General features: G+C 41.6%; 2 protein-coding genes across 5 annotated transcripts; one reads left to right on the top strand and one right to left on the bottom strand.

Moving 5' to 3' along the window:
* Positions 1–21: 21 nt before the first annotated feature.
* LOC134295190 (leucine--tRNA ligase, cytoplasmic-like) lies at positions 22–5,958 on the top strand. Its single transcript, XM_062967065.1, has 4 exons — positions 22–2,407; positions 2,485–2,550; positions 2,638–2,720; positions 3,211–5,958. The coding sequence occupies exons 1-4, from the start codon at positions 2,331–2,333 to the stop codon at positions 3,351–3,353; spliced, it is 369 nt and encodes a 122-aa protein (XP_062823135.1). The 5' UTR covers positions 22–2,330; the 3' UTR covers positions 3,354–5,958.
* A 31,184-nt stretch (positions 5,959–37,142) lies between these two features.
* Positions 37,143–60,121, bottom strand: LOC134295189 (transforming acidic coiled-coil-containing protein 3-like). 4 transcript variants are annotated; one of them, XM_062967062.1, is made up of 17 exons: positions 59,420–60,121; positions 58,860–59,022; positions 56,149–56,285; positions 51,934–52,707; positions 51,460–51,541; positions 50,912–51,071; positions 47,491–47,543; positions 46,546–46,676; positions 46,345–46,441; positions 45,530–45,700; positions 43,727–43,803; positions 43,138–43,181; positions 41,115–41,138; positions 40,978–41,069; positions 40,132–40,238; positions 39,925–40,045; positions 37,143–37,819 (listed from the first exon to the last, which is right to left on the bottom strand). In XM_062967062.1, exons 1-17 carry the CDS (start codon positions 59,530–59,532, stop codon positions 37,748–37,750), a joined length of 2,418 nt encoding a protein of 805 aa, XP_062823132.1. In that variant the 5' UTR covers positions 59,533–60,121; the 3' UTR covers positions 37,143–37,747. The 4 variants fall into 4 exon arrangements, with proteins under 4 accessions (XP_062823132.1, XP_062823131.1, XP_062823133.1 ...); XM_062967061.1 differs by having other exon boundaries at positions 40,978–41,138; positions 59,420–60,114; XM_062967063.1 differs by having other exon boundaries at positions 40,978–41,138; positions 51,934–52,029; positions 59,420–60,097.
* Positions 60,122–67,318: the final 7,197 nt, after the last annotated feature.

The following is a 67,318-nucleotide window of genomic DNA, read 5'->3' as shown; positions in this document are numbered from 1 at the left end:
TGGTGGACTTCCTTGTGGCTACTGCATCACCCAGAATCGTATCATAATTGAACATAGTCGTAAATGTGGACAGCATGATCCTAATCTTTGTTTCTACATTTTCTTTCATGCCTTCAGTATTCTACAATACCAATCCTTTCTTTATATTGACAATAACACTTGATTTCACAGGCCCTAATATCTTTACATCAATTTATTTTGTCTTCCTACTCCTCTGGATTTATTTGGCCCAGCTGGATGTAGTCGAGGTGGTTGAGGTCTACATGTCTCCTGTTATGGCGCGAAGAACCAATGCTTATCTAGTTAACTTTATCAATCACTTATTCACAGCCTTCTTCACTGACATGCCTCTTTCAGAAATACATACCGCCTAGACTGTTCCTGATAATGCCATCAGATATTGCAGATGAGAATCTTTTGCACCTGTGGAGGCGGGCTTTTGCAGAAGAGCACTACTGCCACTTCTTCCGTTTTTCTGCCAGTTTTTCACCACACATCCTCTTAATTTAGGTTAGCTTGTACATATCCCATGATTAGATTCCTCCTCAATGAACAGAGAGTGGAAAGTTATGATCCCTTCTGGTTTAGTCTGGTGGAGGCATCCAAGCCACATCCTGATTCACATGTGGTCTAGTCTGAAGTCTTAGCTTTCGCAGCATCTGTCCTATTGCACCTGGAGCTAAGCCCAATAAAAGATCAAACTCTCTGTCCTGTTGCCATCCCTACAGGTTATACTTGCTTCCATGCTTGGTCCTGGGGTGGTACATGGTAGAAGTGGAATGTATGAGGAACCATGCAGTTCACCCCATTTCCTTTTAATGAATACCATTATTAATAGAGGTGGTCAAGTGTACTAACAGTTTAGGTGACATGAACTGTAAAGGTCTGGGGTCTCTTTTGCTCTGTCAGTGCACACTACACATAGCACTTACACCAGGAGCATATGAAAAGTTTGGCTGTTCATAATTTTGCCTGACAACTCCCATTATTCCCTCTCAGTATTGTTAGAAGTGAGGTATTGTAGAAATTGTAGTAGAGGGCCACCTCTGACTTCCCTAATACAGTTGTAGAAGGTATAAATGTTAATAAGTCCATTTTGTGAGGGTTAGCCGCTTTCACTTTTAGAATAATTGATCTTTGCTATCTGTAGGTCTGCTGAAAATATAGTAGAGAAACTTTCACGTGCTTCCACCCAGTGAATTAGATTTGTTTCCAGCATGGGCTGGGTCCTAGCTCACTGTTTCTTTTTGTTTGAACTGAGATTTAGAAACCTAGTCCTACCTCATATACTAACAGAATTCAATGACACAATTTTGAAATCCTAAAAAGCATCCCTTTAGGGCGATGGGTAGTGGATGGGAAGATATTTGAAGTCAGATGAATAGCCTTATTCAAAACCAAATCAAGTTTGCTTTATCAAGTCAGATTATCTATGCCCATGCTTAGGGGCCCTCACTGGCACAGCGGGTTAAACCTCTGAGCTGCTCAACTTACTGACCAAAAGGTCAGTGGTTTGAATCCAGGGAGCAGAGTGAGCTCCTGCTGTTAACCCCAGCTTCTGCCAACCTAGCAGTTCGAAAACATGCAAGTGTGAGTAGATCGATAGGTATCGCTCCAGCGGGAAGATAACAGTGTTCCATGTAGTCATGCCAACCACATGATCTTGGAGTTGTCTACAGACAACGCTGGCTCTTCAGCTTAGGAGATAAGCACCAACCCCCAGAGTCGGACACGACTTAGACTTAATGTCAGGGGGAAACCTTTACCTTTTTATGCCTATGCTTAACCTGTTTCTCTCTGTCCATGTGCCAAGAACATGGGAGGGCTCTAGATATTCTTGATCCATAGCCAGCACAGAATTCCCCTCAACCTCTTTTTTTTCTTCTTTTTTTTCTGTCCCCTGAGGTCAGGAAAACACTGACTGAATCCTCATGGAAGCTTGATATTGGAAGCCTTCCCCTCTGGATGTGGATGTTACTCTTTACTCTTAGGTCCCTTCTATGCTGCCATATTAAATGTAGATTATCTGCTTTGAAGTGGATTATATGGTAGTGTAGACTCATATAATCGAGTTCAAAGCAGATAATCTAGTTTATCTGATTTGATTATCTGGATTATGTGGCAGTGTAGAAGGGGCCATAGAGGGGGAAATTTGAAATTTCCTGTAATTCCTCAGTTGACCTCTCATGATAACCTCAAGGTAGCACCTGAAGAAGCTTATTAGTTAAATGGAATTGAGTGTATTTGCTTGGCTAAAGCCACTTGTTTATTCTGTAAAACATATTTTTGTTGTCTCACCTTTGTAATCCTCTTCCTTCTAGGGTGAAGCTATGATCTATATGGAGCCAGAAAAACAAGTCATGTCAAGATCTGCCGATGAGTGTGTGGTGGCTCTTTGTGATCAATGGTGAGTTGGGAATCAACATACAGCTACGTTAGTTGCATGTTTCCCACTTTGCTGTAACTGTTTTCCCCTGACTTTAGGTACTTGGATTATGGTGAAGAAACATGGAAGAAACAGACTCATGAATGCCTGAAAAATCTTGAAACGTAAGTTATGGGGAGCAAGAACAGAAAAACCATGGATTAAAATAGAGCCAGGGGACACAGTAAAGATGAATGCTCTTTTCTTTTCAGATTTTGTGAAGAGACAAGAAGAAATTTTGAAGCTACTCTAGACTGGCTGCAGGAACATGCATGTTCAAGAACATATGGATTAGGTAGGAAGAGCATGCAATGTTGTTCAGGAGTACTACTGTTTGATATGACTCATTTCGTTTTTAAAAAATCTGCAATATACTGTATAATGACATATAGTAAGACAATGGATGCAGCAAAGTGAGCCATATGATGTCAGATCATGATGTTGCTCAGTTTTTCATCTACAGATTCCCAGCTCTTAAATGGAAGTGCAGATTCATTACTGATCAGGACATTATTAGTTCAACTTCCTGTAGAAACCAATCATGTTCCTTTCAGGTTTCCCTTCAGAGCAGCCTCACCTTCCAACATAGTGATTTTCAGATGATGCCTGGTGAACCATCTTAATCTGAAATGTAGAAAGTATTATACTTATTACTGATAACTAAGGCATTCAATAACTATCATCCCAATAATTGCTGTTTTAATTTCCCCACCCATGTCCCCACCTTGGTTAGCCTAGAAACCTAGACTGCTAATTCACAATTAACATACTTTGTCATCTTCTAGGTACTCGTTTGCCTTGGGATGAGCAGTGGCTGATAGAATCTCTCTCTGATTCAACTATCTACATGGCCTTCTATACAGTGGCTCATCTCCTACAAGGGGGCAATCTCCGTGGACAAGGAGAGTCTCCAATGAGGATCAGGTAAGAAGGAAGGGGAAGGAATTCTTATCATCATTGTAACCACTTTCTGTTGATTTAGTTAGCATAGTGGATGCAGATCTTCACATATGTTGGATCTCTGTTAATAGACACTTTTCAGGACACCTGTAAATCTAACCACTTTCTGGAAAAGATAGTCATCAGAATTAGCCCTTATTTTTTACTGTTACGTGTACTTTTGATTTCCCAGGAAGTGAATAAAGTGATTGAGAATTGGGGCAGATGGTTTATTGCGTCCCCCCCTTTCATCTGCCATAAATAAATTAGTAGTCACCATCAGCTGTCTTGTAAACAAGGCGGGGCCTAGAGAGCCGCTGGCGGAGGATTCAAAGAGCATCCACGGGCTAGAGCCTCTCTTAAGGCCTACTCCGCGGCAATGCGTGCAGCCAGAAAGTCCTTCTCGACCTGGAGAGTTGTTTCGGGTGGTCAGGGAGTTTCTCCATCCCCTTGAGGGGGAGGGCCCCCCTGATCACCTGACAACCCGATGTGGTGTGTTCGCACATCACTTTGCAGATAAAGTCACTCGAATGCGCTCCGACTTAGATGCCGATGTTAATGCAGTACCAGAGGATGTAACCAAGGCACCTGTCTGTCAGGTCTTCTTGGATTCGTTTCGACTTGTTCAGCCTGATGACGTTGACAAGGTTCTTGGTGCGTGAGGTCGACCACTTGTGTCTTGGACCCTTGCCCAACTTGGCTTATCAAATTGGTCAGTGGGGGGTTGGCTGATTGGTTCACGAGAATCATCAATGCCTCTCTTCAACAAGGGCATCTACCATCCTGCCTCAACAAACCAATTGTAAAGCCTATATTGAAGAAGGCAAATTTGGATTCGTCTCTATTAAACAAATACCGACCAATCTCCAACCTCCCATTTTTGGGCAAGGTCTTGGAGAGGGTGATCGCCTCCCAGCTCCAGGAATTCTTGTTTGAGACCATTTATCTAGATTTGTCACAGTCTGGTTTCAGGCCTGGTCATGGGACTGAGATGGCTTTGGTTGCCTTGGTGGATGACCTCCGCAGAGAACTAGATAGGGGGAGTGCATGCCTACTGGTTCTCTTGGACATTTCAGCGGTGTTCGATACCATCGACCATGGTATCCTTCTGGAGGCTCTCAGGAATGGGTCTTGGGGGCATTGCTTTGCAGTGGCTCCGCTCCTTCCTGAGGGATCACACCCAGTTGGTGAAGCTGGGGGATACCTGCTCGGACCCTTGGCCTTTGACCTGTCGGGTCATGCAAGGTTCCATTCTATCCCCCATGCTTTTTAACATCTACATGAAACTGCTGGGTGAGGTCATCCAGAGTTTTGGGGTGCGGTGCGATCTCTACGCAAATGACACCCAACTCTATTACTCTTTTCCACCGAACTCCAAGGAAGCCGCCCAGATCCTAAACCCCAGTGCCTGACAGCTGTGATGAACTGGATGAGGGCTAACAAGTTGAAGCTTAATCCAGACAAGAAAGAGGCCCTCCTGGTCAATCATGGGACCAATCGGGGTATTGGGTGGCAACCTGTGCTCAACAGGGTTGCACTCCTCCTGAGAACGCAGGTACGCAATCTGGGGGTCCTTCTGGACTCATCGCTGACGCTTGAGGCTCAGGTGGCCAGGAGCGCCTTTGCACAATCAAAACTCGTGCACCAGCTGCGACCATACCTCGAGAAGTCTGACTTGGCCATGGTGGTCCATGCCTTGGTTACATCCAGATTGGATTACTACAGTGCTCTCTACGTAGGGCTGCCCATGAAGATGGTCCGGAAACTCCAACTTGTTCAAAAGGTCAGCAGCCAGGTTTCTAACCAGAGCTGGTTATAGGGAGCATACAATGCCCCTATTAAAGCAGCTCCACTGGCTTCCGATAAACTGCCGGGCCCAATTCAAGGTTCAGGTATTGACCTATAAAGCCCTATACGGCTTGGGCCCTGCCTATCTCCGTGATCGCATCTTACCCTATGAACCGCCGCAGGCCCTGAGATCATCCGGGGAGGCCCTCCTCTCGCTCCCACCTTCGTCCCAAGCACGACTGGTGAGGACAAGGGAGCGGGCCTTCTCGGTAGTGGCCCCCCGGCTCTGGAATCTCCTGCCGAAGGAGATTAGGCAAGCCCCTACTCTGTCGTCCTTTCGCAAGGAGTTGAAAACCTGGTTTCAGTGGGTCTTTGAATAATTTTCTCAGGTGTACTGCCGACCCCTGGCCCGTAAACATTCTGAACAAGGATCATCTATCCCTAATAACAGTCCATGTCAACCCATCTGATTATGTATTCTTGTTCCTTCTGGTTATTGTGATTGTTTCTTATGGTCTTCACTGTTTTACGAGTTGTATAGGTCTTTAATTTTGTTTAATAATGAGTGTATTGTGTTGCTTGTAATGTATGCTTCTGTTTTTATGCTTGTAAACCGCCCTGAGTCCCTTTGGGGAGAGAGGGCGGTATATAAATTCTCTTTCTCATGAGTCATTTTTGATAATAACTCAAAGTATAGTATTAGCCTATTTATGGTCCACTACAGTTTGCAATTAATGGATTGGCCAGAAGAAGGTGGGGCAATGTTCTCTTTGAAATGAAAAGAAACATTGATATCATGATGAACTTCAACATACTATTGTATGTCAGAACCCTGCTACTAGAGCCTGGATGTGGCTCTGAGTTTCAGGGTCACTGACAGTGATAAGACACCTGCGTCCCAGGACTCGGAGGAGAAACGGCTGATGGACTTGGCGGGGAATTTGCGCGGGGTTTTACTGAGCGGGAAGAGACTGTTCAAATGAGGGGGAGGGTATATAAAGGAGGGTTGGCCGGAGCCTCCCATTCTTGGCTTTTCTGATGTTCATGTTTCCTACAGTAAAAGTTCCTGGTGATACCACAGAGAGTCTCGTGTGTTCATTCAGGAGCGGCTGTGGTGAGCTGACACTAAGCCAAGAATACGGACACCATCCCGCTGTAGCGGTGAGGTGTAACATGCAAGTGGAGGATGAAGAGCTCTTGGGCGCCGGAGGAGGAAGGTCGGAAAGGGCCACTCCCGAGACGGACGCTGAGTTCCACCAGCTGGCGGCCCTGGCGTCATCCACCGCTTATGCCCAGCCAAATGGGGTAACCCAGAGGCGCGGAGTGGTGCGGGGAGATAGCACCGGAGGAGAGGAAGGTTCACCTTCCCCAGGCCCGCAAAAGATGGTGTTTCTGGAGGAGAGGATGTCGGCGATGGAGACCACCCTGGCAGTGATGTCGAGGGCGATGGAGCGCCTGGCGGTTTTGGCGGAGCCGGAGCGAGGAAGGGAACTCCGGGCTAGCTCAATGTGGGACGTGAGCATGGGAAGCAGCCAGGGCTTTGCAGACCTCCCAGCACCGAAGGGAAGGGAAATGCGAAAGGAGCCCGGTGCCCGGCCCAAGATCCAAACGAGCCTGACGCGGGTGGAGGAGAGTGACGACGAAGGGGAAAAGCCTCCGAGAATCCCGGCTACGCTCCCAACTGAGACCCTGGTGCCCCTGGCGAATGCCGGGCGTGGCACAGGACAAAGGGAAGCAGCAGCGGGGCCCACTGGCCCGCAAGGGGGCTTGCGACGGGCGGAGAATTGGGGATTGCCACCACAGGGACCCCTACCGAGACGAGAGGAACTAAGGATCGAGTTTGGGGGAGAGTCCTCTGAACTGGATTTTTTCCTGACCACGGTGAGGGGCTATATGGAGGACAATGCTCACACTTTTAGAACGGAATCCAGCCGGGTACGGGCCATTGGTGCAGTGTTGAAGAGGGGAGCGGCCAGCTGGTACGTTCAACTGCACGCGCGGCGCGACCCATGTCTGGGGTCACTCCGACGCTTTATGGGGGCCCTGGAGACCCGTTTCCGAGATCCACTGGAGCAGATCCGGGCGAGGGAGAAGTTGAAGACCGTCTCCCAGGGGCAGAGGTCGGTATCTGAGTATGCGGAGGAGTTCCAATGCCTCGCTGAAAAGGTGCCGGAATGGTCTGCAGTGACAAAGATAGAACTCTTCAAAGAGGGGCTCAGGCGGGAGATCCTCTCCTGGGCGGTGCATCGTGATGAGCCTGACACACTGCGCGGATGGATTCAGCTGGCGGGGCGCATCGAGACATCGCTGGCCCAGGCGAGGAGGCACCGAGGAGGGCTACAGCAGCGGCCGCAGATGAAAGAGGGGAGCCGGAAGGAGGGATCAACCCCAGCCGGGAGGAGAACGGAGCCGACAGGGAACGTGAGCACCAGCAGGAGGGGCTGCTTCGTGTGCGGCCGTTTGGGCCACAGGGCTGCCGAGTGCTGGCAGAGAAAAGGGGAAGGCGGAGGCCCGCCCAAACCAAGAGCCGTGGCAGGGAAACGCGCCGAGGAAGAACCACCGATGAGGCACCACTCGGGGGGGTTGGTAAGTCAGGACAAAGCCATGATAGTGGTCCCCATTCAGCTGGAAAGTGGCAGCAAACAAGCAACCTGCAAAGCATTTGTGGATTGTGGATGTTCCAGGAACATCATCTCCCCTGAATTAGCCGAGGGATTGGGATGCGAAAGAACGAACCTAGAATCCCCAATAGCTTTTTCGCAGTTGGACGGATCCACAGCATCGGGATCATTAGCTAAGTACAGTGCCGAAGATGTAAAGTGTAAGATAGGGAGTTGGGAAGGAAAGGTGTCATTTGTGATATCACAAATAGCCAGCTATAATGTTATACTAGGCATGCCATGGCTGGGGCAGGCCAACCCGCAAATCAACTGGGAGGATAAGAGCATGATCTTCAGGATGAAGTTGGAAGGAGGGAGCCAGGAAGTGGAAAGGGAGCCGGGGAAAAGGGGGGAGGAAGACTCTATCAGGATAGCAGAACTGGCAGATAAATTACCCCCAGAGTATCGGGATTTTGTGGACGTATTCGATGAGAAGGAAGCAGACAGTTTCCCACCGAAGCGGAGAGTTGAAGTGAAGATAGAGCTAGTCCCAGGAGCAGAGCTTCCTAAGGCAAAAATATACCCAATGTCGGCTAGGGAAAAGGAGGAACTGAGAAAATACATTGATAAAAACCTAGCGAGGGGTTTCATAGAGCCTTCAAATTCCCCTCTAGGGGCGCCTGTGTTGTTCAGGCGCAAAAAGGACCAAACGCTGAGGCTCTGCATTGACTACAGGGGCCTGAATGCAATCAGTTCTGGAAATAAATACCCCCTACCTTTAGTGAAGGACTTGATCGCCCAGTTATCGGAGGGACAGATATTCACTAAATTGGACTTAATTGAAGCGTACCATAAATTGCAGATTAAACCAGAGGACAGGTGGAAGACGGCCTTCTCCTGTGCATTCGGATTATTCAATTATCGTGTGCTCCCTTTCGGTTTGTGCGGCGGAGGCGCCGCGTTCATGCAATTAATCAACGAAGTGTTGCATCCATTGTTGTACAAGGGAGTCTTTGTTTTTTTAGATGACATATTGTTAGTATCTCGGACTAAGGAGCAACACATAGAACTAGTCAGGGAAGTCCTGCAAAAGTTGAGAGAAGCAAAACTGTATGCGAAGCTTGCCAAGTGCGAGTTCAATAAAGACCAGATAGACTTTCTGGGGTATAGGATTTCCTCCCAGGGAGTGGCGATGGACCCTGCGAAGGTAGAAGACGTGAGGGGGTGGGAAGCCCCCAAAACACGGAAGCAGCTGCAATCCTTCCTAGGGTTCGCAAACTTCTATAGAGCATTTATCAAGGACTTTGCGCGCCTCACTTTGCCATTAACGGATTTGTTAAAGACTAAAGGTAGGGGAGAAACAGCCAAAGTGAAGGCCCCAGGGGCCAAACTGACCTGGACAATAGAATGCCAGGAAGCTTTCGAAGCCCTTAAAAAGCGTTTTACTGAGGAGCCTGTCCTACAGCACCCTGATATGTCTAAAGCCTTTGTATTACATTGCGATGCGTCAGACCGGGCATATGGGGCAGTTCTGCTACAGAAAGACGAGGGGGGGAACCTGAAGCCATGTGGCTATCTGTCAAAAAAGTTTAGCGATACAGAAAAAAACTGGCCGATTTGGGAGAGAGAAGCCTTAGCGATTCTAAAAGCACTAGAGTGCTGGAGACACTTTCTGGAAGGAAGTGGAACACCGTTTGAGGTGTGGACTGACCATAGAAATTTACAGTATCTAAGATCCCCTCGTAAACTATCAGCGAAGCAAATTAGATGGGCCCAATATTTCAGCCGTTTTGATTTCAGACTCAGATTCTTCCAGGGGAAACATAATATACTCGCTGACGCTCTCTCTCGGATGCCTCAGCACGGGGGAGGAATTCAGGAATCTGAAGGGAGTATTTTTCTTGATAAGCAATGGGGCCTGGCAGTACTAACTCGAGCACAAGCGGCCAAAGAAAACAAACGTACTGCCATTTCCACGGGGGGAGAAGAAATATGGGAGGAAGAGTTGAAGCGAGCGTATGGAATGGACAAATGGTTACAAACAAACAAAGAAAAGGGAGAATTGTGTGGGGATTTGGTGTTTGTAAATAAGAAATTGTATATTCCTGAATGTTTAAGACGAGAAATGTTAAGGAAGTACCATGATAACAAGGGTGCGGGTCATCTAGGCCCCACCAGGACTATTAAACTGTTGGCCAAACAATGCTGGTGGCCCGGAATGAGGAAAGACGCCAGGGGATACGTCACGCAGTGTGAATTATGTGCAGAGGGAAAAACACCACCGGGGAAGCCCCAGGGGCTATTGCAGAAGGTGGTGGAGCCCATGAGGCCATGGGAATGCGTAGCCATGGATTTTGTAGGCGAACTACCCCCCAGCAGAGGCCACAGATACATTTGGACAATATTGGACCTATTCTCAAAACAGGCACACTTTGTGGCTCTGCCAAAACTCCCTTCAGCTGAAAAACTTGCTGATTTGTATGTGAAGCATGTATATCGCCTACATGGGTGTCCCGACAAGATAATTAGTGACCGGGGAGTCCAATTTACTGCTAAATTTTGGGGAAAATTCTTACAGCTGTTAGGAGCAGAAAGGAACCTGAGCTCGGCCTTTCATCCCGCGACCAACGGGGGGGTCGAACGTACCCAACAGACACTGTGCCAATTCTTAAGGATGTACACCAATTATAGACAGGATGATTGGGCGGACCTTCTTCCGTTTGCTGAGATGGCTTTTAACGGGGCCGTACATTCGGCCACAGGTCGTGCCCCATTCGAAATAGTATACGGACAGGAGGTGGCACCTTTCCCCAGGCTACCCGAGTGGAAGGAAGGGGAGGGCCAGACCGACGAGGAATGGCCGGCCAAAATCAAGCAAGGGTGGCAAACCGTGGTAGAGGCATTGCGGGAAACACAAAAGAAGTACAAGCTCTTTGCGGATCGTAGGCGCCGAGAGGGGGACAAATTGGGCGAAGGAGATCTGGTTTGGCTGAGCACAAAAAACCTGAAATTGGGGTTCCCATCCAAGAAATTGGCTCCACGCTATATAGGGCCATTCAGGGTAGCAAAAAGAATAAACGAAGTGACCTATGAGCTGAGGCTACCAAAGGACCTAGGAAAGGTACACCCGGTATTCCATTGCAGCCTGTTAAAAAAGTATAAAGGAACTCTGGACAGCGGAGAACAATAGTTGTGTTTAATCTTTTCCTTCCAGGACGAAGGGGAGGAGGACGCCATGTCAGAACCCTGCTACTAGAGCCTGGATGTGGCTCTGAGTTTCAGGGTCACTGACAGTGATAAGACACCTGCGTCCCAGGACTCGGAGGAGAAACGGCTGATGGACTTGGCGGGGAATTTGCGCGGGGTTTTACTGAGCGGGAAGAGACTGTTCAAATGAGGGGGAGGGTATATAAAGGAGGGTTGGCCGGAGCCTCCCATTCTTGGCTTTTCTGATGTTCATGTTTCCTACAGTAAAAGTTCCTGGTGATACCACAGAGAGTCTCGTGTGTTCATTCAGGAGCGGCTGTGGTGAGCTGACAATTGTATGTTTTTAAAATTTCATTGTGAAAGGTCAAACTTATCAGCCAGTTTCTAAACATCCTAAATCACTGCAGTTCTGGTTTTTATTTGGATGGGATCCCACCACTGAATATCAAATGCTGTAGACAAGGACTTTAAAAACTTTTTCTACTTGTGACTCCTTTCTGCCTAAGAAATTTTCCATGACTCCAGGTATATAGCTATATAAAATAGATATAAAATCAAGCATTTAATGATAATGAATCAACATTTGAAAGGCTTGTTAAACAGGCTGATTTTTCTTTTTGTGGAGTACAGCTGAAGCATTTTCTGCAGAGTGAACACTGTTTGTTGTTGCTGATTTCTGTGATTAGGTGGCTTTCAGAAGCCTTTTACTGTTGCCAAATTTTGTGACCCCCAACATTGAGCTAAGGGAACCCTATTTGGGGTCAGGACCCTTGGTTTAAGAAGCAGTGCCATAGACTATATTTCAAAGAAGGCAATGACAAAACCATCTCTGAGTATCTCTTGCCTTATGGAGCAGCCATAAGTTGACATGCAGTTTGAAGGCATATATGTGCACACACATAATTCCATTATCAACAGACAGCATGGCTCCAAGCAGGTCTCAGGTTGGAGAAGGCTACCACATGAGTGTGCCAGTCCCTTTTCCTCTAGCTAGCCTCAGCTCAGCATGGTCAGTGGAGGCCTGAGAACGCAAGACACAGATTTTCCTATCACTGGCTGGCTCACTCTGTTTACCTTGCTCAGCCCACGTGCCACTCCATTACTTTGCTGGGTGCATCTGTTCGTTTCTCAAAAGAAGAAGGAATCCTCATCCCCTTCATTGGCTAAGAGGGTGTGGGAAGCCCAACTATACAGGGTGTGCCATGTCTCAGTGGAGGAAGGAGTGTCCATCTCCTTTCGTGGCCAAGAAAGGGACCGGAAGCCCAGCTACATGGTGTGTCCCTGTCTTGGCAAAGAAAGGAATATTTGTACCCTTTCTTGACTGAGGGAAGAGTAGCATGGCCCCTTTCTTAGTGGAGGAAGAATTCTCTGTCTCCTTCCTCAGCTGAGAGAGTAACACGAAGCCTGGCTGTGCGGAGCATGCTCCTGTCTCAGCGGAAGAAGGAGACAGAAGGGGAACATGAAGATTGCATATACTGCAGCTGGGGCTTGCCATAGCTGTCACTGTTGTCTAGAGCCGTTTGTCATCCTGGTAGGAATAATGTTTATTTGTATGTTTTTTCAACTTTTGCAGGTCTCCTGTACCCCTAAACCCCACAAAAGTGAAAAATTGGCTGTAGTTAAAATCCAGCTGTTCCTGTGCCATATTTGGCCTGTTTATCCTATTACAAAGATGTTTGACCGACTTGGATATTTATATAGCTTCATCCTTTATTATAGCTTTCCATACCTGATTTTAGCTATTTGCTCAATAGCTATACTGACATGTTCTATTATTGCTACCTCACTTTTACCAATTTTGTATATAGTTCTCATTCCTTGTGGTTAGGAGTACAAGATCCTTCATGGAAGTAAATATCTGTGAGCAAAGGAATTAGTTTTTTTTTAACCTGAAAGTACCTCTCTAAGAATTTCTAGGTCTTCCAGCATGACTCTGTAAACTTACCATTGGAAGGATCTAGAGATTCCTAGAGAGAATAAAATCTGTGACTAACACTATGTGACACGATTCTTTCCCCTGGGTTATAGGTGTCCTTTCCTAATTGGTTCTATCATAAAAACATGAGAAAAGTTTATTAAACTGTAAAAACGTGTTTTTGCGGCCTGCAAAAAAAGGTCTAAAATGGCATATTGAAAAGTTAAAAATGGCTGCCACAAAAATTACGTTTCTGAATTATAACACCTACTTTCCAAGTAAGTAGTGCACAATTAAGGGAGCAAGCTTGTTTTCTGCTGCCCTGCAGACTAGGACTACAGGAAAGGAGATTCCACCTGAACATCAGGAAGAACTTCCTCACAGTGAGGGCTGTTCGACAGTGGAACTCTCTCCCCCGGGCTGTGGTGGAGGCTCCTTCCTTGGAGGCTTTTAAGCAGGGGCTGGATGGCCATCTGTCGGGGGTGCTTTGAATGCGATTTCCTGCTTCTTGGCAGGGGGTTGGACTGGATGGCCCATGAGGTCTCTTCCAACTCTACTATTCTATGATTCTATGATTCTATGATTAAAGTTTGGCAGCAGGATAGCTTTTATAACCAAAAGGGGAGAAAAAACCTCATCCAGCTCAGACGAATGTTATCCTTGACTGCTCTATATTATCAACATGACCTAGGACGATAAAAGCTTTTACAGTGTGAGAGAGAGGTATACAAAACTGTGCACTGAATCCAGAATATACACAATTTAGTGTAGGTAATACACATAGCAAAATAGATACCCTAACTTGCAAGTCTTAAATCTGTTCTATTTATGTCCCTTTTTTCATATCTATATATGAAAAACACACTCTCACACACACAGTTACTAAACGTATTGTTTATACATTTAAATGTTGTGATTGAATTACATCCCTAATGCACAATGTTTGCATTGTGATACATTACTGATAATGATCCTAGTGTCATGTAAAGTCCATTCCAGACTTCCCTGGGATGGTTCATTGCTCTATTCACACCCAATTTTCATCCCTCTCCAACAATTACCATTTTAACCGTCCTCTGTATGGATACCGCCCGGCAGTCATACTTGACAGCGCATAAATCTAATTCCCTGTGCATTCAATTTTCCCCTGGCAGTGAAATCAATTTGAATCTGCCTGGATTTTATTCTAAAGTCTATTAATGTTTCCTACACCTTTCTCTGTCTCTCAACCATTTGACTTTTTCATGAATTTAATTCGGCATAGGGAGAGGAAAAAAGACAACCGATACAGTCCCCCCTTTTATCTTGTTACAACAAAAATCTAATTAGGCAGGAAGGGGACATAGAGAGGAGTTTATAATTAGCCCTTTGGCAATCAAGTGTGGTGAAATCCCACCGTAATGGTGTGAAATTTTATGAGGGTTGAATGAAAAGTAATGCCTCCACCTTCGTAACTCCTCAACTGATGGCAGTCCTGGTCTGCGGCAGGTCCTGGCTTGTTCAGTAGACTCTCCTCTACAGTTCCATTTGGTGGGAAGCCTTAGCATTGGAGGAGGGCTTATATTCGAGTTGGCTTATACTCGAGTATATACGGTAATGTAATTTTATTGGTATCTATTTTTATTTCTGAAATTTACCACCCTCGGCTTATACTGGAGTCAATGTTTTCCCAGTTTTTTGTGGTAAAATTAGGTGCCTCGGCTTATATTCGGGTCAGCTTATACTCGAGTATATACGGTAATGTAATTTTATTGGTATCTATTTTTATTTCTGAAATTTGCCACCCTCGGCTTATACTGGAGTCAATGTTTTCCCAGTTTTTTGTGGTAAAATTACGTGCCTCGGCTTATATTCGGGTCGGCTTATACTCGAGTATATACGGTAATGTCATTTTATTGGTATCTATTTTTATTTCTGAAATTTACCACCCTCGGCTTATACTGGAGTCAATGTTTTCCCAGTTTTTTTGTGGTAAAATTAGGTGCCTCAGCTTATATTCAGGTCAGCTTATACTCGAGTATATACGGTAATGTAATTTTATTGGTATCTATTTTTATTTCTGAAATTTACCACCCTCGGCTTATACTGGAGTCAATGTTTTCCCAGTTTTTTGTGGTAAAATTAGGTGCCTCGGCTTATATTCGGGTTGGCTTATACTCGAGTATATACGGTAATGTAATTTTATTGGTATCTATTTTTATTTCTGAAATTTCCCACCCTCGGCTTATACGGGAGTCAATGTTTTCCCAGTTTTTTTTGTGGTAAAATTAGGTGCCTCGGCTTATATTTGGGTCGGCTTATACTTGAGTATATACGGTAATGTCATTTTATTGGTATCTATTTTTATTTCTGAAATTTACCACCCTCGGCTTATACTGGAGTCAATGTTTTCCCAGTTTTTTGTGGTAAAATTAGGTGCCTCGGCTTATATTCGGGTTGGCTTATACTCAAGTATATACGGTAATGTAATTTTATTGGTATCTATTTTTATTTCTGAAATTTACCACCCTCGGTCCTAATTAGAGGGGAGAGGAATAATCGTTTTTATCCAATTGCTGCCAGTTAGAATGCTAAGTTCCGCTCACTTGGTCTCCTAGCAACCCACTCAGCCCAGGGGACCCTTAACCTTAACTACCACCAATTCCTCAATACTTTATTTCCCATACCACCATACTTCGCCACAGCAGCACGTGGCCGGGCATAGCTAGTATACTCTAATATCCTTTTAGATGCTTTATAAAATAAAACACAACTTTTGTTGTTAAGACGGGGTTAGAACCAGCTAGTAAATAATAAAAGATTGACCCTTTTATTTTCCAAATTTTCCATTTTTGTTATAAGACATCTGACATTTCTTGTCGTTCTTTGATTTTGCGATTTGGATCTAAGCTGAGATCTAATGCTTCCAAAGCTGGCTTTACCATCCCTGTTAGTTTTCCCATAGGCTTTGATACCTGTGGTTTTAATGGATCAAATGACTCGGTTATATCTTCTTCTCATTCTGCCTTCAGCTCATTCTTTCATCCCACTTTGTTTTGTTTTTTGTACGAATCACCTGCCATGTTTGACAGCTCTGCCTCTCTTCCTTCGGGCTGGATTTGTTGTCATAAATCCAGCAATTCGGATCCAGATGTCTCTGGTTGTGGGTTATGCTCGGCAGATCTTTTCATTCCTAGTCCTGCCACGTTAGGGAGGATTATTGTTGCACTAAAATATGATTGAAACATTTAAAAATGTGATTGGTAGTTACTGACAGAACGGCACTGTCCATTATCAAACATTTTCAATATTTAAAATCGTAAGCACCCTTTCTACAATCTCATCCTGGTTGGCTTTGCGACCAAGATGTCAAGAATGGAGGCTCATGCCCTTTCTCAGTAAATCCTGAAATGTATCGTCACATCCTAAGCCTGTTAGCTGAAAACCAGCTGCTTTCTCCATCCCTTTCCTGCTTGATGAGGTTAATAATAACTTTGAATGTGTATGTACAGCATTTGCTTTCAGGGTAACATGCATAATTCAGAATCCCCCAAAGAATAGTCAAGCTTTGAGGAAGCAAACTTCCCTTAATGTACTGGGCAAGCCTCCAATTTTTACCAGCTGCTGAGGTTTGATGTACAATTTTTGGTTAAGTGAATAATTTATCACAGATATTATCTGTAGTGTATCACATCCTGACAGTCTATAGGCCGGTACATATGGCTCTCGAGATGGCAGAACATTGCCATATGCTTCATGGCCCATTACCACTTCAGACTCCCTTAAGATGTTTCCCCCCTCCCCTATGTTAAGCATGATCGAAGTGCTGGGCTTTGGAGGGGGAAAGGCCAGCTCAAGTAGGAGCTGGACAGTGTTGCTCTCACAACACTGTCCAGTGGAAGCTGCCCAGCATTGAGTCTAGTGTTCCCTCACTTATCTCGGGGATTACATTCCAGGACCACCTGCGAAAAGTGAAAATCCACAAAGTAGAGGCACTATACTTTAATATTTATACATTATTTTAGTACAGTGATTCCCAAAGTGGGCACCACCGCCCCCTGGTGGGCGCTGCAACAATTCAGGGGGGCGGTGATTACCACAGGTGCATTTGGGGGCGGGGCCTGGGGAGGGGCGGAGCCTCTTCCCAAGTGCCAGAGACAGGGCTGAGCCCAAGGCGCCTGTTACAACACAGGAGGTGGAGCTAGAGGAGTGGGCGGGGCCTCTTCCCAAGAGCCCAAGACAGGGCTGAGCCTCTATACCTCTCCTGAGACGCCTTTTAGGACTAAAGGGCGGGGTTAGGGATGGGGGCGGGGCCTCTTCCCAAGAGCATGAGACAGGGCTGAGCCTCTATACCTCTCCTGAGAGGCCTTTTAGGTCTAAAGGGCAGGGCTAGGGGTGGGGGCGGGGCCTACTTCCAAGAGCATGAGACAGGGCTGAGCCTCTATACCTCTCCTGAGAGGCCTTTTAGCACTAAAGGGCGGGGCTAGGGGCGGGGTCTCTTCCCAAGAGCCTCTGTATACCTTTCATGGCGCTTGTTAGAACACCGGTATAGAGGTTCAGCCCTGTCAGGCACTTGGGAAGAGGCCCCGCCCCTCCTCTAGCCCCTCCCCCTGTGTCCTGGCAGGCGCCGCAGACAGGGTTAGAAGCTCAGCCCTGCCTCAGAGCTCGTAACTCCGCCCATCCCAGTCCTGGCCGGCCATTTGTGGCCCCGCCCACCTCCCCCTCGCAGCCCTGCATCTTGGACTAGGGGAGAGGCTCAGCCCCGCCCTCCTGAGCAGGAGCCACGCCCACCCCTCTAAGCCACACCCCCTTTCCAGGTGGCGCTGAGTCATATTTTTTCTGGAAAGGGGGCGGTAGGCCAAATAAGTTTGGGAGCCACTGTTGTAGATGTTCATATACAGACGATTCCTTTGCTAATTGAAAGATAACATTCCTTCTAGGATTTGGGAAGTGAGACTCCTCAAACACCTTATCTTAGTGCAGTGGTTCTCAACCTCGGGTCCCCAGATATTTTTGGCCTACAACTCCCAGAAATCCCAGCCAGTTTACTTAATAGGCATCAGGGTTGCCTCATGTGGAGAGGAAGTGCGGAGAGCCTGTCCCAAGGAGTTACTCCATTTGGATTTATCTTGCTGTGAATGAACCAGCCCATTTCCCATAGGAAGAAATAAATGATACCAAGTGCCACTCTTTGGTTGAGTAAACTCAGTAGTATAGTCAGCAGAGGTATTGCTTAGACACCAGCACCATCTATTGGTCTTTTGATGGCAAAGCAGCTCAAATTTAATCTGTTGAGTGTTCTTGGAGTTTCAACAAAAAAGCAGAAGTTTTATATCCCTAAAAAGTGAAGGTGGTTCTACACTGAATAAATGCTGTTCTTGTTGAGCACCAAACCCTCAGTATATCCATTACTTTACATCATGTTATAAGCTAGCAAGACACATTATTATTATTATTATTATTATTATTATTATTATTATTATTATTGACACAATGACATAGTATGACACAGCGAACAAGATAGATATGCTGGATTTCGTATCACAAAATCACAAGTCGAACACTTCCCAAGTGTCTAGGACTGTGTGATGTATTTTCGGATGATGCGCGCAGATCCCAGCAGGGTGGCCTTTTGCAGTTGGTAGATCGTAATTTTGTCAATGTCTATTGTTTCCAAATGCGGTCTGAGATCTTTTGGCACGGCACCCAACGTGGACCACCTGCACTGGTTTCTGCCAGAGTCTTTGCAGTTCAATCGGCTGAGTTTTTCCTGTTGTTTTTTGTCAATGCGACTGTCACCTGGGATGGCGACATCAATGATCCAAACCTTTTTCTTTTCCACAACTGTGATGTCTGGTGTGTTGTGTTCCAGAATTTTGTCAGTCTGCATTCAGAAGTCCCACAGTATCTTTGCGTGCTCATTTTCCAATACTTTTGCAGGTTTGTGATCCCACCAGTTCTTTGCTGCTGGGAGGTGGTACTTGAGGCATAAGTTCCAATGAATCCTTTGGGCCACATAGTTGTGCCTCTGTTTGTAGTCTGTCTGTGTAATTTTCTTACAGCAGCTGAGGATAGGATCAATGGTTTTGTCGGTTTCCTTGCACAGTCTGCATTTTGGGTCATCAGCTGATTTTTGGATCTTGGCCTGAATTGCCTTTGTCCTGATGTCTTGCTCCTGGGCTGCAAGGATCAGGCCTTCTGTCTCCTTCTTCAGGGTCCCATTCGTGAGCCAGAGCCAGGTCTTCTCCTTATCAGCTTTTCCTCCCATTTTCTCAAGGAACTTTCCATGCAATGTTTTGTTGTGCCAGCTCTAGTTTGTAGTGCGGTTTTCTTGTACTGATTTTTTGTCTGCTGTGTTTTGAGGAGTTTCAAAAATCGGATTATTATTATTAATAATAATATTCCACCCTTCTCACCCTGAAGGGGACTCAGGGCAGATCACAGTGTACATATACATGGCAAACATGCCATTAGACATACGACACACACAGACAGAGACACAGAGGTTATTTAACATTTCCCAGCTTTTCTGACTTCATGAAGTAGTCATGCTCGATTTCGGCCACAGAAGGAGCTGCTGCTTCATCATCCACTGTGACACCGAGTCCTTGATGGAGTACTTCCTCATTCTTCCGCATGCTGCAGGACATTTTTATGATGACGTAAATTAGTTAAATTAGCCTCCCCGCATAAGCGGTCCCTAAATTTCCTACTTGACAGATGCGACTGTCTTTTGGGTTGCTTAGGTAAACAACAAGCTGGGGCTATTTAATGGTCGGCTACTTAATCCGACACGGGCTTCAAACTCACGACCTCTTGGTCAGTAGTGATTTATTGCAGCTGGCTATTAACCAGCTGCGCCACAGCCCGCCCCCCACACTTCAGGTCTTCACACTTCACCACCTATTATTGATTTTATTTTTTGTATATACTCGAGTATAAGCCTAGTTTTTCAGCCCTTTTTTAGTACTGAAAAAAAATCTCGGCTTATACTCGGGTGAGGATCCTGGTTGGCTTATATTCAGGTTGGCTTATACTTAAGTATTTATTTATTATTTTTCTCTATTATTTTTGGTATTGTTACATTTATTATTTTACTATATTAATTATTATTATTACATTTATTTCACTCTATTATTATTACTGCTATTTTTACATTTATTTTACTCTATTTTTATTATTATTAATACATTTATTATTTTACTGCATTTATTATTATTATTATTATTATTATTATTACATTTATTAGTTCACTCTATGATTATTAAAAGGATACATAAGCACCTTTACATTGAAGAAGATGAAAATAATGATTTAATCAGAGTTGAACAGTCATATCTTAAATTACAGTTTGATGTAAAGATTCAAAAACATTTAAACTACCGATGCCTCAATTAATGTAATTTTATTGGCATCTCGGCTTATACTAGAGTCAGTGTTTTCCCAATTTTTTTCTGGGCTAAAAGGGGAGGAATACTTTCCTAAACAGTTACATTGGAACCCCTTTGCCGTCTCGCAAATGCATAAGATCAGCATTTGATGCAGACAATGCCTCCGTTCATTTCTTTACATTTCCAGGTCATTACCGGAGTCAAGAGCAGTTTATAATGCTTTCTGAGTCGAGAGCACTCGACTGAAGGAGCTCAGAGGAGCATATTCTTTGCTTAGCTACGTGCTGCGGGTTAGATTCCTGTCATTTCCAGTGGTCCTCCCATCCCTCTTCCTGAAATAATACTTTGATCTCCGCTGGTATTAAACAAAAAAGACCAAAGATGAAAGGCATCTCAAGTTTAAGTACATAGAAAGCTTCTCTTTTTCTCTGCGATACATTTAGCTATGTGTCATATCCAATTTTCCAGCCGTGATGCCCATGACTACCTTGGCATTCTTTCTACCCACCGCCCCCCGCCCTCCCAGTGGCTTTCTCTGCTCTCTTTTAAATAAATATAAGACAGTGACGAGCTGTCTAACAGCAAACTCAGGTGTTCAGTACTGATATAAATGCATTCAACATAAATCTATTTAGGGTCAATCTACACAGGCATAAAAACCTAGGCTCATTCTAAATTAAACTCCCATCGTGTTGTCGAAGGCTTTCATGGCCAGGATCACAGGGTTGTTGTATGTCTTTCGGGCTGTGTGGCCATGTTCCAGGAGTATTCTCTCCTGACGTTTCGCCCACATCTATGGCAGGCATCCTCAGAGGTTGTGAGGCATGGATAAACTAGGCAAGGAAGGTAAAAATATGTACCAAACTTTTTAAACAGGAGGCCGGTTCACAATCCTTCGGACCGTTGGAGGGTCAGACTATAGTTGGCCACCGAGCAATAATAATGAATAATAATAACAACAACAACAAAAATAATAATAAAGAGGGTTGGAAGAGACGCTTTGGGCCATTGAGTCCAATCCCCTTCTGCCTTTGTGCGCCAAAAGCACAAGCAAAGCACCCCTGACAGATGGCCACCCAGCCTCAATGTTAATAATACAGTAGAGTCTCATTTATCCAACACTCGCCTATCCAACGTTCTGGATTATCCAACGCATTTTTGTAGTTAATGTTTTTAATATATCATGATATTTCGGTGCTAAATTCGTAAATACAGTAATTACTACATAGAATTACTGTGTATTGAACTACTTTTTCTGTAAAATTTGTTGTATAACATGATGTTTTGGTGCTTCATTTGTAAAATTATAACCTAATTTGATGTTTAATAGGCTTTTCCTTAATCTCTCCTTATTATCCAACATATTCACTTATCCAACGTTCTGCCAGCTTGTTTATGTTGGATAAGCAAGACTACTGTAATAATAATAATAATAATAATAATAATAATAATAATAATAATAATAATAAATAGGATTGATAGAGACCCCTTGGGCCATTGAGTCCAATCCCCTTCTGCCCTTGTACACCGAAAGCACAAGCAAAGCATCCCTGACAGATGGCCACCCAGCCTCAATGTTAATAATAATAATAATAATAATAATAATAATAATAATAATAATAATAATAATAAAAAAGAGGGTTGGAAGAGACCCCTTGGGCCATTTAGTCCAATCCCCTTCTGCCCTTGTGCACCGAAAGCACAAGCAAAGCACCCCCTGACAGATGGCCACCCAGCCTCAATGATGATGATAATAATAATAATAATAATAATAATAATAATAATAATAATAATGGTTGTAAGAGAAGAAGAGACCCCTTGGGTCATTTAGGCCAACCCCCTTCTGCTCTTGTGCCGTGGGGGCCGGATAAATAGCTTCGATGGGCCGCATCTGGCCCCCGGGCCTTAGTTTGGGGACCCCTGCCCTAGACAGTAACTAAAATTCACCATAGATGAGCATGATAGTAAAGATACAGGTTTTCCCTTGACTTTAAGTCTAACCATATCCAACTCTGGAGGTTGGTGCTCATCTCCATTTCTAATCCGAAGAGCCGGCGTTGTCCATAGACACCTCCAAGGTCATGTGGCCATTGGCATGACTGCATGGAGCGCCGTTACCTTCCCACAGAAGCGATGCCTAGTGATCTACTCGCATTGGCATGTTTTTGAACTGCTAGGTTGGCAGAAGCTGGGGCTAACAGCAGGAGCTCACCCCGGTCCCCAGATTTGAACCACCAACTTTTCGGTCACCAAGTTCAGCAGCTCAGCAGTTTAACCCGCTGCGCCACCGGGGGCTCCCGATCAGCATGGTACAAAACAGTAAAGGGGAAGGGGAGGATCAGCCAACGATATAATCATATGCAAATAGTTCAATCCCTGGGAAATAAATCTGTCAGTTAAAAAAGCAAAGCAAATGAACCAGGTGATGGAACACGTTAAGAACAGCAGCAACAACCAATTAATCTTAACATACAAGACAGGCAACTTCCCTAAGTTTGACAGAACATGACGTTCTTCTCAATCACTGAAAAATAAAAGCATTGTTTGATAATGTTTGATAATAAGGATTAAGGAAAAGCCTATTAAACATCAAATTACATTACGATTTTACAAATTAAGCACTAAAACATCATGTTTTACAACAAATCAACAGAAAAAGCAGTTCAATACCTTGCGGAGGCAGGCCGCAGGAGACCGGAGTTGCCTAGTTGGCCTGGTGGTTGAACCGCCTCTGCCTTCAAGTCATTTCAGACTTAGGGCAACCTTAAGTTGGAAGTTTAGGGCAGGGTCCGGGTAAATGATCTTGGAGGGCCACATAATGTGATTTCCTATTATTTAGGGAGAGCAAACGTATTCTTTATCAACAACACGTATTCTTTATTCTTTCCGCTCATTCAGGATAGCCACCAGGGGAATTTCGAATGGGAAAAAGCCATACAGCAACAGCTGAAGCCATTCCTCTTGCTACCATTCTCCCACATCCCGTTTGAACCGTTTTTAAAAAAACATCCAGGATCACAGAACAAGCCGACACATATAATTTGCCACTGACAAACCTTTCAATTCTCCTCCCTGCCATGGTTCTATAGTAAGTCAGCACAGAGGTACTTACGTGTAATTGCCTTTGATAGTGTAAAAGCCTGATGATAAAATTATGCCCTCCCGGGGCCATTGGCTTTTGAAGACCTGCTGCTTTGCTCGATCACTAAGGAGACTTGGGGAAGCTGGGACCAATCTCTGTCGCCTTTGCAAACAAGGCCTATATTGGAAAAGAGCTGCAGCTCAGCAGAGAGTTGTGTGGGCATTAAATAACCTTGGATCCCCTTTTTCACAGTAATTCTCAAACTAAATGCTGGGACACACAAAGGCACTGCGAGGGTTGAAGTGTGTTTTCAGTGCTTGCAGATGCATGACACTAGGCATCTTGCAGATTGAATGTTCAGGGGTAAAATCCACTCCGCATAGGGACCCAAAGATCAGGCAGAAAATATAAATTATTTCATTACAACTGCAGACAAGGTTGGCACACACATTGGTGTGGATCTGGGCAGCAACCAACCTGCCTGGTGATAAACTTGGAGATCTGGTCTGCTACTACATCTAGGAATGGTATGAAAGGGCATGAAGTTGTTGGAGACTAGCTTGGAGGGGAAATAAAGGAGAGAATTCCAGGAGAGCATTAAAACAAGTCTTTTATTGTTATCACAGCTGATGATAAGGCAAACAACCGTAGGCACTCACTCTAGTGGGTCCGTACTTTGCAAATGGCCGTCGCAACATGTGCGTAGCAAACAAAGATTATATACCTTTGGCTTATCTAAAATTGACCAATGGCTGAAGGTCTTCCTCACCTTCCACACCTACTTGGCAAAAATGATACCTGTGACCTCACTTGTTTACTCTGTTATTAATATTAATATTATTATTAAGACCCATTGGTACACATCAGATGTCATGGGGAACGAGCCCTCTCTCAGACTCAGCCTAGGGTCCCAGAGTAGCAATCGTTATTAATATTAATATTATTATTAAGACCCATTGGTACACATCAGATGTAATGGGCACTCCTCTCTCAGACTCAGCTTAGGGTCCCAGAGTAACTATTGTTATTAATATGAATATTATTATTAACACCCATTAAGACACATCAGATGTCGTGGGGAAGCAAACCTCTCTCAGACTCAGCCTAGGGTCCCAGAGTAGCAATCGTTATTAATATTAATATTATTATTAAGACCCATTGGTACACATCAGATGTCATGGGGAACGAGCCCTCTCTCAGACTCAGCCTAGGGTCCCAGAGTAGCAATCGTTATTAATATTAATATTATTATTAAAACCCATTGGTACACATCAGATGTAATGGGGAGGCACTCCTCTCCCAGACTCAGCTTATGGTCCCAGAGTAACTATTATTATTAATATTAATATTATTATTAACACCCATTGGCACACATCAGCTGTCACGGGAAAGAAGCTCTCTGTCAGTACCTGATTATTGTTATGGGGCCGAAACGAAAGCAAAACGAAAGCAAGCACGATAACTATGCGGCTTTCATTTTCGTGTCACCTCTCGTTTCCTACGAAAATGTCGTCATTCGTTTTGGGTAGACGAACGGCCGAAATGAAACGATAGCAGAAGGAAACGAAGGAAAATTTTCGCGCACATCTCTAGTAGTTACATTAAATCTGAAGTCAATTAATTAACCCAGCTTTGGAAAGCGGAAGCCCGGAAGGCAAAGACTAGTTGCCTTGCTGGGTTTCTGACCTTTCTGCTAACATATGAAGATGACACAAGAGAAAGAAAGAGCGAATGATAACGTTCTATTAAAATACAGCAGTGTGATATGATACAACACATTGAGCATTCCCTTCAAAAGCTGTTGAAGAAGCAATCCTCTGAAAAATTGCTCTCACCATTTGTTTTCAGCATGAAACAATTGGATTCACCCAAAGTCAGGTATGTTAAATCAGAACTGCCAGAAATCAAAGAAAAGGGGAATTAAGTTTCAATTGACTTTCCCGACCCCGAACTTCAAAGAGGAACTTTCAAAACAGGCCCTTGGCAATCTACAATTCAGATGTGCCGCAATCAATAGGTTCTTCCAGGCAAAAAGGACGCCTGGAGTTGCCGGGTTCACAGCGTGGGAGTTCGACCAGCTGCTTGGCAGCCTCTCTCTTCGCTGCGAGAAGCAATATTTACTCAGGAAACAACAAAACACACATCCATGTACACATCCAAGTTTAGTAAAGCAAAATGATTGTTCACTACTTCCCGCAATTTCAGATAAAACCACAATTTGAACGTACGAGAGAGAAAAGAGAAAGAAAAATGGTTTCGGAGTCGATAAGGGAGAGGCACGTTTCGGAGTCTTTGAACTGGAAAACATGAGTCTACACCAGTGATTCCCAAAGTGGGTGCTACCACCCCCTGGTGGATGCTGCAGCGATCCAGGGGGGTGGTGATGGCCACAGGTGCATTTGGGGGCGGGGCCAGGGGAGGGGCGGAGCCTCTTTCCAAGTGCCGGAGACAGGGCTGAGCACCTGAGGTGCCTGTTAGGACACACAGGGGGCGGAGCTAGAGGAGTGGGCGTGGCTTCTTCCCAAGAGCCTGAGATAGGGCTGAGGATCTATATCTCTCCTGAGGCGCTTGTTGGGACACAGAGAGCGGAGCTACGGAAGGGGGCGGGGCCTCCTTCCAAGAGCCTGAGACAGGGCTGAGCCTCTATACCTCTCCTGAGAAGACTTTTAGGAATAAAGGGTGGAGCTAAGGAAGGGGGCGGGGCCTCCTTCCAAGAGCCTGAGACAGGGCTGAGCCTCTATATCTCTCATGAGAGGCCTTTTAGGACTAAAGGGCGAGGCTAGTGGTGGGGGCGGGGCCTCTTCCAAAGAGCCTCCAAATACTACCGTGTTTCCCCGAAAATAGGACAGTGTCTTATATTAATTTTTGCTCCCAAAGATGCGCTAGGTCTTATTTTCAGGGGATGTCTTATTTTTCTATGAAAAAAAAATCACATTTATTGTTGAAGAAAAAAATGAACATTTATTATATACTGTGCAGTAGTTGTCATCACAAACCAGCATAACCAGACAAACTGTGAATCCTATCAAGAATTTCTTATTACTACCAATATTTCCATGTACAATATTTCCATGTTCCATTTCCAGGTACGTACATTTACCAATCCTACATGCTCTGGTGTTCTGTTCGTTGGGCATGCTTCCAAACACAAACTTTGCTAGGTCTTACTTTCGGGGGAGGCCTTATATTTACCAATTCAGCAAAACCTCTACTAGGTCTTATTTTCTGGGGATGTCTTATTTTAGGGGAAACAGGGTATTAAAATAGAAAAGCAGATAAAAACAGAATTCACCACCACACCTGTCCTGCCACGAGGAGGCAAAACATTACCTGCTGCCCTGTCTCTTTAAGGTTCCAAAGGGGCAGAGCTTAGCCTTGGCTCCTGCCAGCCTGAAATGGCAGTTATTTTTGTCAGTTAGAATTTGTCAGTTGGTGAAGCACTGGAAGGAAGTGTAGGAAGTAAAAGGATCACAGAAATTCACGTCACGTTGGAACTGTATTCAAATTAGATTAAAAAGCCATAGACTACAGCAATAGAGAAAGCCATGTCAACAACACTGCATTGAAGTCATCTCAAAGATACAAAGAATCCAGTCATAACAAGACTTTATACTCTGTGGCAATATCTATCCAGAACTGCATAGACTCAAAGATTTCTTTCCTCACAAGAGACTTCATAGTGGCATCAAGAGGAAAAGAGATCAATTTTGTCTATTAATAAAATATTTTGTTTCACAACTACAGTCTCCAATCTGTCCTTCGTGCTATGAGTCCTTCCAGTTCATTTAATTAAGCATGGAGGCAGAACAACACCAAAAGAAATAACAAAATCATTGAGCCAGTGAGAACACTGTTCAATGCAAGCTAAGCACTCTGTCACCAAAAAGACAACAGAATTGGGGCCATTATAGCCTCTATGAGCAAGCAGTTCCAAGAGAACCATGTCTTACAGCCCCATCAAATATACTTCTAAGATTAACAGGAGGGATAAACATGGCTACCATAAAGATCAGAAGGGAGAACATTCAAAGGTTTCAAAATGTATAGGACTTCATAGATGACTCTGAATTATGTTCACGTAGCATAGAAGATGCTTAGAAGGCATCTTACACAATTTGTTTTTAACTGCCAGCAAGCTGACTTTTGGTGACTGTATGAGAGATCTGGTCTAGCAGACTAGAGCTTCCTCTATTGATGGAATCAACCCATCTGTATTACAGTCTTTATCTTTTCATACTGCCTTCTAGTTTACTAATTTTTAATTTTACTAATAGGTTAAGGTAAAGGTTTTCCCCTGACGTTAAGTCCAGTCGTGACCGACTCTGGGGATTGGTGCTCATCTCCATTTCTAAGCTGAAGAGTCAGCATTGTCCGTAGACACCTCCAAGGTCATGTGGCTGGCATGACTGCATTGAGCACCGTTACCTTCCTGCCAGAGCGGTACCTATTTATCTACTCACATTTGCATGTTTTCGAACTGCTAGGTTGGCAGGAGCTGGGGCTAACAGCGGGCGCTCATTCCGCTCCCGGGATTTGAACCTGGGACCTTTTGGTCTGCAAGTTCAGCAGCTCAGTGCTTTAACACACTTCACCACCTGGGCTCCTCATTGAGCCCATACCACTGATTAATAAATGTTTTGTACCTGAGGGCCAATCTGGTATCAACATTGGTAGAGCTGTATTCAATTGAAGTGAGCAGCCTGAACATGCTCAGCGCTTTAACACACTGCGCCACCACCAATTTATTATTTAATAGTTTATTATTATTATTATTATTATTATTATTATTATTATTATTATTATTGTTTCTTGGATTTTCTTTAGTAATCATTCCATAACCTTACTATTTTTGCTAGAAGTATTCTTTTAAATTGGTGTTCCTTGCTCTACCTTTTATATTCCTTCTGTTTATGTGATTGTTTTATTCAATTGTTATGTTTTGTTTTTGTTTTTAATTCTTATAGCGTTTTATAGTGTTTTCAGTGTTTTATTGTACAATGTTTTATGCTGATTTTATATTGGAAACCGCCCTGAGTCCCTTTCGGGAGAGAGAGCAGTATACAAATAAACTTTTACTTACTTACTTACTTACTTACTTACTTACTACCTTTTATGCCTTCTTCCTCTATTTCTCTTTGAGCTGTATGTATATGTTCAGCATACAAGTTAAACAGATAGGGTGATAAAATGCCAACTGTAAACCATTCTGTCTCTTATCCTGAGAACAGGTTATGCATCAGGTCTCTTAGAACCAGACTATCAGACTGTATGTTTCTTCTACTAGTGTTTGAATTGATGGATCAGGGCTACTTCAAGAATAGTCATAATAGTAACCATACATTTACTTAAGTAGGCTTAATCCTGGATCTAAGACGTTGCTCCCAGTGTCTTGAATGAAATAAGTGGCCCAGTAGATAGAATCTCCTGCTTACTGAAGTTATCTGGAGCCCCCGGTAGCGCATTGGGTTAACCCTTGTGCTGGCAGGACTGATGACTTGGAGCTTGGGTTGCTCACCTGAAAGTTACCTGTTCGAATCCAACCTGGGAAGAGCGGGGATGAGCTCCCTCTATCAGCTCCAGCTCCATGCGGGGACATGAGAGAAGCCTCCCACAAGGTTGGTAAAACATCAAAACATCTGGGCATCCCCTGGGCAACGTCCTTGCAGTTGGCCAATTCTCTCAAACCAGAACCAACTTGGAGTTTCTCAAGTGGCTCCTGACACACACAAAAACTTATCTGAGAATGTGTGAAGAATGACAAGGTTCTTTAACATAAAGTATCTCCGAAGACAAAGAGACTGTACACAAGCATTTAAGGTAACTACTTTGTATGTTTTGCTTTGAAATGAGATGCATTTTCCCAGCTGCTTATTATAAGATGAGAATACAGTCTAGGAAAGCATTTCTTATGTGAGGTGCTTCATTTTGGTGGCAAAAAGTTGGAAATCATACAGGGAGAGCCATATACCCAAATTTTTTCAGTGCCTGAAACATGACCTACAGTTTGTTTTGCTTTGCTTATCATGGCTCATGCAAACAGCCACAAATATTTTAATGTACGGTTTATTGAGCTTACTTTAGTTTAATTTGATGCATAACTGGAACTTAGTTTGTTCTGGATGAGGCATAGGGCAGGCCTGGAATTGAAAAGGGAGGTCATTGTTATTGGCTCAGGACAAGCAGTTTTGTATTTTGAACCCAAAATTATTTTGCCCATCACATGCCTTTGCTATCATTAAGGGATAGTGCTATCCAAGAGAAAGATTCCTTTCCATAACACTTTCCAAATATTGTAAGAAATAATACAAGGGCAACATTCAGTCAAAAAGACAAATTTCCTCATTTATATGTGTATCCAAAGCATCATGTCATGGAATCACAGCTCTTCCAACAGCTAGCCATCCGTCTCTGTTCAAAATTCCCAGAGGAGGAGGCTCCACTGAGGCAGCATATTCTTCTATCAAATCATGCCATTTATTTTCCTGCGTTTGGAGGGAAATACAGGAGTCAGCACATCTGAAGTGCAATGGATGAGCCTCACTCTAGGAACTTCTCTCATAATCAAGGTATTTTTCCCTGGCAGGATCTAAATCAGTGGTTCCCAATCTTTTTTTGACCAGGGACCACTTGACCAGGGACCAATTTGACCAGGGATCACTTTCCAATATTAGTACCAAAAAAGGTTATGAATCAATTTTTGGTCAACTTTAGGTTTGGTTTGGTTATCTGGGGTACTAATTCAGAAAATTGCATCGGATAGACCACATCAGCTCTAGTTTCTGATGCACAACATATGCTATCCAGTAGTCGCCATCTGCTCACCATATTTAATAATCTATATCTGATGTGGTCTGTCCAGTGCAATTTTCTGAATCAGTACGCCAAATAACCCCAGGAGCAGGCCTAAAAACGAAGACACCAAGGTGCCCATGTTTCAAGGAGCCACATGGATCGGTTACGCTCAGGGGGAGGGAGGAAGAGGAGAAGCAGCAGTTAGGAGGCTTGTTGTTGTGCCTTTCATGGGTAGTCAGCCTCTCCCCTCCTGACATCCCCGTTGCGGTGGAGCCTCCGGTGGCCTAGGGGATAAAAGCCTCGTGACTTGAAGGTTGGGTTGCTGACCTGAAAGCTGCCAGGTTCGAATCCCACCCGGGGAGAGCGTGGATGAGCTCCCTCTATCAGCTCCAGCTCCATGCAGGGACATGAGAGAAGCCTCCCAGAAGGATGGTAAAACATCAAAAACATCCGGGCGTCCCCTGGGCAACGTCCTTGCAGACGGCCAATTCTCTCACTCCAGAAGCAACTCCGGTTGCTCCTGATACGAAAAAAGAAAATCCCCGTTGCCTTGACACTATAAGAGGGTTTCATGAGACCAATTGCTCTCATTGCAACAGTGTAATAATGGTGAGGCCACAGACCATATTTTAGTTTTTGGAGATCACCGGTGGTCCACGTACCATAGGTTGGGAACCACTGATCTAAATGAACTGTGAATTCACCAGGATCTTAGAACTATGTCTTTTCTTAACATCAAAGTAATATTTTGGAATATGTGAAGGGAGAACAGAGTACCACTGAGCATGTGCAAAATAGAGTTCTTAATTTCTGATAAACCAGAACCAGCTCTAACACAGCAGCTGTTAAAAAGTGGCCCTAGAGCTGATCTTCTAGTAAATCCTTATTATAATCATTCTGGATATGCATAAACATTTAAAAAAATGGCCTATGGACATAATTTTGGCCTCTATTTATTTGTATTATTTGTATTCCACTTTCTCTCAAGGAGACTCAAAGCTTCCATTGACTTCCATTGACTGTTTCTTTTAAAAAATTGGTATGTCTTTTTCTTGCATAGTGATGATGTTAGGTCCAGTCATGTCTGACTCTGGGGGTTGGTGCTCATCTCCATTTCTCAGCTGAAGAGCCGGTGTTGTCCGTAGACACCTCCAAGGTCATGTGGCCGGCATGACTGCATGGAGCGCCATTACCTCCCTGCTGGAGCGGTACCTATTGATCTACTCACATTTGCATGTTTTTGAACTGCTAGGTTGGCAGAAGCTGGAGCTAACAGCAGGCGCTCATTCCACTCCTGGGATTTGAACCTGTAAACCTTTCAGTCTGCAAGTTCAGCAACTCAGTACTTTAACACACTTCGCCACCGGGGCTCCTCTTGCATAGTACTAATCCTTTATTGATAATAAAACTAAAAGAGGGAGGTTTGGCTGACAAACGTAATCTGGGAATGGAAATTTAAAACATTTTGTTCATTTTGTTATGTTATTATTCTATAGTTACATAAAATAATTTGCACATATTTTTAATAAATTTGGTTGCCCTTAGTCCTAATAAAAGTGGATGTTTGTGTGTCATACAGTCAACAAATATACAATTATTTATAAGGAAAGTTATCAGAAAACAACATGGATGCTATCTTTTCCTAGCCAAGCTTCCTAGTTACCATAATTTAAATCAGATTTCTTTAGCATACAGCTTCCAGCCTTCGTGACCTTTAGCTCTGAGTTTACAAGCCTTTTCTAGCATACACTGGCTCCAGAGCATTGCGATTTCAACCTATTTATGTACCTTTTATTTTTTTGGTCTTTTGTCCCTGGAATCCCCAGGAAGTTTAGATACCTTATTAAGTATGTAGTACAAGGTTCGCTGTTAAATGGCTTTAAGAAATTAGCTAGACTTTGGCTTTCACTAAATATCGTTTTTTTTTCGTGTCAGGAGTAACTTGAGAAACTGCAAGTCACTTCTGGTGTAAGAGAATTGGCTGTCTGCAAGACGTTGCCCAAAGGATACCAGGATGTTCTTGATGTTTTTAACACCATTGTGGGAGGGTTCTCTCATGTTCCCACATGGAGCTAGTGCTGATAAAGGGAGCTCATTTGCGCTCTCCCTGGGTTGGATTTGAACCGGCAACCTTCAGGTCAGCAACCCAACCTTCAAGTCATCAGTATGTTATGTTTTTCTACTTCTTACATGTTGCTTGCCGCTTTGAGAAATTAATAATAATAATACAGTAGAGTCTCACTTATCCAACATTCACTTATCCAACGTTCTGGATTATCCAGTGCAGTTTGCCTCCCACCCCAATTCTCAGCTGCTTCTCTAGGCAGCAAGGATTGAACTTTTTATGGATTTAATTTCCAACAATGTTGCTACTGTAAGTTCATTTTATGCAATTCTATCTTGATTTGTAGTCAATTTGTTAGTAGCTAGTTTTTTTAGTCAATGTTTTCAATATATTGCAATGTTTTGGTGCTAAATTCATGAATACAGTAATTACTACATAACGTTATCGTGTATTGAACTGCTTTTTCTGTTGAATTGTTGTAAAACATGATGTTTTTGGTGCTTAATTTGTAAAATCATAGTGTAATTTGATGTTTAATAGGCCTTTCCTTAATACCTCCTTATTATCCAACATTTTTGCTTATCCAATGTTCTGCCAGCCCATTTATGTTGGATAAGTGAGACTCTACTGTAATAATAATCATCATCATCCTTTTAGCCAAATAGTGATGCAAAAAAGGCAGGTTAACATTATCACATTAGTTTACAAAGCAGTGTCAGCAAAAGAGGAAAGGCTACAGATCCTTTTATATTTCCAGGATTTAAAACATCAGGATGCTAACAGTGACACCTGCAGGTTACTTATGAAATAGTACATCAGCTATTATAAAGCATACTGGCTGATCCTTCTGTAAAATCAAAAATCGGACGGGTTACACTATTTATCAGGACCACTAAATAATGTGAAAGTGAGAAATAAGTGGCCTGAGCTTTCTGTTTCTGTAAATATCTATCAGACATGATGGTATGCAAATTAGGAGATTTTAGGAGATAAGGGAAGATACAAAAGTTCTCGTACAAAAGTTCACAAACTGGTCAACTGTATGCATCTCTGCTACTGCAAAATCACTGTTGTAAGCTCAGTGAATATATGTTCATATATGACAGACTAGGTTTATATCTTTTCTTTGATAGAGTAGCAAGCTTGGTTGATGAAGGGAATGCTGCAGATGAAGCATCTCTTGATTTCAGTAAGGTTTTCAACAAGTTCTCCATAATACTTTCACAAAGAAGCTAGCAAAATGTGGACTAGACGATGCTCCTATTAGGTTAATGGTGAACTCCTGGAGAGATGTGACTCTTAGAATCATAGAATCTTAAGAGCTGGAAGACACCACAAGTGCCATTTCTTCACCCAACCCCCTGACATGCAAGGAAATACAATCAAAGCACTCCTGGCAGAATCCAATAGGCTATCCAGCCTCTGTTTAAAAGATATCCCAGAGAAGGAGACTCCACCACACTCCACGACAGAATATTCCATGTCAAGCAGCTCTTACCATCAGGAGGTTCTTCCTAAAATTTAGATGGAATCTTTTTTCTCTGCAAATTGAATCTATTCTCCATGTCCTAATCTCTAAAGCAGCAGAAAACAATCCGATTTCTTTTCCAATATTTAAACATGACTGCATTTTCTTTTCTTATCCTTTTCTTTTCCGAGCTAAACATACTTAACTCTTTAAGCCACTCCTCATAGGGCTTGGTTTCCAAATCTTTCATCATTTTGGTTGCTCTTCACTGGACAATTTCGTTTGTCAATATCCTGAGCAATTGTCATGTGCATAACTGGACACAGCATTTTAGGTGAGGTCTAACCAAAGCAGAACAGAGAGGAACTATTGTTGTTTTTTCTTTCAGTTGTTTCCAACTCTTTGTGATCTCATGGACCAGCCCATGCCAGAGCTTCCTGTTGGCCATCACCACCCCCAGCTCCTTCAGGGTCAAGCCAGTCACTTCAAGGATACCATCCATTCACCTTGCCCTTGGTCGGCCCCTCTTCCTTTTTCCTTCTATTTTCCCCAGGATCATGATCTTCTCCAAGCTTTCCTGTTTTCTCAATATGTGGCCAAAGTACTTCATCTTTGCCTCCAATATCTTTCCCTCCATTGAGCAGTCAGTCATTACTTCCTGGAGTATGGACTGGTTGGGTCTTCTTGCGGTCCAAGGCGCTCTCAGAATTTTCCTCCAACAGCACAGTTCAAAAGCATCTATCTTCCTTTGCTCAGCCTTCCTTATGGTCCAGTTCTCGCATCCATAGGTTACTATGGGGAATACCATTGTTTTAATTATGCAGACCTTCGTTGCCAGTGTGATGTCTCTACTCTTCACTATTTTATTGAGGTTGATCATTGCTCTCCTCCCAAGAGGTAAATGTCTTCTGATTTCCTGGCTGCAGTCCACGTCTGCAGTAATCTTCGTGCCTAGAAATATAAAGCCTGTCACTGCCTCCACGTTTTCTCCCTCTATTTGCCAGTTATCAGTCTGGTTGGCATCTTGGTTTTCTTGATGTTTAACTGTAACCCAGCTTTTGCACTTTCTTCTTTCACCTTTATTATAAGGCTTCTCAGCTCCTCCTCGCTTTGAAGCCATCGAAGTGGTATCATCTGCATATCTAAGGTTGTTAATGTTTCTTCCAGCAATTTTATCTCCAGCCTTGAGTTCATCAAGCGCGGCACGGCACATGATGTATTCTGCATACAAGTTGAATGCAGGGCCCTGCCATACTCCTTTCCTAATCTTGAATCAGTCTGTTGTTCCATGGTCTGGTCTTACTGTGGCTACTTGGTCATTATACAGATTCCTCAGGAGACAGAGAGGGTGACTTGGTATCCCCATACTACCAAGAACTTTCCACAATTTATTATGATCCACACAGTCAAAGGCTTTAGAATAGTCAATAAAATAGAAATAGATGTTTTTCTGAAACTCCCTGCCTTCCTCCATTATCCAGCGGATGTTGGCAATTATAATTATAATTACTATTTTAACTATGAAATTATATATTAAAAATCAAATGGATGTTGCAAAGTTGGCCTATACACATATGTGCTTACCAACTTCAGCTCCACTGGCAAAAACATGAGCGGAAGAGAACATGCCTGCATGAGGCAAAGAATCCAGAAGTGGCTCAGGTCTGAAAATGAAGTGGCACCCAGTCCACAGAAATCAGTGTGGCAGATCGAAGCAGCAACAGGAGCCAGGCTAAGAAAGCAAACCCAGGCAGGCGTTGTCTCCTGCACCAGACCAGACCAGACCAGACCATTTTGCAGGTCTTATAACACCAGCAAACCAGACATTCCCTACTTTACAAGAAAATTCAAGCCATTCAACAGCCCAAATTTCTGGGGGAAATGCCTGGGAAGCAAAGGCATAGTAATCAGACCCCTATTATTCATAGGGACAGGGAAGGAGTCTTGGGTGTGAATTCTTTTGCTTTGCCAGTCTAATCTCACATCTTGGTTTTGGAACATAGCCAAAATTTGTATAATTTATTCTTGAGATCTTTTTGTGTACTGTAAAGTTTTCAATGGAGATTGTTTTTGTGAGGATTGTTAATAACACTAGGTTTGAGTCAGTACTTGGACCAGACCAAATGATCTCGAGGTCCAAAAACTGCCCCCCAAGACTCGATAACTCACCATCTGCTGTGTGATTAAACTCCATCAAGGAACAATATTCAGGGAGCTGCAGTTTCAAAATATATTGTTCCTGATGGCTTAATGCACCAACAACTAAACTACATTTTCAGGCAATTGGGAAAATATATATCACTGTACTTGGGTTAGCATTTATCATTATCATTTGATAGTTGCAAAATTGTGCAAATGTGTTTATGACAAATCCCTTCTCTAAATTGCCTACTCAAGCACTAACCCTGTCACTCACTTTGCCCCTTCAACTTTCAAGCCACTCTGTGGGTTTAGTAATGAGACTATAATTTTGGAGAAACTGGTTGGGAATTATATGTCTATATCTTTTAGTGAATCCTTAAATGAATATTGCACTGGCAAAAAAGTAAAATGTTAAAAGCATAATTCATTCATTTCCTTAAAAAAAGATTCAATACCTGCATGGAAGATGGACCTGTATTTGTTTCAATGTATCCACATGTGTAATATCGTATTCCATAAACTCATTGACTTTTTGCTATGCCTTCAGCTTCAAAATAGCTAAATGTTTGTGTGCCTCATCCTTCTGATCTGATGACATCTGAACGAATTTCCCCTTAGATATGATTTGGTTCCTTCTCACCATTCTGCCATGCAATGTAGGATAATCTTTTGAATAAGGAGACATCTTTACACATATATACACCACTCCTGGCTTGATTGCAGTCTTTTGCTATGTAGTTTCGTTATCCGACCTGCCTTTCCCCTAAACTTTGGCAATTCATATTGCCAAAATGTGATAAATAAATAAATAAATAAATAAATACACCTAGCCTAGTTGTTCCTATCCTCTTGCTTCCAAACCTGCACCTTTGGACACACACTGTTTGGTTATTTTATCACTTTCAGCACTGCTCCCATTATGCCTACCTCATTTCTTGTTTCCTGCAACTTCCATGATTTGAGATGGCTCAGATAAGCATATGGGTGATTTCATTTCTTGATATGGTGCTGTGCCATGCAAAACCCACTGAAAGCAGCGCAGTGCATTGACATGTTGCTATGCTATATAAATCCCACTAAAATGAGTTCGATGATTTCCTTCCTTTTCATAAAACATGTGAAAAGTCACTTGGTTCTTTTCTGCCACCAATTTGAGTGGTCTTTCTGGTCCAGTGCAAATCTATCTTTCCTATTTTTGAGCCCTAATGAGACCTATGTTGCTCTTATTCTGTTCTTTTCAAGATTGCTTTCTGCAGTGCTAAAACTTAACTATCCATTTTCTATCTCATCCTCCTCTTCTTTCAAAAGGTGTCGATTTTTTAAATTTGTTACAACACATCAACCAAATCTGCAAATAATATAATCTATTTTATTTTTAATCAGTTAAAACTTCTTCCCATTCCTTCTTCGCGGAAATCGAATAACGCTTGAAACACTTGATCCAGAGCAGAGTGGACTGGTATGAGGCACTTCGGTTATTATTCTGGCCCTCATGATATACAAAAAATTCCCCGAAATGCAGGGAAATTCTACCCAGTTTTTGCTATAGAACATTTCATAACCATAAGAGGTCTTTAAAAATGGGAAGAGATGCCCTCTTATGAGCCTAAATGGGCTCATTAGGTGAAGATGTAATGAAACGACTTCCCATGTCTATTGGTGGACACTCAGGAGAAAAAAAAATTTTTTTGTGGTGGTACAGAACAGGATTGTGGCATTTCAGGGAAATAAAAATAATAATAAACCTAAAACCCAATAGTTTCTATTTACAGAAATAATGGCAAGCAGACTGGTGCCACACATTTATTTGCTTTTTGTAAATAACAGCAGAGAATATAGAAGTTTTCATAGAAAAACAATAAAGCTAAACAAGTGCAAATGAAAATAGTCATTAAATTTCATTATTAACTATCCCAAGTCTGAATTAAGAACCAGCATGAAAAAATGGGATGGTTCAGATTATCGCATTTTCCATCTTCGAAATCAAGTCATCACAATTTTTTATGAGTTCTTCGTTTTCTTTTGTCTGTTAAAGAAACAGGGGCAAAGGGTTATACAAGTTGCAGAAGTCACATATTCTGAAAAGAACACCCATACTCTCCATGAGGGCTTCATAAACATTTTCCAGTTATGGCCATTTTCCGCCTGAGAAATTTTTATGTGCCCCAGGTAAAAAATATAAAAATCAAACATTTACTGATAAACCAACCAGGTCCAGGCTATTTGATTAATCGCATATCCCCTTATTGACCAACTGTAGTCTTCGGAGTAGGCCCTGCTCACAGTCCCACCCCCATCTCAAGCACAGCTGGTGGGAATGAGAGAAAAAGGGCCTTCCCTGTGATCACCCCCCCGCCTCTGGAAATCCCTACCTAAGGAAGTAAAAATGCCCCCCCTCCTCTTTCAAAAAACAACTGAAAACATACTTCTGCTCATTGACTTGAAGAGGATTAGATAATGATACTGTTACTATACTTCTGATTAAAATCTATTATCTGTATCCAGGATCTGTTTATCCTGCTAGTCGAGTTACCATCTTTGGCAATAATCAACTTATACACCTCCAATGCTTTCTGTCGGCTCCGAGATATTGATGTTTCTGTTTGATATTTTGTTTTATGTTGATATAAATTTATTTGATAGGTTATGTCTTATTTTAATTTTAGAAGTTATGTTATAATTTGTTCTTACATGTTGGGTTATTATTATTTTTTGCTATTATATGTGTATTGGTTGTCATATTCAGGCATTGAATGTTTACCTTTTTGTGTTTGGAATACGCCCTGGGTCCCTTCGAGGAGATAGGGCGAAATATAAATAATAATAATAATAATAATAATAATAATAATTATTATTATTATTATTATTTTGTAAGTCTTGCTAAACATGTTGATTTTCCTTTAGGTAGTGGTGAATCATTTTCTGCAGAGTGCACTGTAAACACTGCATGTTGTTACTAACAGTTATGTGTAACTGGATAGCATTCAAAAACCTTTTATTCTTTTGCATGAAGGTTCATAGAAACACAGCACTTTGGCTGTGCAGAGTGTTAAGCCCTGGAAGGGCAGCTTGCTGCCCAGACCCTTTTCCATGCAGCTTATTATTATTATTATTATTATTATTATTAAATCTGGATGGCCATCTGTTGGGGTGCTTTGACTGTGCTTTTCCTGCATGGCAGAAGGGGTTAGATTGGATGGCCCCTGGGGTCTTTCACTGAAATACCGTTACATTTATGTTGGTTAAAATGGTTTTTCATTTTAAATATTATATTGGTCTTTCTTTCTGCACTACAAATGAGATAAGTGCAGTGTGCATAGGAATTCCCCAATTAGCTCACACAAACACTCTCTATCCATCTGCCACTAGCCCAGCCTGTCTGTCAAATTTTAAAACTAAATGCCCCTGTGTCCAAAAGTTTGCCCATGCCTGATATATATATATATATATACACACACACATACACATTAAATATACTATAATATACAGTATATAAACATTTATTGGAGCTCCATGAGAAACTTTTGCTTCAAAAAGGGCTCCACGGCTGAAAAAGTTTGAGAACCTTATGAACTTATAAATTAGTAAAATCCCTCCCAAACTAAACACAGTAGACTTCATTTTTAATAATTACACTTGGGAGTATAAATTAAAGGAAAGACCCGTGAATCTTGCATTGCTATGCAGGCAGGCATTTGAAAGACCCTTTTCCTATTAGTTGGGTTAGGGCTCCTATTGTGCATAACAGCTTTGATTTACCAACAAATGATTTCTATGTAACACTGAATTGCAGCCACATACTCACATGAAAATAGAGAGAAAACACTGAGGACTTCATTTCCTGCCTATAGTATTCCACTTTCTGGAATCCTAATTTTGTATTATGCATTGTATTAATTTTGTATTATTTACATCACATTAAAATTGATTAAATTGCCTCTGAATTTAATGGGAATGAGTCAATAGTTTTTTGTCATGTAATGTGGGCCTGGCAATTCTTCATGCAATTCTGATTTGAGATGTGCAACTATAGATTTAATATATATATATATATATCAAAGCCTTTGGGAGACAGTCTAGACCCCTGCTTAGAAGACTGAATATTGGATCCACAAAGAAACTAAGACTGACCTTCTGCTCAATGCTTTTCTCTAATGACTGGATTCTCATTTGTTCTTTGCGCAAAGTGGCTTGAAGAGCCAACGCTTTTGTTTTAGCTTTACTTCTTGCTTGGGCAATCGCTTCATTTGCTCTAAAATAAACAGGTTATTCAGGTATATTAGTTTTTAAAGAGAGGTACTGCAAATTTAATACAGATCCTTATAAAATGTTACTCACTTGCATAACTTTTCTTCTGCATGTGCCTTCAGTGCTTGGTATCTTTGCTCTTCCTTTTTAATTCTTGCAAGATACTCCTCAACACATTTTTTCAGAGCCTCTTCATTCTAGAAAGTGGAAATATAATTTTAGATTAAAACTCGGGGGACTAGAATCCCAGTTGGTGGAAATGCATCAATTACTTCAATACAAAAACTTATTAATATACAGTAAATATAATTTAAAGGTAAATAAATAAATATTTTATGTTCTATCAGTCTAAGTAGCCTGACATTTCACATTGTAATGATTATGGTAACCTTTTGCTATCATTTGACTAAAGTATATTTACTTCTAATTAATATACATTTATGAAGAAATTAAGAGTGAAAGGTTTGGTGAACTGACTTCACAACCCTGTTAAGCGATACTATTGGCTTAGCAGTATGAAGGGAAAATATACTTTAAATTAAAAAGTTGTTCTCTGTCAAATGTAAGTGGAACTTCTCATATAATACATGTCAGAAACAAAGCTCTGTAAATTGTCTCCTGACTTACTGCCAAAAATATTAATATTTATTAAAAAGTCAAACTACTTCAGATTGACTCACCCTCTACATAAGACAATATTACAAATGTCAGTAAATGAAAACATAATTTTAATTTTTTTATATCAATAATGTCACCTTGGTACATTTACAGAACATTCCATTTTAGACCATCTGCACTCTTCCCCCGCTCCCAAAATGGAAGGAGTGCGACTATTATGCGGTGAAATATGGTAGCTTCAGGGGGAAAGATGGTGTGGAAAGAGGCAGCTAGTGTTATTTAAGGAGGAGACTGAGTAAGGCTGTTGGAAATGCTTACCCTCTGAAATCCTTCTATTGCCTCTTTCTGTTTTTCAAATCGCTTGAAGAGTTCCGAGAAAGATTTCTCCATGGATTTCAAATCAGATACAACTTGCTGTTTTTCATCAAGTACTTTCTGCAATTCTTTTTTTGCAAGCTCTTTCTGACTCTCGCCCTCTTCTACAGGAACAAATTTGTTTTAGGTGACTCAATCTTTGTTGACTCTTTTAAGACGCTGTATCAGTGGTTCTCAACCTGTGGGTTCCCAGGTGTTTTGGCCTACAACTCCCAGAAATCTCAGCCAGTTTACCAGCTGTTAGGATTTCTGGGAGTTGAAAGCCAAAATATCTGGGGATCCATAGGTTGAGAACCACTGCACTATATGTTGTCTCTAACAATACAAATATTTGAAGATATGTTCAAAGGCTCCAGTTAGCAAACTCATCCCATGAAAGTCAAGCAAGGCTATCCCACAAATGCACAATTTCAGGTGACGTATAGAATAGACTGGGGTGTACAAAAGAAAACATGGTGCAGTCTCTAATCCAGCCTATTTATATAACTATATTTTTCAGCTACCATGCCCTACTATTTCCAAAAATCATAAATAACAGCCAGTAGTTAAAGAAATGACATACGTCCTAGACAAATCTACTTTTGTCTAGGATGGGATGGTGAACATGTTAATTCCCATCAGAAGCAGGAAGCATGGCCTATGTCATTGCAACCTACCCCCAGCCCCAGAAAGCAACTAAGGTCAAAATGTTCAATCATTTGAGTCTGTGGAAGAAGGAAGGATCTGTAGATAGTTAAAACCAAATTCGTACACATTAGATTTAATGGGCTAACTAGGTTAATATGTAGTCAACTTCTACTTTCTCAGCTACTGTTTACTACCACCATTTCTAAAAGATTTAGCTACAGGGTGAAGCATAAAGATCTCTCATATTTCGAGGAGGCATTGTGTGGACTGTAGTGGGGGTAGAGACGTGAGGGAAGTCCAGTTAGGTGGGTTAGGAGCTGCTGTTTTCAGTACCCATCATGAGTTGGGTCGGTGAACTTCAGGGCTTTATTGTCCAAGCATATTATGAGAACAACCATTCTGTGACAACAAGAGTGTTCTGTACTAGTCTCATGCATTTGTATAGGATGGCTATGTCTTTGTTTCATTCGTATGGCCCTGTTTTCGGGTGCCTTTCCAAACGAGCTTTTTTGTCCCACATCCGAAAAAACGACTATTTTGTCCCATTGATGGTAATGGGTGGGCTTCCCACACTTCCCTTTCCCTCAGTTTTAGGGCTGCTGCCGTTCCCCTTTAATTGGGAAAGCTATCCTTTTGTCACTGCTGCTGAGATCACTTTATCCAAGCTAGGGGCAGACTCAGCTTGCCTCCATCTCATTTGCTGGTGATGAATGTCCATGTGGCATGCAGGTCCAAACATGCAGGCCTGCCAGGTCCTTTCTTGGCCTGCACTGTTGCAGAGCAAGGCCGCCAGCAAATGTGATGGAGAGAAACCCCAGCAAGCCCCAGCCCAACATCAAGGATCCCACCATGAGTCTGTCCCTAGCTCCTATGAAGCGACTTCAGCAGCAGTGACGAAAGTTAGATTTCCCAATTAAAGGGGAAATGGCAGCAGCTCTAAAACTGAGGGGAAAGGAAGTGTGGGAAGCCCACCCATTGCTGCCAATGGGATGAAAATATTCTTTTTTTTTTTTTTTGGATGTGGGACCAAAAAGCTCATTTGGAAAGTAAGCGCTCCTTACTCGGGACTTAGCTGCAGGCCCTGGCCTTTGCCGCTTTGGGCCTACACACCACATGCAAACTCTCTAAGAAAAATGTACGTGTGGTGTGTATGTCCAAAGTGTGCCAGCCTGTAGTCGAGCACGGAAAGAGAATGGCAGATCTAGGAATGTTAGAACATCCACTCAGCAACTGCCAAGGTATTCCACTGATAAGCTTGCCATGGTACTGGGGATATCAAGTTGAAGAAGAATTCTGCATGCCGATTTAAAAATGCATCTATACAAAATAATTTGTCTGATGTTATTTTTAACTTTCATTACAACAAAACTGTTTTTATGTACTTTTCAGAAATATATACATTTTGTTTCTAGATAGACACATTTTTTGTGCAACCCAAACAGCAAAGCATTGAAAAAATGTTTTATATCTGCTTACCCATCACTTGTGTAATGGTGCCTTCAAATTCTGCAACAATTGTTCTAAAGGAAATACAAGCATCTTATTTTCAAATACAGAACCAGAAAATTAATATGATTCCACAACAATGAAACAATATTGGTCCTTCCATTAATAACTCCACAGTAAGAAACATACACACACACACACCTCTTAAAAAGGAAGCATAGGTTTACTTTTCTTAAAGTTTCTGGAGGCAGGATTAAGTGAATTTCTCAACATTACCAATATGGGGAGAATACCCATTCTCAGTTTAGAGACTGCCTGGAAAGAGACCCCTGCCCCCCAAAACGCACCTCATCTATGCAGTACAATTACTTAGAGAGGATGGTGGCAGCAGGTAATTGAACTCTCTGGAATTTGACAGTGATATAACCCTGGATAAGCGATCCTAAACAATTAAGCAGAGGATCAAAACTCTGGTTTTCCCCCCAGTACAGACTGTCCTTCTGAATATTGTACAGTAGCACAAATAACGTCCACCTGAATCCACAATATGAAAGATATCTATGTAATTGGAGAAGGCAACATGCACAGAAAATGCCCATTATTAACTAGATGTACATACCCCATTTCTTTACTTTCAATATAAATTTTGTCATGCTTCATTTTCCACTCCAAAGCTTCTCTTTGCTTTTCTTGCACCTGAAACCATAATATCCCAAAATAATTAGCAAGAATTCATTTATCTTCAGACTTACAGTAAAATTAAAGAAACTTTGCCAGAAAGGTTATTGGAAAGAGATCAGACTTAAATACAACTTTAGAATTTGACTAACATTACTCAATATCTGATCTCATGCCCTCCCCCAACAAAGAAGGGGGATTGACAGGGTTGAAGGTCCTAGGATTAGGCAAGGGCTACATGGGGGTCCCTTGGAGACTTTTACGTCTTTCTCTGGGGATATTTGTCTCTCTTACTCTGGGTGCCGCTTGGAAACTTTTATGTCTTTTTATAGGGGTCCTTAGGAAACCCTTTTCTTTTTTTCTCTGGGGCCCCTTCATGGGATGCAGACTTGGCCCCACACTTCCATGGCATCTTTTCCATGACTTTAGAATTGGTGCTGCTATTTTCTAGATGTAAATGATCTTGAAAAGTGAAGAGGCCAAGAGTAAAGAATTTTCAGAAGGGGACAGAAAATTGAAAGGACCAAGTTGAGGGAAGGGGGGAAAGAAGAGACAGGAAAAGGCCACCTTGCCCGCCTGCGTGTGGAGAGGGGAGAAGTGGGGAAGGCTGTCAACAAGGATCAGAAGAGAGACATCTTGGCCTTGCCATTCACAGAGCTATTAGGTTGGAGAGCTTTTTCTTCACTTGATAACTGGAAATAGAATCTATAAACATGAAGTGATAATTATTTACTTAAGCAAGCTGATGTTATTGAAGGTATTGAAAAATATGAGTTGACAAAAGCTAGAAAATATATTTTGAGGTGATTTTTGATGCTATTGTAAGTTGCTCTGATATAAATCCTTATAATTTTTAATAAATATAAAATTACTTTGGTGTCATTATCTAAACTGACTTATTTTATCCTAAATCATGCTTCCCCAAACATTAGAGTAGTGGTTCTCAACATGGGAGCCCCAGATATTTTTGGCCTTCAACTCCCAGAAATCCTAACAGCCGGTAAACTGGCTGGGATTCCTGGAAGTTGTAGGCCCAAAACATCTGGGGAACCCAGGCTGAGAACCACTGCTTTAGAGGGAGCCCAGCCAAAAATCCTGGCCTGGGGGCCCACTTCAGGATGTGGGGGCCATGTCCGGTCAATTGTTCTTGTTAGGCCTTCTTCATTTTAAGACTAAAATTCTGAATACCCCTTTAAGACCAGACTTTATTATTGATCTTTATACTACTATCTTGGAGATTAATACTTGTGTAATCCTCAAGATTCCAAGCAGAGTATAGTTTACATTATTTCTTATGGCCATTTGTTTTGTTATTGGATATATCCCTGGGGGAGAAGGGCATTATATAAATTAAATAAATAAATAAAATAAAGTTGCTGTAACACTAGAGTAGGAGTCGTTAATGTACAAAGGTGGAAAGATGTTAATCAAAGAGTAGACTCATTTTGTTACAGTGATGTCTAAACTAAAACTTCAGATTTTTAAATGATCTAGACAGCTGCGAAAGGCTGTGTTTAAAACAATGATATTTGACTGGTTAAGGGAATGGCACCGGGCAAGTCAAAGATCTTGAGGGATAACAGCTCCAAAGGCTGACTTCCAGTAACAGCCTCTATTACTTGTATAGTTTTCTTTTAAATACAGTAGTTAAGTAATTTCTATATTAGCCATTAAAATGGAGGAGTGAATGGACAGAAAAGATTCAAAACAGTATCAAATCGAGTGTCCCTTCTCAAATTCTTACCTCTGAAGTAAGCTTTTTAACAACAATATCCGTCTCATGCTTAATCTTTTCTACAGCTGCATCCATGCCTTTCTGACTGTATTTCAGCACTTCAATGATGGCCTCAGTGGGCAGAGCACAAGGGAATACTGAAGGATTCTTTTCATCTAGGGTGGGTTGTAGAGTTTTGACCTGTGGCAAAAAATTTAATACGTATTTACATGCAATATTTGGTATCTTAGTTCTCTAATTGATACAGATCACAAGGTATAGCCGGATAGTGATTTCAGACTAAATCTATGATATCCAAACTTGTGGGTGGTTTCAGACTGAAACTGTTCTTCTGCTCTGAATAAAGGATACGTTGATAAGATCAAGGCTCCCGAGAGCTTAATTATTCAATTGGGAAACTATGATTTTCCATTACAGGTTGAGCATCTCTTTCAAAATCCAAACTTCTCCAAGATCCAAAATAGTTCACACGCATGCCTGAGACGGTGACATCTTTATTTCCTTATGGTTCAGTGTATACAAACCTTGTTTCATTGACAAAATTATTAAAAATATTGCATAAATTACCTTCACACTACGTGTATGTGCATATCAAACACAAATAAACCACAATTTTAGACTTGGTTTCCAAGATATTTCATATCTGCAAATAAAGGTATTCCAAATTTTGAAAAAATTTAAAACATTTCTTGTTCCAAACATTTTTGGATAACGGATACTCAGCCTATACTTTTCAACGTCATCAGTATGTCTATTCTCATTTTAAAATTCAGAAAAAACAGCAATTTGAGGAAGGTTGCTAGAGATATTTAACTAGCACTTACTGGATCTGGGGAAATTCCAAAAAGATCAAGCACCAACGGCTTTTCTTCATGTTCATCAGATGTTTTTACTTCATTCACTGTCATGGCTACTGAATTTCTGTTTTAAGACCAAAGATGGATGGTCTGGTTAGAAACTGCAAGGCATACTGAAACAATTCTATATAGGTTATAAATGGAAGAACACAGCAAAATTATACATACTCATTTTGAAGTAGTGCGACTCCTGTAGACTTTACTTCCTTAACATCATCAACATAATTTTTAGGGCTTTCACTCAGGAGAGGGTCAAACTTCAGGTAGAGAGATTCCTTTCTTAGAACAGACTCCTTGAACTACAAGAAATAGATTTGGAAATATATCAAAGTTCCCAGACAATCTTCCCTTAACATGGTGGCCTTGTTCACGTTTTGGCCACATCTGGAGCTATCTGACCAAGAGCAACACTTATGAAATTTAGATAATCTCCAAGTGAAGCACATTTCTTTGAATTATGAAATAATTGATTAGAGGAGGTCCTGTGTCCTAATGAGTGTCAATATAGCAAGGGCTGTACCTTAAAATCTTTAGGGTTCAGACTTTAAAGCAGGACTGTACTAAATGCTTTCAAATGTGAATAAATTGGAAGAAATGTGGTGTGGGGTGAAAAATATTTCAATCTTTTAATTTTCTACCAAAAAAAAAAGTTTTGAAAAGTTAAGCCAGGTTTTCTTTTTAGGTTAGTAGATGGTTTTCTGATTCTGAATCCCGTCATCAGGCAAATACACTTTTTAATTCTTATACTGTTTTGAAAACTCATAGTTCTTTCTGCAGATAGCCTTACATATGTGTTTTGAAAGATCTAGCCTCTAAAGGGTACATTTTTTCTGTGTAAAATAGGAAAATGAAAACTTTTGATCAAAATACAAGAACAGCTAAGTCAGCCAAAAAGTGGCATTACATAAAGATTAGCAGCATGAAAATTTAAAATATATATTATTCAACATGTCAAGCTAAAAAGAGCAGGATTCCTAAAATTAAAACACTAAACTAAACAATATTATCTAAATTCTGTGCAAAAGACTGCTTCTTTTAGGAGTGTGTGATAAAACAATAGGGAAAAGAAAGGAGACAAATGTAACATCCTACATTCATATATTGGTTACTTACCGAGGACATTCCAAACTGTTCCAGATAATCTACTTCTAGGTCCATTCCTAGAACTAAAAGGGGAAAAATACTGAATATGGGAACAAAATGATTTTATAGCAAACTAGTATTGAAATGACTATAAAAAGTAACTAGTTTGTCATTTCAAGAAAAGAAGAGGCATGCCTTCCTGCAATATTTGTGACTTACGTATACTGCGTGAAATAAAGAAGGCCTTCGATTCTTCCCATCCTTTTTTAAAACTGATTTAACTGGCAAGGATGTTAAAGCTTTAAATGAGAAGCAGTTTTGGAACACTGCTCTTATGGCATTGAAGGGTGGCCAATGAGGTACGTTTACTAGATCAAAGACAGGTAAAAGGTAACATACAATAAACAGGGGTCTCTATTACTTCAGTTAAAACCTATTAGAGTTCCTACTGCAGGCATGTGTGTGTCCAGCGCAAAAAACTGACAGCACTACAGATGCAACTCAGTAAGCAATAACAAAAGGAAAATAACATTGAGATTGTCTACATATGCTTAGGACTTTGGCTGGCTATTAGAAGACCACTAAATTGGAAGAGGTTAGAAATCAAGTTTGAAGCTACAAGAACACGTAGGATGAACATGACCTGAGGGGGCTTATCCATAAAAGGACACTGAACATGTGATATTGTCACTTTCTTAACAACCTTAAATTATTTGATTTGTAAATGAATTTAAATGGGAAAAGAGATATTCCACTTGAATGGTGAAATGGATGCCACAGGAACTGTCACTTTCCCTTCTTGTTTCTGCCTTGCTGTCATGTGCATCTTGCCTGGAAACGGTTTTGGGGGGGGGGGGGGGGAGATATGCCTCAAATATGGTGGACTCTGGATCTGCCTTGAGGCCACCCCACTTGATTAATATAATCACCATCCTCACCCCAAACTGGTTCCAGAAATGGCAATTTAATCACCTGCATAGTGAAACTGGTTTCTGCTCAATCAGTTCCAAACCAACCTGAATGGTTAATATAGATGAATCCTTGGTCTTGTCCAAAAAAGAAGATACTGCTCAGTGTGGAGGAAATGGAACAGATAACACGAGGGGAAATGTAACACAAAACAGGTGAAAGTGTTGTGCAGGAATACATGGGTACTCTACATAAATGCGAGTCTTCAGGACCAGATAAACTACATCAAAGATCTCAGAACACTGGCAACAATCTTTGTGAATCTTTGCTTGCCAGAAGAAGTCTTAGCAGACTGGAGAAGGGCAAAGGTTGCCCTTGTCTTCAAAAATGGGGGGAAAGAGGACTCAGAAAATTACTGACCAGTCAGCCAGACACTAATACCAAGAAAAATTATAGAGTAGTAATAATAATTTTCTTTCTTACCCACCTCTCCTCACGGCAAGTTACAGAATAATCAAACACATACACATTGTAAAAATACCACAAATACACATATTAAAGTGCATTTCTATAAAAGATACACATTAAAACATATTTCTATAAAATACATATTAAACTATACAAAGGTCATTAAACAGTCTGTAAGTACTTAGAAATGTCATGATCCCAAAAAGTGAACATGGGTTTCTTAAAAGCAAGTCATGTCAGATTAACCTTATGGCTTTTATATATATATAAAGTGAAGAGCCTGGCAGCCAAACAGAATTCTGTGAGTGTGGCATACCGTGATTTCAGTAAGGTCTTTGAGAAGAACCCCCATGATATTCTTGCAAACAGACTAGTAAAATGTGGGATTGACAATGCAACCATTAGGTGAACATGTAATTGTTGACTGATTCTATATTCTGCATGGCATAGGGCTGGATTGGATGGCCCAACCCAACTGATGCTCACCAATGCCTCCTCCTCATCCTGGACAGAAGTGGAGTATCACAGGGTTCTGTTCTGGATCCAGTGCTAATGAATGTATTGTTGGAAACAGCAACCTCCCAAGCCTGTCACTATTTGTTTATTGATAGCGCATATATATATATATATATATATATATATATATATATGTGCTAACTAGTATTCTATGTATGTGCTGATTTGCCAGTTTGTATCTCTTTGGTGTAGGAGGAGTTATAGACATGTGATTTTACTGAGCATGTTCAGATTCAGGACTCCATTTTGGATGCAGTCTTCTTGCATTAGACCTCAGTGGAGGTATGTGTTTGGTCTTCAATGAAAGCAGGTGTACAGTATGTGTCCCGACCTCAGTGAAAGTGGATGCATGTTGCTGTTTAGAGACTTTAATGGATACAGTATGATTATGGACTTCAGTGAGTACAACTATACTAAAGACTATGGACTACCGATTAAGAATGATACCCTGTGTACTCAACACAAAGAGAAGCTATATCCTATCTTATTGAAGTGAACTTCAATAAGAAATATTCCTGTATAGCTAATTAATAAAAGACGTTTATGAGTAAAAATATATTTTTTCAAAGAAGACTTTGCTTTTATCTCTGAGTGCATATTTTAAACTAAGAGGCTTCACGGGAATGTGTATCTTTTGGACAATTACAACTGCAAAGAAACAACCATCTGCAGCTAACCAAATACATTTTGTAGTGGCATGTCTTTATCCTTCGCAGTTTAAAGACATGGTTCTTCAGTTTGACAGCTGAGTTACCTGTGTGCCACTACATTAATGTTTCTGAATATCACCTGTTCAAAGAGTTGACTTCTAACAAGGGCATGCTTTTCTTGACTAGTGGTTTTCAAAAGATGGTCTCCACATATTCATAGACATTCACATTTGCCAAAAGGATATGTGCCCATAGACTAGGTGCAGTTATTTTCCAATAGGTTATGCAATATGTTATGGAATTTCCAATAGGTTATGTGCAATACGTCTTTAACAATGATTGGATGAAGGTTTAGAGCAGTGGTTCTCAACCTGTGGGTCCCCAGATATATTGGCCTTCAACTTCCAGAAATCCTAACAGCTGGTAAACTGGCTGGGATTTCTGGGAGTTGTAGGCCAAAACACCTAGGACCCACAAGTTGAGAAACATTGGTTTAGCGAACATGCTTCCAATATTTGCAAATAACATAAAATTAAATGGGGTAACTATTACCCCAGATAACAGGATCAAAATTCAAAATGACCTTAAAAGACTGGAGAACTGGGTAAAAACTAGCAAAGTCAATTCCAACAAGGTTAAGTGTAAAGCACAATACCCTTAAAGGGTGGGGAACAGATATAGGATGGATGACACCTGTAGAATGGGAACTGCGATTCCCCTTTTCAGGCACCTGTGCCCATTTCTATATATTCTGGTCATAGACCGTAATAAATTGCTGATTCTGACACCTGTAGAGTATTAACAAGGGACATGATAGCCATGGTGTGAGGTGTACCAAAACAAAATACAAACATAGAATTTCACACTGTTATAAACACAAATAGGCATTTCAATTCTACTACACTTACCATCAGTGGGTGATCTGAACTCTTCATTGTCTATATCCAAAAAACTGCCATTATTCATTACTGTTTCTGCCTGATGTGGTTTCTGAGTTAGACCATTTGCAGCCTCATGTAATGAACTTTGTTGACGTAAAACCACAGCTGATGCAATACTTTGGTTCATCTAAGAAATGAAGAATAGATTAGAGAAACGCTCAGAAAAGAGATAACTATAGATTCCATGTGTTGTTTAACTTGCTTCCCTTCACCTGTATGTCATTTGGTTAAACTGTACTCTATTTTATTTTCTTAAAAGATCAGAGCATGTTGTTTGGGAAATTTTGCATCAGGAGTGGATAAAGTGTGTGTTTTGAAAGACAACCTGGGCTTCAAAGCTGCCAAGCTGTAGAGATGTCTCAATTTCTTACAGCAATAAAGATGAGGTTCCCAGGCATGATTCTTGAGATTTAAAGCCTCCAGTGCAGTTTTTAGCATATTCCCACACCCAAAACATGCTAGATCCTAAATATAGCAATAAAAAGGAATTAAAAAAACAAAACAAAAGACAATACCAATTCACTTGAAGGTTCAGTTTGAGTTTCTACTTTTGTTACATTCTGTTCTTCAGCTGCAATCTGCTCTTCAATCTCTTTCCTATAAAAATAAGAAGACTGTTATATCCACATGTTCTAAGGACATCTGATTCAATATACTTTTAAATTTGTTTTTGTACATGCAGGTTTTCTTTTGCCCTTTACCTGTGGACATTTAGATAAAAGAAGCTTCTTTTCACAAAAATTAAATACTAATCCCCAATTAAGCAATTAAGCCATCTATGTTTTAATATATCTCTGAAAAGAATACTGAGCAACTTGAAATTATTTATTTACAGATTTAGGTTATATGCTATTTTCTACTGCATATGTAATCTACTGTTACCAAATACTTAGATTTAGTCCAGGAACAAAAAATAGGTTACTTTTCATGAGCTTCTACTACATTTCTGAAGTCCAGAACTACTCTAAATGCACTTACAGAACACTTACTGTTTTTCAAATGTTGTTTCTACAGCCCTTGATTCCTCAGGGAAATTATGCTGCTCTGCTTCTTTGAACAGTCCACTGTCCTCTTGGGTATCACTCCTTTCAATGGTGAACACAGCACAGTCAGGTGAATTCTGTAATTTGGAACCGCCTCCAAATGGGTTGAAGTTAGGATCAAACTTCTCAAAATCAAAGCTATATGCTGCTTTGGGAACAGAATTCTCTTCTGTTCCAGTGCTTGTTTGACATTTACCCTTTTCTTTTCTTTTACAATAACTGAGACTTCCAAAGCTACCAGATTCTAGCACAGGCGATGAGATATTATTTTCTATAAGTGCCACTGAAAGTAGCTCAGTCTTGCAAGCATTGTTCAAATTTTGCTTTATAGCTTGATTGAGGCTTAATATTTGCTTTGAGGAATCACTATCTAGCAATGAAGTGGAGTTAAAAGAACTTGCTGGTTCATAGCTTGTTTCCTCAGACAGATTATTTTCAGTAGCAGATTCCAGATAAACTGAACAAAGTGAAAGAGAATTTCTATCCATTGCTTCTTTTCTTGTGCAAACTTGCAAAAGAGACACTGGTTGATTTTTAGGGGAATTCAGAAGGCCACTGGTGCTCTTGAACGGATCTGGATCATTCAACACAGACGATTCAGGAGTATGTGCTCTGTTTTTTTCTGGGATGACATCATTTGGAGAATCAAAGCTGAGCTTTCCTTCTGTCGCTATCTCCTCTTTTGCTAAATCAGTATCTGTTATTAGTAGTGGTTGATTCCTGTGGAAAGGCAGAATGTTATGATTGAGCCTCATGGCTCTGCTACTGGCAGGCGTGGACGTAAGACTCCTCGAGAGTCAGATACTCTCGAGGAGCGAGAAAGAAAGAGGCTGCGAGATATCTTTGCAGAACCATCTGACGAAGAGTCTTTTGAGGGGTTTACGGAGAGAATGGAGGAAGAGCTGGTTAGCTCAGAAGAGGATGAGATGGATTGGACTCGGGTAAGGGAGGAATTGGGTGCCACTGGCAATGATGGGATGGAAGATGATTGGGGACCTTCAGGACTAGACCCATGGACAAGCTGGAGGGATGGGACGGGATCCACAGCTGGGGATGCTGTGGGGCGTAGTCAGAGGTGTTCCAGTTCTGATGAGGAAAGTGATGAGGAAACGCCCGGGTTAAGGAGGACAGCTGATAGTGATGAGGACTTGTAACTGGCATAAAATGGGGCTTGGGAGCAATAGCAAATTGCGTTGGGCAAGGTAATTTGGACAAACGCTTGGGATCTGTGTGGGACGTTTTCCTGAAGACGGGTGTGTTTCGTGTGCTGATTACGTAAGTTGTTTTGGAATTTGGGTTCAGACGGCGGGAGGAATTGTGTGGGCTTTTGTTTGTGCAAACCTCTGCTTAATCTCAATAGCTTTGACCTTCCGTCGTCTTCTTGACGGACGCCATCTGCTACTCTGGATTTACGGACTGAACTGACTACAGGCTTGGATTCTCCTTCTGGACTTGGAAAACTGCAAACGTCTGCTTCTGCCTATCGACCTTCGGAAAGAACTGGGACTACTCTACTGCTTCAACCCTCGGCTGTTGTGTTTGTATTGGAAGTTTGCCTGCTGTGTGTAGGAGTGACTTCTAAGTTACTCAAAACATAGTACTGGCAGCAGAGAGGCATCTGCTGCCAATTAGTTACATTCTTTTGAACTCTTTGTTTCCCAGCTTCTGTTTTGTTTGTTCCCAAGCTGAAGCAAGCTGTTTTGATTTTACCCGGATTAAACTCCGGTTTAATCCGGTTTATCTTTTAAACGTTTTTCTTGCCCCTTTTTTTTGCTTTTTGAGGCTAATGTTGCCTGGCCCTTGTCTTTTACGGGCATTTTGAGTTCTGTAAATCCAATAAACTCTGTTATCTTTGATCTTGTGGCGTTCTGTCCTTGACACAGAACCATCACAAATTAGTTAATTTAGCCTTCTAAAGACAGTTAAAATAAAAAGTACACATTTGGCATTCAGATTTTTCTTTCAGAGGGGGCCATTGCTTATTAACCAAAAAAAGGATATTCACTGTCGGCTTCAGATACTATGTTGTCAGGTTTATGAAAGTCTTGCAGTGTCTAGACTTTAATTCTAGGAACACATGTTTTGAAGTAATCCAAGCTGAACTCAGTGGGGTTCACTTTCAAGTAAATGCACACTGGATCAGATTACATTGCTCACTTTATCAATTTAGACCATTTGCTTACTTCCCAATTACCAAAGCCCCTTGGGTATTTATCAGCAGAAATGAAAAACAATCAGCAAAATGTATATACATTAAATCAAACAACTAAAAGCAATAAAGTTCTTAATGATTCTGTAACATCTAAAAATAAAATTGACTTAATCCGGCACGAAAAATATCAGTCTAGTAATCATCAGAATACAACATACTTGTTTTCATAGATCCAAGAAAACTGATGCTTCAACAGGAATCTTCAGATAATCATAAAGTTGGAACAGACCACATGGGCCATCTAGTCCAATCACCTGCCATGCAGAAAAAACACCCCAAACAGATGGCCATCTAGACCAGGGGTCCCCAAACTTTTGAAGCCGAGGGCCGGTCCACAATCCTTCAGACTGTTGAGGAGCCGAATTATCATTTGAAAAAAAAAAACAAATTCCTATGTATACTGCACATGTCTTGCACAGTGCAACAACAACAACAACGAAAAAAAACAATACAATATTTAAAAATGAAAACAATCTTAACCAACATAAACCTATCAGGATTTCAATGGAAAGTGTGGGCCTGCTACTGGCCAATGAGATAGTCAAGTTAATTAGGATTGTTGTTGTTGTTGTTGTGTGCCTTCAAGTCATTTCAGAATTTGGGTGAGCCTAAGTCTAATATTAATACAATATTTAAAAATGAAAACAATTTTAACCCACATAAACCTATCAGGATTTCAATGGGAAGTGTGGGCCTGCTTCTGGCCAATGAGATAGTCAAGTTAATTAGGATTGTTGTTGTTGTGTGCCTTCAAGTCATGTCAGACTTTGGCCGAGCCTAAGTCTAAAATTATTTATTTACTGCATTTATTTACTACATTTATATCCCACCCATCTCACCCCGAAGGGGACTCAGAGCAGCTGTATGTACATACAATATATTATATTACTAGCATAACACAATATTAGCATTATATATTACTATGTTGAACTATATCACTATACTATTATATAATATGTAATATATAACATATAATTAATATTATTATATGGTATTACTGTTAGTATTATATTGTATAACATTATATTTTTATCAATATTATATGTATATAGAATATATTATATTATTAAAACTGATATAAAAATATTATATTATAAAACTGAGGGCGGGGGCCAGGTAAATGATCTTGGAGGGCCGCATCCGGCCCCCGGGCCTTAGTTTGGGGACCCCTGATCTAGACTCTGTTTAGAAGCCTCCAAAGAAGGAGCCTCCGCCATACTCTGAGGCAGAGGGTTCCATTGTTCAACAGCTCTTATGGTCAGGATATTCTTTAGGTGGAATCTTCTTTCCTGTCATTTGAATCCAGTACACTGAGCCCTAGTCTCCCCAGTGCAGCAGAAAACAAGCCTACTTCCTTCTCCCCTAAGACACTCTTTCACAAATTTATACATGGCTAACATATCCCCACTCAACCTTTTCCTCTGTAGGCTAAACATACCCAGCTCTTTAAGCTGCTCCTCATAGGGCATGGTTTCCAGACCTTTGATCATTTTAGTTGCCCTCCTCTGGACACTCAGCTCTCTAGAGTGGAGTCAATCACCTTGTAATTGCATCTGGAAAACAACTGTCAACTGCAACTGCAAAATTTAGTTCTTTCCATTAAAATCAAAGTAGCTGTGATATTAACACAACAATGCCTGTTTGTCTCCAAGCTGGCAAAAACATGTGGATGACTACGTTCTTGTTACATGAATGCAATTGTCCTTACTGCGTTTTAAATCAGGAGTAGTTACAGTTTCGCAATCATTCTCAGTGAAAAGAATTTTTTGGCAAATATCACTGCTTCTACTCATATGCTTGAAGTCCAGAAAAAAACAGCTTCCTAAAACCCATATTCTCTTCCAACAACCTGAAGACAGCTGTATGACAGCCCAACACTTCCTGGGATATCATTGACTATATTACAATCTATTTTGAATCTACCTACATAAAATCACAGTTTTACTCACTCAACACTGACTGGAGGCAAGAGAAGATCTTTTGGAATGCAGTCATCTACTAATGGAGAAGTTTCAGGTTTCTTCCTTACATCTGGACTCAGGAATTTGCGAGTCTGAGGATCCCGGATAGGAGTTTGAAAAGTTACCTTAGGAGAGAAAATTTATCAGAGATCTGCAGAGCCAAAATGCATACACACAACACATACCTAGACATTGATTGGGTACTTATGCCCTGCTTTCTACAGCTTAAAAAGGAGTCACTTGAAGCAATGTATGAAAAACAAACAAACATCAATATATATTAATAATTAAAAGCAGAAATAAAACCTACATAATTGAAGAATTGAATAATTATACAGTGTTTTACTCAGGAAAAGAAAATCTAAGACAAAATGTGGTGACATTCATAGAAAGATGAAGCCAATGTAGTTCAAGGATGTAATGCAGTTTGACTTAATCATATTAATGACTTTAGGGAAAACACATCGAGATAACTATAATTCAACTTTATGATCTAAACACAGTGGCAAAAGAAGAATCTGAAAGATTTTATGCTGGAGTAAGGTGGGAAACTGAATATACATAAAAGAAGATGTTAATCAGTGATGATTAGAATGCAAAAATAGGAAATAGAGCAGAATGAAAGATTACAGAAAATGTCGGTCTAGAATTAAGAAATGAAACAGGAGAATGACTGATTGAATTTTGTGAAGCCAATAGTGTGTTCTTTGCAAACACATTCTTCAAGCAACCCAAACAACAGCTGTATGCCTAGACATCATCTCATGGCCAATATAAAAATCAAATAGACTTCGTAATTAGAAACAGAAGATTGAGAAGTTCTATTCTCTATGTGAAGTCAAGGCCAGGAGGAAATTGTGCTGAAATACAACCTGAAGAATATCCCTGTAGAATTTCAAGATGTGAAAAATGGATTTGTTATTATAAAAACTAAGTGAACGGGAACTAGAATTCTGAACTGAAGTCAGAAACACTGTCAGGGAGGAATGCAAAAAGACACTATCTGTAGCCCAAAAGAAAGAAAAGCCTCAATGGATGAGTGATGAAATTCTTTAAGCAGTTAAAGACAGACAAGAAGCACGAATTCAATTATTTCTCTGCCTGAATGAGAACTAATTAATGCAAAGAAATAAAAGTGATGACAAAAAGGAAGACTTATTCTCAAAGATCTAAAAAACAAAAAAACAAATGGAATTTTAAATCATGAGTGGAAATGCTCTACAACTAGCAGAAGAACACATTATGTTGATAAATAAAAATAAAAATATGATGGAAACAATACATTGAAGAATTCTATGAAAGAGACCACTTTGTTTCAGGAAAAACCTTATAAAGATGAACATACATCAGAAAGTGATGTGGAAGCTGCATTCAGACCACTTAGAAGAAATAAATCACCAGAAGCAGATCGCTTACCAATAGAGCTGCTTCAGACTACAAATGCTGAATCTGTTCTAATTCTAACTAAAATCTGTCAATACAGAAAACAAAAAAATCCCATAAATTGGAAACACTCGGTATATATTCCCATCCCCATGAAAGGATTATTATTATTATTCATTTATTTTATCCCACTTTTCTCTCATGGGTGGGATTCCAAGTGGTGTACAATGATTAAATTACATAACATAAAAATACAACAAAACAAAAACATCATATAGGCAAACTAAACAGAAATACACACTACATAAGCCAAAAATTTGACAAATTCATAAATTAAAACATTATACCATTAAAACCATTCAAAATTCCATGTGTCACAAGATTTGGTTTCCTTGATGTGTAATTTATAAGCAAACAATGTCATTGAATTTCTAATTTCTATAAATGGCTGTGAAAGCTGGACAATGAAGCCCCATGTTTGAAACGTGGGGCTGGAGAAGAATTCTACAGATAATGTGGACTACTGAAAAGACCACTCAGTGGGTACTGGAGCAAATCATGCCTTAACTTTCCCTAGAATACTGCTTTACTTTGGCCATATAATAAAAATGACTCAATGGAAAAGACAATAATGCCTGATAAGGTAGTAGGAAGGGTGAGATACAGATACAGCATTACAGATAGATACAGTCAACCACAGATGCTGCAAAATATGAGGCAGGACTGCTGCTGATAGAATACTAGAAAGTCTCTCATTGATGGGTTTGCCATAAGTTGAATTCAACTTGACAGCTGTTAACAAGAAGCGGGAAGAATCAAAATTAAAACTAATAAATCACTGATGTAAAGAAAAGACACACGGTATAAGCGCCTGTCAGAACATTAAAGACATAGGAGTTAGATACCTTCCAGGGTATTCTGTATTTTAGCTGTCACATATCTCCTTTCCACCTGAACATCAGGAAGAATCTCCTTTCCACCTGAACATCAGGAAGAACTTCCTCACTGTGAGAGCTGTTCGACAGTGGAACTCTCTCCCCGGGGCCGTGGTGGAGGCTCCTTCCTTGGAGGCTTTTAAGCAGAGGCTGGATGGCCATCTGTCGGGGGTGCTTTGAATGCGATTTCCTGCTTCTTAGCAGGGGGTTGGACTAGATGGCCCATGTGGTCTCTTCCAACTCTACTATTCTATGATTCTATGATTCTAGAAGCCTCCTCTCATCCCCACCACTGAAACATTGTTAAATATTTTGATACTAAATACTTACAGATACTAAAACTGTTGGTCTAGAAAAGAGTGATATTAAATATTATCATACCTTCATAAACTTCTTTATTTTTTTTGGTGGAACATTTTCTTTCTGTGATGGACGAAGAATGGAAGGCCTGCCTGTGAGCTCTGGAGATGTGACGAGTATGGCACAGTTTTCAGCACCTATGTCATCACTAATATTTTCTCCCTTCAAGATTTGCAGACTCATTCTATAAATGGGAAAATAAAACAAACATTTATGTAACAGTGTTGCTTTTGGAGTGTATGCATAAGGAGATCTTGTGCTTAGTATGTCGCTTTTTCCCCAAGACCGGGACTCAAAGTGGCTTCCAAACATGATTTTTAGAATAATTTCAGAATAAATTGAAAATATATAATGTTAAAAAGAGAAGCAAAATGTACTCAATAAAAATGCTCCTTGCTTTATACATTGAACGCTTATTTAAATAAAAATGTCTTTGTCTACAAAATGCAAAGAAAGAAGGGCCTCGCATTCTATTGAAGGGCATTCTTGAGGGTGAGAGAAGCTGCTGAGACGTCTATCTCTTTGCTATGTTCTCTCCAAGCAAGCCTGTAAAGGTAGTGGGGAAGAGAGAAAGTCTTCACCTGAAGATCCTAAGTGTCCTGGCAGGTATAGATAAGGAGACAGGGTCTTTCAGATAGTCTGGAGAGTCATATGGCCTATGTCCATCCTGGCATTTTTCACTTCTTCTCATCATCCCCAACCATTGGTGACAATATTAGAGGTTACAGTCCACTTGGTGCCTCAGGGTCCTACTTCTGCTTTTAAAGCAAATGGATACTTGTAACAGGTTTCTAAAACGTGGAGTTATCATTTAATTTTAAAAGTTTTGTTCAGGTTCTTTCCTATGAATAGGTTGCTGTTTTACATTTTTCTTGGACTCATGGGGAACTCCTGGTCTGTAAACCACCAGTTCCTTTCAAAAGTCCGCACACAAAACTCCACATCTTTTTTCAGGGAATAGTATATCTCTCTGATTGCAAAAAGCAGCACATCATTCTGTTTTCAGGAGTCTAGGACTTGGGATGCTCCTGGAAACACAATGGAGGGGAATTGCTACAGTAGAGTCTCGCTTATCCAACGTTCTGTATTATCTAATGAAGTCTGCCTCCCACCCGGATCCACAGCTGTTTCTCTATACAGCTACGCACAGCGTGTCAACATGCCCAACAACAACACAAGTGCAGCCACACTCCCAAACAAGTGGCAGACTTGTTGTAAAACATGATATTTTGGTGCTTAATTTGTAAAATCATAAAGTAATTTGACGTTTAATAGGCTTTTCCTTAATCCCTCCTTATTATCCAACATTTTTGCTTATCCAATGTTCTCCTGGCCCATTTATGTTGGATAAGTGAGACTCTACTGTACTTGTTATCTTACTGAGCTGGCAGCTAAGAACTGACTCCCCCCAATTTTGCTTCTTTGGCAAGCAATAAAACAAAGAAGCTAGTAGCAACACTAGATATCTTTTTCCCAGAGGTAAGCACTAAGTGGCGAACCTCAGAAAGCCTTCTGATGGTTTTGCTATAAAGGTTGCTTGAAATAAGAAAACCATTGTGGAAGCCCTGCCATCGGAAGGAAAAATACTAGGATTGACAGTAACAAGAAGTAGCTTTTCCAAAACAGTAATTCATAGTGCATTTTGAATTCAGGGTGGGCAACAGTGAACATGGTTACATTTGGCCTGCGTGGGCTGAAAATGCAACCTTGAAATGAAGTGAAATTATTTTTAAATCTCCCAATTTCTACTAGGTTTTAGGTGTCAGAAAGTGTTGTTCTGAAGGAACTGCTCCCAGGAACATATGGGGCCATTATAAAATTTGGGGATCCGCAGTCTGAGAATCAGGTCCAAAAAGAGGGATTAGGGCTCTTAGAGAGGACAGAGCTTAATTTGATTCAGACAGCCATTTTCTTTTGCATTTGAATCTTGTTCAGTTTAGCTTCTACTGATGTCATAAAGGCCATATTACTGAATATCAAAACTGTCGGGGTTCTTTCTATTTCTGTATTCCAGCAACAAGGATTATGTATGTTTTGCTAAGCACAGAAATAGGAATATAGTTTCAGAAAGGGAGGATTTTAATTGTTTTAGGTTGCATAGAACTTTTGGAATGACAAAGATAAACAATCACAATATCTGGTGGATCTTAATTTGAATGCCTGAAACCTCTTGGCTACATACTGTGTTAAGACTAAAATTATTACAATTTCAAATCTTCATCAGCTAGATTTTCCATTCACAAATCTACTTTTTAAAGAAATCTTGTTTGAAGAGTCCAGCTAAACTTTCATGAAGAGTCTAGCACACTATCATGATTATTTTTATGTGTATGGAATCTGAGACTTCTAAATGAGAAACATGTACTTTGTCACCAAGATGTATGGGCCTAAAATCTAAGTGACGGTGCAATTTCAACTTTGGATATTGGGTACATAAAGAAAATGACACCAATTAAATACAGTGTTTGATCGACTTAGAATATTTAATATAAAAACATCCTCTGCATTCTTTATTTTATTGCTTAGAAGATCCAGGGAGCTAGCAGTCATGATGAAATTCTATACAAAGTAGCAATTGCTTTTACTTGTGATAACTGTGTTCCCAGAAGATAAGGGATTTTTTTATCATGTCAGAAGCGAATTGAGTCAAGTCGCTTCTGGTGTGAGAGAATTGGCCGTCTACAGAGACAATGACCAGGGGATGCCCAGATGTGTTACCACCCTGCTGGGAGGCTTCTCTCATGTCCCCAAGATAAGGGACAAAACTCTTGCAGACCAGTTTTGCTCCTCCAACTAAGTCCAGAAAAAGAATGATTTTACAGTGTCTCCATGTTAAGAAACAAGCCCTAGAAGACCAGTCAGCAATACAGCCAAAAAGACAAATGCCCCAGAAAAAGGAAAAATTATAACACAATAAAAGAAAATATACACTACATTAAACAAGATCAAAAGAACAATAAAACCATGGGCGGGCCACATGAACACTAGATTAAAACTCGAGGTGAGAAAGGAAGTAGGAGTAAAAACCACAGAGGACAGAGTCATAAAGTGGCGGTGCGATATGGAGGACAAATATTGAAGGAGAGCAGCAAAAGGGATGTATGTAGTGATTACTCTCCAAAGGCACAACGGAAGAGCCATGTTTTCAGGTCTTTCTTAGAGGCTGCTAGTGTGGGGGCTTGCCTAATCTCACCGGGCAATGAGTTACACAATCGGGGGGCCACAGCAGGGGGGGGGGTGATTGACCTGGGAATCTGGGAGTTGTAGTTCACCTTTATCCAGCAGAGAAGGCCCTCTCCCTTGTTCCCACAAGGCAGGCCTGAGATATTGGCAGTGGTGACAGGAGAGCCTCCCCCTGACGATCGAAGGGATCGGGCAGGTTTATGATAGGAGATATGGTCACGAAGGTAGGTGGGTCCCAAACCGTTTAGGGCAGGGGTCCCCAAACTAAGGCCCGGGGGCCGGATGCGGCCCATCGAAGCCATTTATCCGGCCCCTACGGCACAAGGGCAGAAGGGGGTTGGGCTAAATGACCCAAGAGGTCTCTTCTTCTCTTACAACCTATTATTATTATTATTATTATTAGAAACACAACAAGATGAGTCCACAGCAGACACTCTGCTGGCTGTTGAATTGGATCACACGGCGGACACTTCCCAAGTGTCTAGGACTGTGTGATGTATCGGCGAATAATGCGCGCAGATCCCAGTAAGGTGTCCTTCTGCAGCTGGCAGATGGTAATTTTGTCAGCGCCGATTGTGTTTAAGTGCAGGCCAAGGCATTTAGGCACTGCACCCAGTGTGCCGATCACCACTGGGACCACCTTGACTGGCTTGTGCCAGAGTCTTTGTAATTCGATCTTTAAATCCTCATATCATGTCAGCTTTTCCAGTTGTTTCTCCTTAATCCTGCTGTCACCTGGGATTGCAACATCGACAATCTATACTTTGTTTTTTAACACGACTGTGAGGTCAGGAGTATTGTGTTCCAAAACCCTGCATTATTATTATTATTATTATTATTAACATTGAGGCTGGGTGACCATCTGTCAGGGATGCTTTGCTTGTGCTTTTGGTGCACAGAGGCAGAAGGGGGTTGGACTCAATGGCCCAAAGGGTCTCTGCCAACCCTCTTTTTATTATTGTTGTTGTTGTTATTATTATTATTGCTCGGTGGCCAACCATAGTCCAGCCCTCCAACGATCCGAAGGATTGTGAACTGGCCCCCTGTTTAAAAAGTTTGGGGACCCCTGGTTTAGGGCTTTATAGGTGATGGTCTGCACCTTGAATTGGGACCGGAAAATAAACGGCAGCCAATGGAGCTCCTTGAACAAGGGAGTGGATCTCACCCTCAACACCTCTGAGGATGCCTGCCATAGATGTGGGCAAAATGTCAGGAGAATACTTCTGGAACATGGCCTTACTGCCCAGAAAACACACAACAGCCCTCTGATCCTGGCCATGAAAGCCGTCAACACCACTAGGTAAGTCAATGTTTGTTCCTGGGTTATAAATGTCATTTCCCAATTGGTTCTGTCATACAAACATGGAAAAATTTATTAAACTGCAAAAACTTTGTTTTTGCAGGACATCTGCAGCATATTTTGCTATAAGTTTTAATGAATATTTGATAGAATCTCAATGAATTCCAGGGCCGGTTTGACCTATGAGGCCCGTAAAGCCGTGGCCTCGGGCGCAGCCGCTAGGGGGCGCTGTCGACGCCGTGGGAGGCGGGGCCAGGGTTGGCCCCGCTTCCCGCGCTACACACCCTCGCCCGTTTGCTGTTATTGGAAACGGCCGGGGCCTGGGCGGGCGGTGAAGATCTCGAGGTGCCGCCGGGAGATGAAGCTGGAGTGGCCCATGCTCACGTCCACCGAGCCCTGCCAGGAGTTACGGCCGATGGTCACCGAGCGCTTCTTCATGAGGTATTCGAACTCGCGGCCTTCCAGCTGGGCCACTGCCGCCGCTGCTGCCGCCCCTGCCGCCATCTTGGCCGAGACAGGGCACGAGAGCCTGCCTGCCAGCCAGCCAGTCAGCGCGCGCACGCAGCCCCCCTCCTCCTCCTCCAAACCCGAGCGCGTGCGCGGCCCCTCTCCTCCTCCCCTCGCGCACCAGCCCCCGACACCGACAGGCACAGGCAGCGGCCGCCCTGCAGCCTATGCTCACGCAGATCCTCCCCCTTCACCCTCCGTTAGACGGGCGGCAGGCTCGGCCAACGAGAGCGCTGCACGCCTTTGGAGCTGCTCCCGGTTCGCCAATCACGAGCAGAGCCGGGACCAGCCAGGGAGAGGGGCGGGGGGGGGGGGGGTAGGAAGCAAGGTAGAGTACACTGCGCCAGAGGCAGCCAGGCAGCCTGGGCGGTGGAAAAACGTGGTCTGGCGTTCTGAAATTATTCGGAGAGGGTCCTGCTTGCCGAGAGTCCCAACTCGTTGGAAGTAGCCTTCAAGAAGAGTTGGAAGTACATGAGGCGAGGAAATTGTTTCCATGCTTGCGCACACATTTCTATATTTTATTATCACACAAGCATGTGGATACTGAGTTGCTGTGTTTTTTCCTGTCTGTATGACTATGTTCTTGAAGCATTCTCTCCTGACGTTTCGCCTGCATTTCTGGCAGACATCCTCAGAGTTTGTGAGGTCTGCTGGAAACTAGGCAAGTAGGTTTATATATATGTAGAATGTTCTGGGTGGGGGAATAAAGAGGTTTGTGCATAGTGATTCTATCCTCAGAAGTTGTGAGGTCAGGAGGAAATGTTTTCATGTTTCATGTTTTCCTCCTTTCTGCTGAAATTGTCCAAATGCTTGTGGATATCAATCGCTTCTCTGTGTAGACTGACACTGTGGTTGTTAAGAGTGGTCCAGCATTTCTGTGGGGAATTCCAGACTCAGAAACATTCAGGGCTAGCTAATACCTCCCAACAAAGGATTCCCATATGCAGGAAACAGCCAGGCATGAAGCTGCCAGGCTATTCAGTGCTAATCAAGGTTTATTTATTTATTTTGTGTCAAAAGAATTGCATGATAAATAAGTTTAAAAGTGATAAAATAAAGGAATCACAAACTAATCAAGGTGGCCAATTGCAACATTCACACTTGCCACAGGCAGACAAGAGTTTTCTCCCACCCTGGATATTATTATATAAACCCACTTGCCTAGTTTCTAACAGACCTCACAACCTCTGAGGATGCTTGCCATAGATGTGGGTGAAACGTCAGGAGAGAATGCTTCTGGAAGATGGCCATACAGCCCGGAAAACTCACAGCAACCCAGTGATTCCAGCCATTAAAGCCTTCAACAACAGCATGTAGACAGTTTCGACAGAAAGGAGGAAACCATGAAATTGAACAAAATCTGACTACCAGTATTTTTAAAAATAAAATCAGGCCAGTACATAAGGAACAACACTCTGAAAACAGAGAAATTCCAGACATGAATCAATCAGGGCCAGCTAACACCTCTCAACAAAGGATTTACCCTGGCAGGACACAGCCAGGCTTTGAAGCTGCAAGGCTACTCAATGCTAATCAAGGTGATCAATAGCAACATTCACACCTGCCTCAGACAGACAAGAGTTTTTTCTGCCACCCTGGACATTCCACAGCTATATAAACCCCACTTGCCTAGTTTCCAACAGACCTCACAGCCTCTGAGAATGCCTGACATTTATGTGGGTGAAACGTCAGGAGAGAATGCTTCTGGAACATGGCCATACAGCCAGGAAAACACACAGCAACCCAGTTATTCTGGCCATGAAAGCCTTTGACAACATACCTTTATTTCGTTTACAGTGAGGAAGCATCAGAAACAATTAAGGATTATTTGTGACTTAGAGTGCATCTTCTACACTGTAGAAGTAATACAGTTTGACACCGTTTTAACTACCATGGCTCAATGGTATAGAATCATGGGAGTTGTGATTTTACAAAGTAGCTTTCTCTGCAAAGAATGCTGGTTCCTTTTGTTGCCCAAACTACACTTCCCATAACATTGAGCTATGGCAGTTAAAGTACTGTAGTACCAGACCATTCATTCTGTGGTGTAGATCTTCCATAAGTCTACAAAGATGACTACAGTATTGTCACCCACATTTCCCAATGTACTGTAGCTCCCTGGCACAGCACCCACTTTGCATACGAAAAAGTTCCAGGTGCAAACATATCTTATGTTGCCAGAAGAGTGAATACCATCTTCTGAGTCTTCCCTGGCAAATTGAAAAACAGAGTCTTGTACAATATATCTGTGATTTATTTCAGACATGCTTGCTTAACACTTCTGTATACCCTTTTTCAGGTATAAACAGAATCCCAAAGCCATTTACAGAAATTTTAAGGATAGCATTTAAATTCAATCAGTAATGGAAAGGCTAGCAACAATAAAATGCAAATTCATATTGTAAGTACAATAATCATATGTACTAAAAGCATTCTTTATAGTGAGCAACTGTGGCCCTGTTTGTTGCGTTGTCTCCAAGCCATTTCCAACTTATGGCAAACCCTAAGGCCAATGTATCACTGAGGCTGAGAAAGTGTGACTCACCTAATGTCACCCAGTGGGCTTCCATGGATCAGCAGGAACTGAATCTGCTGTTCAGCAGGAACAACTCTAGAGTTGTTGTCCAGTGCACAAATCACTAAAGTACACTGGCTGTTGTGGCTCCCTTAATTGCTCAGTGTTGACTGTATTGTCCAGGACTGGTTTAGGAAATGGGCCAAAACATGTGGAGGGACACCAGAGCTCCTCATCTGAAGCCTAGGTAAATAGCAGGGGGGGAAATCAACTGGCTAATGTTCCAGAGACAAGGGGCCACAGTGGCTAAAACCCTGTCATCAGTCATGGCATACCTATCCAAATGCAGCAAAGGGATCTACAAAAAGACCTTTGATGTAGGTCCTAACAGTAAACAAATGTATGTGGTGGGTGGTCTGGTTTTGAAGTTATTTAAGGAAAATTGGCTTGCATCACCACTCCTATGGAGCCGCAGTGGCGCAATGGGTTAAATCCTTGTGCTGGCTGAACTGCTGACCTAAAGGGTTAGTTTCTATCTGTCAGCCCTAGCATGCAGGGACATAAGAGAAGCCTCCCAGCAGAATGGTATCACATCCAGGCGTCCCCTGGGCAATGCCCTTGCAGGCAGCCGATTCTCTCACACCAGAAGCAACTTGTAGTATGTTAGCTTCTGGCACAATAAAAAAAACACTATGGATTTCTGTCTATCCATAGATAGACATCTGTGGTGCAGTCTTATGTGTGTTTACTTCGCAATAAGTCCTATAGAATTACAGTATGTCTGCTCTCAAGTGTATATGCATAGACAGACGGTTTCAAGGTTTCAAAATACTGGGGCTGAATTGAGTGCTGGTACAACTTTTTCAAAACAGGTAGATTGTGTTTCTTTCATCAGATCCCAATAAGTAACCAAGTTTCTGGAATATGTAATACTGTATATATCTAAAATTCTATTAATATATATTACTAGCTTTG

Source organism: Anolis carolinensis, unplaced genomic scaffold (assembly GCF_035594765.1).
Source record: "Anolis carolinensis isolate JA03-04 unplaced genomic scaffold, rAnoCar3.1.pri scaffold_93, whole genome shotgun sequence".
Lineage (NCBI taxonomy): Eukaryota > Metazoa > Chordata > Lepidosauria > Squamata > Dactyloidae > Anolis > Anolis carolinensis.
This window is presented reverse-complemented; position numbering and strand designations above follow the sequence as displayed.

Coding starts and splice junctions, on each gene's coding strand:
- LOC134295189 (XM_062967061.1), bottom strand. CDS start 59,532: ATGATGAGAAGAAGTGAAAAATGCCAGGATGGACATAGGCCATATGAC. Junction 51,542..51,933: donor GAAACAACATTTGAAAAACA/GTAAGTGTTCTG, acceptor TTATTTTTATAG/GAAAGAGATTGAAGAGCAGA. Junction 37,820..39,924: donor AGAAAAGCATTGAGCAGAAG/GTCAGTCTTAGT, acceptor TTTCTTTAACAG/ACAAAAGAAAACGAAGAACT.
- LOC134295190 (XM_062967065.1), top strand. CDS start 2,331: ATGATCTATATGGAGCCAGAAAAACAAGTCATGTCAAGATCTGCCGAT. Junction 2,551..2,637: donor TGCCTGAAAAATCTTGAAAC/GTAAGTTATGGG, acceptor TTTTCTTTTCAG/ATTTTGTGAAGAGACAAGAA. Junction 2,721..3,210: donor TTCAAGAACATATGGATTAG/GTAGGAAGAGCA, acceptor GTCATCTTCTAG/GTACTCGTTTGCCTTGGGAT.